Here is a 72,089-nt window from a genome sequence, read left to right on the forward strand (position 1 = left end):
TTTTTTCAAAATCGTGAAACAATACTACTTATTTATCTATATACTAAGTCTTAGTATGTGTTTGGATTAGCCTTGGACATCATTGATTTTGACATAATTGAATTTTATAGAATTGATTTTAATAAAATTGAAATTATTAAAAATAATTTATGTTTGGATACAATAATATAGAAATGATTGTTATTCATTAATGTTGTTTGGATAATTTTTATCAAAATTAATATTGAATGGTTTTAAATGTATAATTACAAAATGGAAGTAGTTAAGTACATAAAAATAAAATTACTAAATCATCAAATAATTAAAATACATAAAATTTATATTGCATTATTAATTAATTAATTAATTTTATAATTTATTTCTATTTTATATATTATTTATTAAACTTAAGTTACATTATAATTTTATATATATATATATATATATATATATATATATATATATATATATATATATATATATATATAATTACAATTTTAAATTAATTATAAAAAATTGTCAAATAATTTACAAAATAAAGCTTTTTTAATACTAAAAACATGTTTTTTAATTCAATGAAATAATATTTTTTTTACAATAATATACCACTTTCATTTTTCTTATTTATTTAAAATAGGCTTAATTCATCTTTTAGTCCCTTAACTTAATTTATTGTTTCACTTTAGTCTCATATATCTAAAAAATATTACATATTAGTTCCTTAAAATGGTTATGTTAGTCTAATTAATCATTTCTATTAAATTATGTGAAAAAACATTAACTTTTACCTACATGACAATCTAATTGTATTTTTTTTATCTACGGTGACTTTAATTTTTTGGAACTATCAACTATGTGACTTTATTGTCCTTCTCTATTAACATACAAATCCCTCTCTTTTTCTCCTCCCTTCTCCAAAACCATAGCAACCACCTTCTTCTCTCTTCCCCTTCTTAGACATTCTTCTGACTTCAAGATATATTCTTCTTTCTCTGTTTATATTCATCTTCTGCAACATGATGTTTTAAAATGTAACAGATCTAGTCTGTTCTTCATCATGAATGGGAACCCTAAGTCTTCTGAACTTTTCCACCAATTTCAAGTAGCTCTCAAATGCATTCGTCCTAATGGTACAACTACTCTTTTCTCACTCACTATTTATATTATCATTCACTTTTTTTGAGAGTTTTTTCATCATGTGGTGCCTCGCAACCCAATATCATAAGGCCAAAATATTCTGCTGCTACTGAAACAAAGGCAAAGACGATAGATAATTTTCAGGACTCTCAAACCAGTCTGGATCAATCGGGGAATCACTTCCTTTGTAGGTCACAATGAAGTAAGCTTATTGTTGTGATAAGGTTTGTCCTCAGTCCATGGACACTACTACAATGTATAACATGGCTTTTAGACAATTTATTTATGCTTTTTGATGGTCAGACTCTTAAAAATGATCGTCAATATGATTGTAAAATAGTTATATGATCTTCCATGTATTTTTGTTCTTTTCTTTAAATATGCAGGGGACAATGATGTTATTATTGGTGATTCAGAATACATATCATCTCGCTTTGGTTCACTTGCATTGACAGAACTGGAGTGCTTGTAAAGCAGCGTACCTTTGAAGTCCAAAATATTTCAGTAGGCAGAGTCAAAAAAAAGTTTGAACCACTTTTCTTCTTTCACTATTTCATTTCAATTTTCAATAACCCTTTTTTGTTCAATCACTAATGCTCTCTTTTTTTCTTGAATTTGATGCTACAGGAGAAGAAAGTTGTCATCTTTTTACTCAAATATAATCATATTTTGCAATGAATGAGATCCAATTAAGTAGGCAGATATTGACAATTACATGGTTCAGGAGTTTGATGGAGCAGTTAATGATTTGGTTAGTGCAAATAAAAGGTGCTTAGCATCAGAATATTTTGGCCTTATGATATTGGGTTGTGAGGCACCACATGATGAAAAAACTCTCAAAAAAAGAAGAAAAAAAAGTGAATGATAATATAAATAGTGAGTGAGAAAAGAGTAGTTGTACCATTAGGACGAATGCATTTGAGAGCTGCTTGAAATTGGTGGAAAAGTTCAGAAGACTTAGGGTTCCCATCCATGATGAAGAACAAACTAGATCTGTTACATTTTAAAACATCAGGTTGCAGAAGATGAATATAAACAGAGAAAGAAGAATATATCTTGAAGTCAGAAGAATGTCTAAGAAGGGGAAGAGAGAAGAAGGTGGTTGCTATGGTTTTGGAGAAGGGAGGAGAAAAAGAGAGGGATTTGTATGTTAATAGAGAAGGACAATAAAGTCACATAGTTGATAGTTCCAAAATATTAAAGTCACCGTAGATAAAAAAAATACAATTAGATTGTCATGTAGGTAAAAGTTAATGTTTTTTCGTTCTTAAAAATGATCATCAATATGATTGTAAAATAGTTATATGATCTTCCATGTATTTTCGTTCTTTTCTCTAAATATGCAGGGGTCAATGATGTTATTGTTGGTGATTCAGAATACATATCATCTCGCTTTGGTTCACTTGCATTGACAGAACTGGAGTGCTTGCAAAGCAGTGTACCTTTGAAGTCCAAAATATTTCAGTAGGCAGAGTCAAAAAAAAGTTTGAACCACTTTTCTTCTTTCACTATTTCATTTCAATTTTCAATAACCCTTTTTTGTTCAATCACTAATGCTCTCTTTTTTTCTTGAATTTGATGCTACAGGACAAGAAAGTTGTCATCTTTTTACTCAAATATAATCATATTTTGCAATGAATGGGATCCAATTAAGTAGGCAGATATTGACAACTACATGGTTCAGGAGTTTGATGGAGCAGTTAATGATTTGGTTAGTGCAAATAAAAGGTGCTTAGCATACTCTGTCGTAAACCTTGTAAATTTTAATTTAATTGAATTAATTCTACATGGTTCATAATGATGTTATTTTCAGATTGTTCATTATAATTCTGCACAAGATTGCTCATTATAATTATGCATAAGATGATTCAAGTATGTATGATCAAATGTATAGCAAAAGAAAAATCAAGATCTTGTTGCGTTCATCCATATTCGATTTATCTATTGGAGCATTGTTGACATTCAATCTGAAACTCAACGAGTAAAAATCTTCAATTTGAATAGCTAATCTTATCCAATGATTTTTATTGTAAGATAAATTTTGATATTGAATGATGTACAAAATAATAGATTTAAGTTATCATAAGTGTTTGATATTTTTTTTACACGTTATTAATATTTTGCGGAGGATTTTAATCTCCTAAAATAAAATCTCTTCAATTTAAATAAAATATTATTTTTATAATATATGTATTGAGTCAGCTTGTCAACCTGTCACACCACATAGCCAAATTAACGTTTTACTCTTAATTTTTAAGAGCAATGACCTTTTTATGTAAGAGAACAATTTTTAGGAGATCAATATGTAACTTTCTTTGTTAAGAGACCAAAATAAAATATTAAATTAAATTAAAGAAATTTAGAATTAATTATATCTTACAAATATTATTATTATAAATGGACCTTGAAGCCTCTGTCCTCTTTTCCCTATCCTTGAGAAGAGAGTTTTCTGCAACTATAATAAAAATTAGTATGATATCCGTGCTTATGCAAGAGTAAATTTTTTGAAATAAATATATATAACTATTATAAATGAATTTGTAAATAAAAAATACTAAATCTAATTATAAGATTAACAATGATGATATAAACTTAAATTAGAAAAAATGATAATTGGTTACACATTAAACATAACCGTAAATAATTGAAAAATTATAGAAGTTGTAGTAAATAATTGGGAAACTACAGAAGTTGCAATAAGACATAAGGAAAACAATCACTCAAAATATTGAACAGAAACATTGAAAAAATGAATATGTATTATCAACTCACTTTGAGTAGACATAATCCAACACTTATATAAATGAATAGGTTTATAGTTGGACAAATAATTAATGTGAATGGATGGGGGCAATCCTCCCTCTATCAACTTTAAGAAATATGGTCGGGTCTAACTCAACCCTACAAAACCAATTGATAGAGTGAGGATTGCTCCCATTTATAAACTCATGTTCAGACCATATATTGTCCGATGTGGGACTCTTAACAAAATAGAATATACAAAGTGATAAAGTTGAATGTTTACCTATCAAATTAAAGGACACATACATGGGATATGTCATAAAATTGCCAAAACCTGTCTACCTGTCTTCTATGACATAACATATTATCATTATTAGATTTAAGAATAAATAAATGAGAAACCATTCAATTTCAAATCATGAGTAGTTTCCATATAAAAAAAATACATATCTAGGTTGTGATATTAACATATAACCTGACTATAGACTATGATAATAGGATATCTCTTCATCTAAAAGCACTTAGAAAACAAAATCTGCTTCATTCAAATGCAGAAGTAGCTATCTCAATTACAATGAGTGTGGGTGGTAGCTTGTCTGGCGACTCTGCCGGTTTTCTCGCTGTGGTAGCTGGTTATGGTATAGGCAAATGATTATTGGTGGATCGTAGCTATGTTGAAGGGGCAGCTGAATCAAATGCATCAGTACCGGCAGATTGAGACCAGAGTGGGATAGAATCAGCATAAGAAAATTCTTTACTGTAATAATTTCTGAAGTCAATTCTCACGACTTACCTTAAGAAACAAAAGAAGACTGCACACCATCAATCATGTACTTCCCATACCAGCTTTACAATGAACAACTACTACATTCTGGATATCTTTCTTCAACCATGAATATGCACTTTGACAAAATGATTCTATAAGTTGAATAGAGGGCAATTATGATCACTAAAAAGGAAGCTTGCAACTGTGCTGATAAAAGGCAGAAGATGATGCTAACAATAAGTGCTTACCGCATCAAACATCGGAGCACTGTGCTGATAAGATGAACTTGCCACCACGAACACCTGACGACGATACTGATAAGAAGTGCTTACCACACCAAATGCTGTAACCAAATATTTCTGATGTAGCCACAACACAACGTGTACACTGTGAAATTTGTGGTGTTGTGTTTCCTCTCAAAAATTTGGAAGCGCATAATAGTAGAGAGAAACATCGAAAAGTGTTAGAGGGTGTTGGAGGCTGAACCTAACAAGCACTTAACCAAGATCTTAAAAGAATCTATTGAAAACGGGGTTTAGAAAACATGTTTTTCCTGTAAAAGAGAGAACTTCAATTCAAATTGTAGTAGATCTTAATCACTGTCTGATCCATTTATATAACTTCATTGATCATTCATGTTGTTACTAACATAAACTGAATTACTTTTATTGTATAGAATACGTGTTAAGATCAATATCTCTGGAAAATCAACTAGTTGCAACCAGGCAAGTGAGATTTTTAATAGGGTGGTTCTACAAATTAAATTAAGTTCCAGGCAACGAGTTCGAGATAGGAACATTTTCTCCTTGTATATTAGATTCAGATCAGTTATGTTGCAGTCCAAATGTGTGTGATTGATATTAGTGGATTCAACATTTTATGATCAAATTCAAAGATAAAATCACTATGTAAATAGGCAACTTATAAAAGAGATGTATGAACATCATTGATTAACATTCAAATGGTTTTAGAAATAGAGATTAAGACTCACACAGAGAAGCGAAGCTGGTAGACGCTATCTCATTCTAGGGTTTATAAGAAGAAAAAAAAACATTTGGAAATGAAATTGGAGTAGATACAAACTAAGCTCTCTCTCCTCTGATTCTTCTTGCAAGCTGAATGTCCTTAGGCATGATGGTAACTCTCTTTGCATGAATTGCGCAAAGATTTGTGTCTTCAAACAGTCCAACCAAGTACGCCTCAGCAGCTTCCTGAAGAGCCGAAACAGCGCTGCTCTGAAACCTCAGATCCGTCTTGAAATCTTGAGCGATTTCACGAACAAGACGCTGGAAAGGAAGTTTTCGGATCAGAAGTTCAGTGCTCTTCTGGTACTTACGGATCTCTCTCAAGGCAACTGTTCCTGGCCTGAATCTGTGTGGCTTCTTCACTCCGCCGGTTGCCGGAGCTGATTTTCTAGCAGCCTTTGTTGCTAACTGCTTCCGGGGAGCCTTGCCGCCGGTGGACTTGCGGGCAGTTTGCTTTGTACGAGCCATTGAGAGAAACTTCTAGAAGATTTGCTTTGAGCTGAGATTGATAAAAGTGATTTAATTTCGATGCTTTTTGATTCGGTGTGGAAAAAGGGTTTTATAGAGGTGTTTGAATTGAATTCAACTGAAATTTTAGAGGGAGAAAGGGAGCGAGTTTTTGTTTTCGGAGCGATCCGCGTGAGTATAGATCCAACGGTTAGGATTGGCTTAAACGATAGCGCACGGATTCTACTTTTCCCATGTATTCCTCTCTAAACATTTTTAATAAAAGTTACTCGTCCTTTAGGAATAATTATTATGCATACAAATATAAAACTAGTGTATATTTTAGTAATGAGTTGTCATAATTTTGATTAGTGTATATTTTAGTAATGAGTTGTCATAATATTTAGATCAATAGTAAAATCTTGAGTTGATTTTAAAAATATATTAATCTATAATAATATATAAAGAGAATATTTTCTTTTGTATTATCTATTTTTCTACCATTTTTATTCTTATTTTATTATATAATTTATTTAATAACTTTTCATAAAACTACTATTATTAACTTTCTATTAATAATTTCCACATGCTGTTTTAAAAAAAATTATATTTAAATAAAAAATATCACTTATATTTTCAATGATATCCATTAAAAAAGCGGACAGACGAGCCCATCTGGACGCTAGTAATAATTAAAGTTAAAAGTTAATAGTGTTTAAAACACAAAAGTTAAGAATAATAATGAAAATGACCATATTAATTAAAAAGTACAAAGTTTAATATATTATTACATAGTAGACTAGGAAGAGTTCATATAAAATAATGAATATAAATACGACCCAATCAACTAAGATGTCTTGTTCTAATTTAAAAAATGGGTTCAACTTAAAATAAATAAATAATCAAATAATAAAAAATTAATTATATATTTATTTAAAATAAATTTAACTATAATTATTTTAATTTTTTATCTCTCTCATTTTTTTTATATATTGAATTTTTATCATAATATTTTTTTATTGTATTTTTATTATAATTTTTTTATATCTGTTAATATTAATGAAAAAAATTATATATTTTAAAATTTGGAACCTCCAATATTTCTGACAATGTATTGTAGAGCTTGTTATTCTTGAATAGGGTCAACCAATATAGAATGACATAGTCTGCAAGTTCAATTTTATTTTTTTTAAATTAAGTAAAACTTCTTATTACTTTGATATTTCCTATACTTAGGATTTTATATTTCTTAAATTGTAAATTTTTTAGTAGTTGTGGTGTATAATATTGAAGTTTTTTCTTGAATATATATATATATATATATATATATATATATATATATATATATATATATATATATATATATATCTAGTAATGAATTGTCATAATATTTATATCAATAGTAATATCTTAGATTAAGAAAGGTATGATTCTTTAAATATTTTAATGATAATTAAAGTTAAAAGTTAATAATACTTTTAAAAACTTTATAATAATGAAAATGATAATATTAATTAGAAATTATAATTTTTAAATAGGATTTAAGAGTTTAGTATAGTAAGAGTTAATATAAAATAGTGAATATAAATACATTATTGAGTGATATGTAAAAAAAATATGGAATGACATAAAATATTTTGATTATCAAGTGGAATTCTCTTAAAAATTAAATTAAGAGGTTTTAGTTATTACTTTTATCAAGTGTTGATACAACCTATTCTTAGGATTTTATAGTTTTTAAATTGTAAATTTCTTAATAATTGAGGCTAAAATAGTTAAGTTTCGTCGGACATTTAATAATAAATAAATAATTAATTCAAATAAATAATAATAATAATAATAAATAAATAAATTTTAATTTTAATTTTCTCAACATAATTATTTTCAATTTTAAATTAAATTTATAAATAGATAATATACTCCTTTAATAATTTTTTTAATTGATATTGTAAAGTTCATCTATGTACATTATAATTTATTTTTTTAACTTTTATAAATCATAGTTCTAATGACTAAAGTGTTCTGATCCACTTGACCGATCTTCCCTTATTTGAACCAAATAAATCATAATTAAATATATTTGATTCAAAAAAAACACACACATATATATATATATATATATATATATATATATATATATATATATATATATATATATATATATATATATATATTAATTTGGACCGAGACAAACAAATCCAATTATTATACTTTGTTAAAGTATATCACTTAACTCTAACATACCCCTTGAAGGCTAGGACATTCCCTTAACTCTAACATACCCCCTTAAAGCTCAAGCTATACTTTGCTAAAGCATGTACACATTGATTAGTCGTAGGTAAACTTTAACAACTTTACTTTTCATGATTCCTTCCATATAAGACTTGATTTTACGAATTAAATGTGATCCGTGATTCTTATATTGTCCTTAATCATGAATCACATTAACCATTTATTGAATATCAATTTGCAACTCCAATTTGGTAAAGCCTTTGTCATGCGTAAACTTTAAACCTTCAAACACACTTCAAAGTTCTACATTAAACACATTGTAATATCCAATATTCTTGGCCAAACCACACATTCAATCCCCATTGATATTCCTTGCAAGACAACCACACCCAACAACTTTGTTATTTGCCAAACTCCATCAGTAATGGTTTTTTTCAAGCTATATCAATGTAATACACTCCACTTTGGTTCATACAATGCTGCATGCTCATGGTGGTCTTGTAGCTCTTGACCCTATCTCGGATAACAACAATTACTTTACTTGGGGTTAGGTAATTATCAACAAGATTCCTTTGGCTCCTCTATTGCCAAATCTGGTGACAAACTGTTGTCCAAATAGCCTGCCAATTCTCGTCCTCCCAGCCAAAGTTCAACTGCAAATTCAGACTCAACCAATCCTCTAAATTGAATTTAAAAAAAAAGATTATTGTCGTTGTTATTCAGCAGCAACATCCAAATTTATTTGTTTCTTCCATCCCATTACAATCCCCGCAATAAATCTCTAAAGTGTAGCAAGTTGAGGTAATGATTGGTCTTGATCCCATTATGGTTAAGCATCCAAATGAAACTTCAGACTCGTTTCGGCACCATCAACTTCTAAATGTTCTTCCATCTATCCATAGTTCCCAACTTATTCATTCCAACAATATGGTAAAACACATTAGATATTGTAAATTGTCTTGTATTAGTGCCTTCCCAAATGCAGTAATCTTGACCTTGACATCCCACACTAGGAGGATTTGTTGCTTGAATTTTTTCAAGAATCTCATCAGGAAATAAACTCATTAACCTGTAAGATACGAACACTGGGAGGTGGGATACGGACACGGTGGCATAGTCCATGGTGGTGGAGTCCAACCCCTATGGTTTCCAGGTTGGGTACTGTTGTTGTTGTTGCTAAGGAGGAGTGGACCGAGGTGAGGGAGCACTGAGAGCTCCAGACTAAGGTGCATTGCGGTTACCACGTCCCCATCCACGCCCTGGTTGCCACGGGAGCGAGAATGGTTGTTGGGGCGGCAATTGCCACGCTGAGAGGTGTCTTCTGTAGATTTCGACTGAGTGGTGTGCATAGCAGCATGAGAGCCTGTGTTTGCCATCTTAGTCATACCGACTTCTTCCAAAGTGAGCATGGAACGAGCCTGATAGAATGTCGGAAGAGGGTTGCTCTGGAGAATCAAAGTAGCAACACTGCAGTAAGCTTCTGGGAGACCAGAGATCAGCTGAAGGACCAGACGATGATCGTTGATAGGGGAACCGACATTTCTCAACTAATCAGAAAGCATCTTATGACACTGACAGTAAGTAGAGACATTGGGAAAATCCTCCATACGAGTGGTAGAAAACTCTTGCTTAAGAGTCACAGCTCGAGCATTTTGGTTGTCTTGAAAAATATCTTCCAAGCGATTCCATGCTTCCATTGCAGTGTAGTTGGGTTCCAGAATAGTGGTCAACAAATCAGTATAAATAGTGGAATTAATCCACTGAAGAATAGTGGCATCAAGAGTGGACCATTGTTCATGGTTGGCGTCGGTAACGATTGTTGGCTCTTTTCCAATAGATGGAACATTATGATGCAAGACTCATGTGAGTGAGCATGGATGCGGAAAAGCTCGACCCAGGTACCATATTAATCTTTTTCCATCTCAAGAATAATAGGAATGTGGTTCCCTATTATTGGAGACGGTAAGAGAGGGATGAAACTCCGATTTAGAACCTCGAAACATGGTGTTATTAGGTTGGCCGAAATCACTAGTATCGACGGATTTATGGGTATCGGCGTCACTGTGCTCTGAATGGTCTGAATCAGACATGGCTGCGGGTGGAACAATGAAAACACACAAACAATAGAGATGGATGAAAACACGTACATAACAAAACCAATTGTGAAAACACGTACAAAATGCAAACACGCAAACAATATCGGCTGCTTTGCGGAGGAGAGAAGGTGCGGTTGTGGTGTGATACAAAGGTGTTAATTGTAGAACAGGGATTAGAATCGCGTGTGTCCTTGTGCACAGTGGTGTGCGACGGAGGCGACGCGAACAAATGTGGAAGACAAGAGAATATGGTGGTTCTCGTGTTCGGCGGTGGCGATACAGAGGACGGTAGTCCTGTTGCAGCGACGAACTTCAATGAGGGAGAATAAGCATGTGATGGCGGGCTGTAATGAGGGAGAAGAAGAAACGTGTTTCTGCATTTGCTTTTTTTTTAGGGAGAGAGGGATCGATTAGTATTGATACCATGTAAGGTAATGGAAATCGTGGCATTCTCATTGATTTGGATATAATATATATACATCAATGTGTAACATTTGGTCAACTATCTAATTATGATACAACATAATTATAGGAAACTAATTATAACAAAATATTTTATTCTATCATAACCGGTTCCAATCCCATTCACCTGCACTTAGCAACATGGTTGATAGAGTATCTTCTTCGTTGCACATCAGCGCGTCTTTTACAAAATTCTAGAGCTCAACATCTGAACCTACCCAGCAATCTGTCCAAGCCTTGATTGAGTGACCATTACCCACTTCCCACTTAGTCATTATGTCAAGGAGTTTTTGGCTTCAACAATCCCATCATTCAAGCTCTTTCTACCATACTTATCACACATGATACTTCTCCATAATAAGTCTTCTCCACTTTTGATCTTCCACACTAACTTGACAATGCACGTTGTATTCATTTCTTTGAGATTCCTCAGTCCCAAACCTCCACATTGTTTGGGCTTGGTTTAACATTTAGGAGAGGAAGGGAGTAAAAACCCCTCCAAACACACATTTTTTTCTCCGAATCAGGAGATTCAGAGGGGCGGGGAGTGAACACGGATTTCAATATTTTTTTATATTTACAAAAATATCCTCAATTTTATTTTAATATGTCAAAATTATTATTTTTCTTTCTTATTAATGCTTCTCTTTTATGTGATTTCTCCTTCCACTCATTTGAACCAAACATATACTAAGAAGTAAAATATACATTGTAGTCAAATATAATATATCATTTAAATCATTAAATATTTTATAATTAAGAAAAAAATAGATTAATTATTTTTAAAATTTACAATCTAAATTTGCACTATCGCATTTTTAAATACTTTTTTTCTAATAAAAATTTATATTAAATACATGTACATCACATCACAATATTTTAAAATTTACTTATTAGTTGAAAATTATTAAGATTATCATTTTTTTAATTACTAAGAAAAATCTAAAATCTATATAAGAAAAAATATGCACTAAATAATTTTACACTATGATCCAATCACCACCATATATTCTATCAAATCCCTGTGATACTTTTAAGTTAGTTGTATGTATTGATTGATCAATGAATCTCCATTGAATGACAATGTAAAACTATTTTACACCGGCATTGTCAGTGCATTATCTTTAACCTCAAGAGAGTTTCTTTACGCACCCTATAAGTTTCTACCGTACCACACGAATTTCCCAAAATGCCCCATATATTTTGGAGATGTATCTCCGGAAGCACCCCAACACTCTCTCAAGTAAGACCATTGAGAATGATATCCTATTGTTTGGATTATTTTATTCTAGAGAGGCATCTCCGAGAATTTCCTGCAATTACATTTCCGTCATCCAGACACATCAGTACCACACCCCAGAACAAATTATTTTTTCAAATTGAAATTAAGATTCATAAAACAAAATTAGGATTACATATACGAGTTCAACATAAAATACAACATTACACTTCAATATCCAGGTGGACGCTTTAACATCTTTAGAATATCTTTGACGGATCCTGAAATCATCGCTTCCAACTCAAGCAAAACTTTTGTTTTGAAACGGAAAAAACGTATTCCCCATAGCCCTTACATCCGCTTGCGTGTTAAACTCAAATTTGCTAAACTCAATCTTCCATCCATTGCTAATCGACGGTGAACGGTACTCGAGCTTTTTAATCTTTCGATTATCTCCGTAAGGTAGAAGATAATAAATTTAATCTTTGATATCATCGAGGAAGGTGAAATTGTTGAGCTTGAACATGCGTTCAGGAGTTTCATTGGAGAATGAGACATTTGTGACATACCAGTCAATGTTTAATGGCGACATTTAAGATATTTTCAGTTTGTGTGAAATATAACATAAGAGCACCTTAATTTATAGAAGTCATTGATCAATATGAACCACTCAATGACTGACATGTTGATTCCAGAGATATATCTCTGAAATGCACCATATTATCTTGTTTCGGAGATGCATCTCCGGAACTTGTCCCGAATCAGTTTCAAAACAAAACACTAAAACATAATCTATTTTTTCATTGACGAAAACACAAATGTTGTCATGGTGAAGATAAAAAATGAATAAAGACAAAATATATAACACTTCATTTATATTGAGACACGATTACATACAATTATTAGGGTGAAGGGTTTGGTTGAAAATCAACTATGTCAACAATGACTATGTGATTATGCAACGGGTTTTTTTATCAGATATTTTCAGAAATACATCTCCGAAAATATCTGACATTCAAAGGTGATGTAAATTTTAAAAGACTTCCTATAATTCCGAAGATGTATTTTCGGAATATCTACTGAATTGTAAAATAATTAAGGTCTTTTTAAAAATATTTTGGAAATGCATAAAAATTACCAAATATATATTACACATCTCAAAATAGTCTTTACTTTGAATACGCAAGAGGTGCGTCAGAAAATATATTTTCGAAAATAAAACATAGGTAAAAGTTAATGGGATGCAGTAGAAAGATGTAAGTTGTTTTAAAAAATTCTAATCTATATTATGTGGCACACATAAATCTTCATTTTCCTTAGATTTATTTTTGAGGCCCAAGTGATGCCACAATCTCACGTTCCATAAACAAGTGGAAAAAAGAAACCTACAATTGGAAAAAGAAAAGAAAACCGTCCAGATAAGAAAAATGACTAAAGCTAAACAAAAGTGAAACAACAGAAAACCAAATAAATCGCTCATCTCAAAAAAAAAAAGAAGGAAACGAAGAAAATAAAAATCGCGCAACAAGAAAAATAATTGGCGAATTTTCATAACTATGCATTTTCTTTCAGTTTAATCACGATACACAGAATCTCAAGATACCCCACACTCTCAGATTCTCAGTGCTTTTCTGGTCAAAAGGTTCGTTCAATTGAAGCATCACAAAACACTTTTTCTCTACTTGCTCCAATTTCAGATTAGTTTTATTAATTTTTCTCAATTCAAGATTTTATGGGAACCTAGAAAGTATTTTAGGTCATAATCAAATTTTGTGGTGCTTTTGTTGATATTATTTTGATTATGTGACTAATAAGCTTTGAATTTGTTTTTAGCTTTGATATTATTTGGCAATTGTAATGTTATTATCATTCAATTTTGTTAAGTTTTTCTTAAGTAGTTCTCAATGGTTGATTGTTGTAATCTGAATTTTTACTATGCAGGAGCAGAATTTTAGCTGCTAGGGTTACTTTTTTTTTTTAAAGCAGCATGTCTTTGGGTACTTCCCAAGCAGTTTTTCAGATTCTGTCTAGGGTTGTGCCGCAATCTGGGTATAATGATCGTTACGGGAACACTTCCGAGTTGCGAGTAAAATGTAGGAAGAAAATGTCCTCAAGGCGTAGGTTTTTAATCGAGAGTTCTACTTCTAGGGTACTTCAAAGCCAGTTAATATCCCATCGATTTCCGTTGACCGCTGTTAGTTTTTGTGATTATAAGAGCTATAGTCATCCGTGGTTACAGACATGCAAATGCCAACAGGCTGAAAATTTGAGTGGCATAACTTCAGGAGATGGAAACGGGTCAAGGTTTGCGAGTGATGTTGACAAATCAAATTTGGTAAGCAATGTGATGAGTGCAAAGTCTGTCATAGAGTTTGAAGATGTTCAGCTGTTGAAACAGGAAAAGGAGATTTTATCGTCTAATATTACTAATGGAAATATCTCGAAAAACTTTGACTCTGTTAGCATCAACTCGATTGAGGAAGAAGCGTGGGATCTACTGAGGGAGTCTGTAGTTAATTATTGTGGCAATCCTATTGGAACTATTGCTGCAAAGGATCCAAACAGTACCAATGTTTTGAATTATGACCAGGTCTTTATTCGGGATTTTATTCCTTCTGGAATCGCTTTCCTATTGAAGGGAGAGTATGATATTGTTCGTAATTTCATTCTTCATACACTTCAGTTGCAGGTAATCTCTTGGTCTTATATTTGATACACATGTTCTGGCAACAGAACCAAATTTGATACAACTTCCTGCAATGGTAATTTGATACACATGTCATTGTTGCGGGTGTTCATTTTTTTATTGACCTTGTTGAACTGTTGTGCTTATTATGTGTTATGTTTTTACATAGTTTATTATTCATTAGTCATTACAGTTAGTTCAAAGTCCCACTAACCTAGCTCTATGGGCTTGTAATTTTTTTGGTGAATTATAGTACTACCCCTCCTGTTCGTAAATTTAATACTCTTGACTTTTTTAGTTGTCCCTTTTATGTCATCTTTTAAATTTTCAACTGCATTTATTATTTCTTTATAAACATATTCTTAATTATGTTACATCACTTTCCGCAATCTAAAATAAATACTTCATTAAAAATGGTAACTAATTTGCTCTAATGAAAGGTAAACTTATAAAACAATACCAATTGTCAACAAGTTTAATACCACACCAATTTTCTTAATTCCTATGATTTACTCAATGAGGTCCTATAAGAATGCTGAAAAATCTTTTGCGTGACATTTGCCAATGATGTTAAATGTCCGTAATTAAAGGAAGGGGCGTTAACTGACACTTTTCATTAGTAATCTTTCATTGTTCGTATTTCTTTGTCAAAGACCCATTTGTATTTTCATGTGAGCTTTGCTGTTTTTGATACACTTAAGCATTGAACAAAGTTATCCCATTTCAGAGCTGGGAGAAAACAATGGATTGTCATAGTCCAGGACAAGGTTTGATGCCTGCTAGTTTTAAGGTTCGGACAGTTCCTTTGGAAGGTGATGATGACTCTGCAACAGAAGAGGTTTTGGATCCCGATTTTGGAGAGGCAGCCATTGGCCGTGTTGCTCCTGTTGATTCTGGTAAATTAACTGACCGGATATATAGAGTTTTGTTTTTTACATAGCAAAGGAAATTTATCATATTACTTCTTGGATTGCTTAACTTATTTAATATGTGATCTCAGGGTTGTGGTGGATTATTTTACTGCGAGCATATGGAAAATGCTCTGGGGATTTATCAGTTCAGGAGAGAGTTGATGTGCAAACTGGAATTAAGATGATTTTGAAGTTGTGTCTTGCTGATGGCTTTGACATGTTTCCAACATTATTAGTAACTGATGGTTCTTGCATGATAGATAGGAGGATGGGCATACACGGGCATCCTTTGGAGATTCAGGTATTTAAGATTTGCTCTCTTCAGTCATGTGCTACTCATCAACTATTTCTTATTAAGTGTAAGAATCAAATACAAATATTTATGATTAGGATTCGAATTAGCAAGTAATATCAATTAGTATTTATTTTATATGCTATTATAATTAGAGGTGGGTATAGTTTGAATCACAAATTCAACATGGTATCAGATCAGGTTCTGATCATGTAGCTAGTAGGGTTTATTACAGATGCCGGCGGCCGCCGTTGCCAAAAAAGTTCAGGCAAACTACCATATTTTTCCAGTGCTTCTGCATCTTTTTCATGCGAACTTCCTAAACAGTCTATTATTTATTTTCGAAGACCCTTTTTTGGCTTTCGCAATGACATATCTTTTCTCCTGTGGACCCTTCGGCATGTATTTTGACGACCCTTTTTTGGCTTTCCTTAATGACATATTTTCTCGTATGGGCCCTTCTTCGGCATGTGTATCATCGGTCACTGCCGACACCATTGTGATCATACTGTTGTTGCCAGTCCAGCAATAGTTCTCCATCGCTGTGTCATCCTTTCGGCATGTGTTCAAATTCTCCATCATGTCATCCGAGTTCAAAATTTCTTCTGCTGCCGTCATTCACTCTCAATTGGTTGACATTTCTGTCTTGCTTCTTTGTTTACGTTCACTATGCTTCATCCAGTTATTCTCTTTTCCATTAGTGTGTTTCTCTGGGCATATATTTGTAGTTCGACCAGTTGCGCCTTCTTCGGGGAGACTCATTCCCAAAATTACCATAGCCACCTTCGGAAACCTCCGACAAGCACAGCTCCTCTGCTGACTACCACCACCACAAATACTCGAGGCAAATGCAGCCTCTGTGACCTGACCTGAATTCTGGAATTATGCAGCTCATCTGTATCACTGAATCAGTGACAGCTTTTTAGCAGTTGCAGCGAATCCAAATCCTGAATGATTCTAATTTACCTGGGAAAAGTTCTCTAATAGCTAGATTTTTTTGGTATTATGTTTCTAAGTTTTGTTTGCATATCAATTTTGTCAAATAAGTTTATTACTTTTTTCGAAAGCATTGTGTACCCGAGATGCCTAAAATTAAAGATGGAATTAGCAATCAAATAAACTTATCTAATGTGTATTTTCTTTTTGCTTTTTGTTTTATTTTTCTGTTTCTAGGCACTGTTTTATTCCGCCTTACTTTGTGCGCGTGAGATGCTTACTCCCGAGGATGGATCAGCTGACCTTATACGAGCACTGAACAATCGTCTGGTAGCTCTTTCATTTCATATTAGGGAATATTATTGGATTGATATGAAAAAATTAAATGAAGTTTACCGTTACAAGACAGAGGAATACTCGTATGACGCTGTTAATAAATTCAACATATATCCAGACCAGATTCCTCCTTGGTTAGTGGAATGGATGCCAAACAAAGGAGGCTACTTAATTGGTAACTTACAACCAGCTCACATGGATTTCCGGTTTTTTTCACTGGGAAACTTGTGGTCTGTCGTAAATAATATGGCCACAGAGGAACAATCACATTCCATATTGGATCTTATTGAGGCCAAATGGTCGGATTTGGTAGCAGAGATGCCACTCAAGATTTGTTATCCCGCTCTTGAAGGTCAGGAGTGGCAAATAATCACCGGAAGTGATCCCAAGAACACGTACTGAATCTAACTTTCCTCTGCTTATGTTTTACTGTTATAATATTTTTCATGACAAGATTTTATTTTATTTTATTTTTTGCAGGCCTTGGTCTTACCATAATGGAGGCTCCTGGCCATCACTGCTCTGGCAGGTTTGTAACAATTGCAAAATTTGATGCACTTGCATCCCTATTTATTTATTTTAGATTGCAATTAGTCGACAATGAAAGGATATTGTTTGTGTACGGCCAAGCTGTTCTGATTTCTAGCTATACCATACTTTTTCACCTTAGCTCTTGTCATAATCTGTCCTATTGAATTTTTTTCATCTTTCACATGCAAAACCCTTTCATAGCTTAAGCCGGTTTCATCACATAAGCATTGCATGTTTGAGTTAATTCAATGTCAAAGTTTTAACATAAAAAATACCTATTGCAGCTCACAGCTGCATGCATAAAGATGAACAGACCGCATATTGCTGCAAAAACTGTTGAAATTGCTGAGAGGCGTATATCGAGAGACAAGTGGCCTGAATATTATGACACAAAAAGATCTCGATTCATCGGAAAACAATCTCAACTGTTTCAGACATGGTCAATTGCGGGATACCTTGTGTCAAAGCTGCTGCTTGCAGACCCAAGTAAAGCAAACATACTGATAACTGCAGAGGATTCTGAACTTGCAAATGCTTTTATTACTGCCAACCCAAAAGGAAAGCGTGGGAGGAAAAATTTGAAGCAGACCTACATTGTATGAGTCTTTGATTGCAATTCATTTGGTTCTTTTTGAGCATCTGATAGGTTTATGTCCCATTTATTTTTCATAATCGACTTCATTTTTTCTTCTGATTAACAGCATATTATTCTAGAAACAGTTTGCAAAATATATAGGTTTGGTTATGATGAAACTGTCTTATACTAGTAAATGTTGTATATGCAATTGAAACATGTTAATACTTGAGGACTAAGTCGCATACGGAAGATACAGTTAATCTAGATGATATATTTCTCCCCCTAATTTGTATAATCAATTATTATCGTTTTCTGTAACAGCGGCAGTATATCATTTGATGAAAATGTGCAGTGGTATCCACAGAAGTCAAGGATAGCCACTTGAAAATCTTGGACCGTTGTGTTAGTGTGTGTAATTTATGAAAGTGATGTGTTACTTGCAATATTCTAAATTTGTAATAAAATAAAATTGGATTGGATTGAGTTTTGGAGACGTTTGTGATTGCCATTGAATAGTAGTTAAAGTTTACTCTTTTTTTTTTCTCTCTTAAAAACAACACCCCTCCAAATTTATCAATTATGACTTTTTTTTGGGTGGTGTTTACTACATCCTGTCAATTGATCACACACCATAAAAACTAAAAAATGCCCTTCGTACAGAAGAAGATTGAAATTCATACACATCCATTTTATAACATAAACCTCACACCTTGACTTGGGTCTGTGTTTCATCACAATGGTGTGAATCTGGAGTTTGTAATCCGGAGAAACACCGGAACAATTTCACTCTTGCCTGATTGTTTATTTTATAACAATTATAAAACTGGGGTGAACCCGAATTTTCAAATTCCGGACAAACCCCAAGGTTGATACTGAAATTTAAATTCAAAGGTTTGGGGCTTGAAATGGAGATAGTGATAGATATGATATCCAGCTTAATCATACTATCAGTGTCAATATTTGATAGTGATAACACAACAATGCATTGAGACTTGAGCTGTCACTCTCAGTCACACACACTTAAACGACCATGATTCGCATATGCATCACTTTATTCTTTTTTTGCTGAGAATGTGCATATATCGTATGATTTGTACTCTTCTTCTGCCAGCTGCTTTAGCTTGCGAACTTCTCTGACCTATAACACAACCAACCAGGTTGTCTACTGTTAGTGTATCAGTTTTCTCGTGCTATTCTTGGAATCTAAATCAGAACTAACTAGTAACTACCGCGTGGAGATAAAATTGCAGTACAATTAAAAGGCTGTTCTCTTTTTTGCAGTTGCCACTCATAGTCATAGTTTATGCTACAATAAAAGAGGCTTTTCATGCTGCTATGTTGCTGAGTGGCTGTCTTACTAAATCATAATAAAAAAAGGTGTCTGAATTCATATGTGTCTTAGGCATGTATTTTGAAGTGATGAGATTGAAAATGTTTACACTTTTTTCATACTTAAATAATTGTTTATTTATATACTATTGTATACCTACAATAGTTATATTTATTGAATATTTTATTGTGGAACCGAAAATTGATAATAGGTCGATGAAGCCAACAATAGAAGGTCTCCGACACGGTGGTAGAGTTTGCAATATTAACACTCCAATGCTAAAATTAATGAAGTCAGAAATGAAAAGCTTGCAAGTTATACATTGGTGTGACGCAAAGTCACACTTATGTCTGAACGATAGTTAGAACCGCCCTTGGTGAACGTCGCGCCCCAAGTGGGGACCATTGGATGAATTCTAATGTTGGAGATGAGAATGGTGTCTAGATTCATTGCAGAGTTCCCTTGCGTCAATACACTTGTTCGTCAATTTAAGAAGGCAAAACTTTGGATTGACCTCCATACTAGATCGATCTTATTGAGTCGTTTGACTGGTTCAGAACAAATGTACCTAAGTTTTTGCTATCAAATACAAAACTAGAATTGCTGCGTAATTTTCAAGACCGTCATTAAGGGAGTTATGTTATGAAGTTCCACGACCGTTGGAAGAGTTTTTCGAGCAAAAGGAGAAACCAATGATAAGTTGAGTGAGAGTTGAAGGTCTTGTCTCGTCACGAAAATGTTACTTTGGGGATTACCTCCATGTGGACCTAGGCGTTTTGGGTAGGGAGGCGATGTTCTTAGAGTTCTTAAGTGTACTCGAGTGGCGTTATGAAACCGCTATTAGATCTGGGCGTTGACCGTGCCATTTAATATTTCCTTGATTTTATATCGTATGTTAGTTTTTTCATTTCGATTTCTTAATTTAGAGCGTCAATCTCTTTCTATTCCTTTCCATTTGAATTCTTGCAACCTTTTGTATTCTTCAATCTGTATCTCTGTCCTGAAGTACCATCTGAGACTATGGTGATTCTTCATCTTCATTCTTTGAAATATGTAAATATCTCAAGGCAACAAACTCTTCATATCATTTTAGTTGTTTAGTGTTTGCTTTATTGTATAACTTCTATAGAAACTCGGGTGTCCTAATTGTAAACCTAGTTAATGATGATGAACATAGTGATGCGTCCTCTCGAACTGAGGCAAAAGTGATGGATTCAGTAGGTTTAGAATTTTATAGAAACCCGACAAAGAATTTTATAGAAACTAGGAGGCTTGCTGGCGTTAGGAACCCAAAAATAGAAACTTTTGAAGTGTGAGGTTCTTCAGCGGTTAAGAGCCTAGGGATTGATACTGACGCAGAGGGTTCACTTTTCCATCCTTGGAAAAAGATTATGCTGCCACTATGCCAAATGTGTTATGCCCTTACTGAAGGTGTGAAAAACACAAGAAATGGGAGGGGGTTGAATTGGGTTTTAAAAACAAAAGCTTTTTACCAACTCAAAAACTCCACACAAATAAGAGAACAAAAAGATAAGAACAAATTTATTTGTCTTCTCAAGGATCCGACTAAAACCTAGTCTCCTTAAGGAAATACAAACACACAAGTTTGAATAAAGCTTTTTGTGTTACAAGTTGCTTATACACAAACAGATTTTGCACAAATGAAATACAAAACACTTAAAGAAAAACTGTGCACAAAGTTGATAGCTTTTCACCTAGAAACAAAATTTTCAAATTGTTGTAGCAGCAACAATAACATTAACAACTTTCTTCAAGTATCCAAGTTCCACTTATATAACATAATAAAGGTATCGTTGGAGGGAAATTCGGGGGTACCAAAAAAGCAGATGTCCACTAACAGATTAATGACAGGTGTGACGGAATATTTTTGATTCATACCATGTACTATTTGATCACATATCCTTTGATCTTATCTTCAAATTCATTGAGTTATGATGAACAGTTGATAAAGCATGAAAAGAAGAAACACAAAGCTGAAATCAGAATTTTTAGAATCTTTAGTCAGAACCTTGACCACATTAGTGTCTGACTTGAGATCTTCAGAGTCTTTAGCTAAGTAACCAAACTTCAAAACATTGAGTCAGAATCTTGACCACGTCAGCGTCTGGCTTGAGATCTTCAGAGTCTTCAGCTAAGTAACCAAACTTCTGAATCTTCAGTCAGAACCTTGACCGCGTCAACATTTAGATTGAGATCTTCAGAGTCTTCAACTATGTAACCAAACTTTAGAATCTATAGTCAGAACCTTGACCACATCAGCATCTGGCTTGAGATCTTCAGAGTCTTCAATTAAGTAACAAAACTTCAGAAGTTTTCCATTCTTCAGAAGCTTGATAATCAGAGTCACATCCAGAAGCAAAAGCGGAGAGAATATTTCAGCAACAACATAACATCTTTCCAGAACTTCTCAGGAGTGAATCAATGCAGAAGCAGAAAGAACAATGCAGCAGCAACATAATGTCTTTTAGAAGTTCTCATGAGTGATACAACGCAAAAGCGGAATTCAGAACAAATGTTCATAAACTGATGACGTTGCACGTCATAAACTCAGAATCATAACTGGCTATTAAAGCTACACAATAACAAACCGTTAGGGTACCAAAATTGTTCTCATACAAATACTACATTGTCATCATCAAAACTCAAGGTATAAATGCAGAACTAAATCTTGTTCTAACAATCTTCCCATTTTTTATGATGAAAAAACTATGTATTTTGATGAACAATTTTGTATAGGGTAATCACAGAAATATACATCACAAAGAAGCACAAAGCTCCCCCTGAGATTTACAATCCTAAAAAGATAAAATCAGAATGAAAGAATAATTTCCTAATTAACCTTTTTTTGAAGAACCGTAATGATCTTCCATCAGAATCTGGTTTGTCTTCAGAAGTTGCTTGAACTTATCCAGAATACTGGTTGTCAAAGTTAACACTCTGATGAACTTCACTTCAAAAGCTTGGTTGAACTCTTTTGAAGGAGCTTCAGAGCTTGGTTACCTTTGAAAGAGCTTCAGAGCCTGGTTACAAACCCTTCTTAAAGAGATTCAGGACCTGGTTAAGACCTTAAGACCTGGTTGAGTCAATTCTGATTAACATAGAATTCACAATTCCTCAGAACTTGATGCATGATTATGTCTGGTTGAAAGTCTTTCTCAAACGATGAAGTTAAAACTTCAGACTCAGAGAGTAAACCATTTCTTCAGAAACTGGTAACTTAAGTTCTGATATAAAAAACTTCATGAGCTTCTAATTTTCTTGACTTTCTCTAAAAAACAACTAACAAAATATTCTTTGAAGTAATTGTTATCAAAAACATTAAAATGTTTGGGCTTTGATTCATGAACATAGATATATCAAAATCAATTATGTTTCTCCCCTTTTGTTATCGAAAAAAAATATAGAAATAGAAAAAGGAAACGAAAAGATTTCATTGATATTTCCAGAAGTACAAAAGTACAAAGGTATGCAAAATAGAAACAAAAGCACTTAGATAAAATATAAACACAAAATGCATAAAATATTTTGAAAACTAAGGGTTAGAGTTCTGTGGCGGAGGAGGAGGCGGAAGTCTGTAGAGAATCATCTCGAACAGAAGATCTTGCCTATCCAAGCATTGTCTGACCAAAGCATTTTCTTCTTTCATCTCAGCAAAAGTCTTCTTAATCACTTCAGGAATAGCCCCAGAAGAAGTTCCAGCAGCATTCTGATTCTCAGAAACAACAATTTGTTGTGATGGCTCACTCTCATATTGTTGTTGATCTTCAGAAGTGACTTGCTTTCCTTTGTCCAGCTGAGCAGAAGTTTGTCAAGACAACCTCTGGATGTCCAGAAGCTTCCTCAACCTCCATAGCTACTTCCCCAACTTCAGGAGTAGGAAGACATATTGGAACACGTTGTAATTGTAAGACTTCCATTACAGGTACAAACCTTGAAATGAAAGTCCTTTCAGAAACTTTTTATCCAAAATTCTTCAGCTTAGAAATTTTGGAATTTACCCATTTCCGGTATGCTTCCAAGACTGTATCACTTTCTGCTGGACTAGTGGATAAAACACTAGTCCACATAGCAGAGTGAAGACACCTTTGCGAATCTAATGCAAATTTATTCATAATCTTACCAACATTAGGTTCTTTAGGTTTAGGTTGCCTAGGATATCTAATAGAAACATCAATAATTGTAGGGTGAAGGCCAAGTCCATAAACACTGGGAATAACGAGAGATGAAATGTCTAAATATTGTTCAACATCAGAATCAAACACACTGTGCACTGGTTCGAAGTTGAACAAGCCTTCGGGAATGCCCTCAGACTCTTGGTTACCAGAATCTATCGAAGAAGATGTTATGGGTGGCTCATTTGAATTATTTGGTTGGGGAGCAGAAACATCAATAAATGGTGGTGGAATGGGTGATGATAGAAATTATGGATGAGGTGTTGTTTGTGGTATCTGTTGTTGTTGTGGTTGTTGTAATTGGGTTTCAGAAACTATATGAGTTTTTGTAACAGGTTCTAAACGAGTTAAATTTGTGGGAGGTGGTTGTGGAATAATGAAAATGTTCTGAGATGGAGATGGTTGTGTTGGTAATACACTTTCAGAAACATAAAAATCAGAAGCGAAAATAGTTCTGGCCGTAGAAGACTTACCATGAATGATTGCATCAGAGGCCTTGGATGACTGCCGAATAATACCAGAAGTATCCTTCAAAATCATAGCTTTCTGGTGCTTACTGAGAGGCACATCATCTTCATCCAGAAACACTGCTATATTCTTATTTTTCTTATGGGGTCCAGAAGATCCTTCTCCACGAGCATCTTTCTTTCTCTTTCCATACGCATCCGGGCAAGTGTCTGAAAGGTTGAATGGATCAACCAATGGATCAATTCCTTCTTTATTGCAGCTTTCAAGGTAATATGCCATAACTTCTAGAGGATCAATCTTGGTGAAAATTGGGAAATTATCAACATGAATCCTCGTTCCACAAATATCTTCATTGGAAGGAAGGTAATCTGGCTTAACAACCTTGGAGATAAGACCCATGCTTTTCAGATTCTTCCTCCAAAATATTTGTCCAGCATCCTTGACTAACTCATCAGTTAATCCACTTACCAGAAGGTCATTGACAAGACCATTCTCCACCAGAAGGTCAAAAATTAATCTTCCATTGGAAATGAACCTTCCCTTTTTTTACGAACTTCCAATTCTAGTTTCTCTTATCGAATCACTGAGAAACTTGAACAATATTGTTGGAAGCACCAACTTGAAGCCCTTTTCTAGAAAGAATAACATATACTTCTGAGTAGTGTTGATGTAATCAGAAGAGTTGGTGATGGGTCGGTGATGAGTACAACCCAGGATAATCTTGAACCATACCCTCAGATTATCGTTCAAATCTTTGGCACTTGAACCTTTGTACTCATTAAGATTTGTTCCTTCCTTGAAGATTTCTGATGCTACCATGGCGTTTCTCCTTACATCAATCTTGAAATTGTATACCCTTTTCCCACAACCATCGTGAGAAATTAAATCTGCAATAGATTTCTCTATAACCACAATCTTCCTGTTCATGACGAAGGAAGTGATTGTGTCCCTTGTAGCAACGACATGAATCCAAAATTGCTTCACAAGCATAGGATATAATGGACCGTTTAATCTTTCGAAGAAAGCATTCCAACCTTGGAATTCTAAAGTCTCATAAAAATCAAAATCGTTATCCTTTAGGTTTTTGAAGTCGACCATGGTTTCACAGAGAACCATCAATTCATCAACATAAGTCTTTAAAGTTATTTCAGGAAGCCCTTCCATAATTGAGTGATTTTCATCAACAACGGATTAAAGAGGAGATTGTTGTGGTTGATTCGCAGCCATTGAAGAAAGTTGAAGAATGATGAACAGTTGCAGAAAGCGTTTGAAGGCTTTAAAGAGAAAAAAAATGTGGGAGTAATGTTAGCGTAATATGAAATGTGAGTGAAGTGGGTTTATATAGAAATTTTAGTAATGATGAAAAACAAAAGATACGACGTCATAGGGGGAAGCGTACAAGTTTTAACCTAATCCCAAGAAAAAGAAACCTAAAGTGTCACACCAATATCACACATGCTCATAAAGTAGGACAATTGTCACCACTAAGAACCACATGATATCAAACTAAATGGAAATCATTTAATGCAATAATTATTCAAAATCAAGAAGACAAATCAAGAAGATTGCTTCTGATCAGCACCTTTCTGATTCATGAAACTTCCTCACTTCAAAAATCTCATGTCTCAGAATCAAACAACAGTAAATTCTCAGAACCTAATCAAGAGTTCTGGAAGATTAACATTCTGATAACATCTTTTCATTCTAGACAAGAGTCCATAAATAAATTTTTCAGAATGAAAATGAATATATCTTTAGCAAGGGGTTTTGTAAGGATATCAACCCATTGATGGTCTGTATCAACAAATTTTAAGTGAAAAATACTCTTCTGAACATAGTCACGTAAAAAGTGATGTTTAATCTCAATATGTTTAACCCTAGAATGCAAGATAGGATTGTTGGATAAACAAATAGCAGAAGTATTATCATAGAAAATATTAATGTTACTCTCAAATATCTAATAATTTTCCAACTGACTCTTCATCCAGAGTATCTGAGTACTGCATCCAGAAGCTGAGATATACTCAACTTCGGCTGTTGAAAACACAATTATTGATTGCCTTTTGCTAGACCACGAGATCATATTGTCTCCCAGAAATTGACAACTTCCATAAGTACTTTTCCTTTCTATTTTGTCTCCAACATAGTCAACATCACAATAACCTACTAACTTGTATTCACTTGATTTTTTATAAAATAAACCAAGATAGTAGTATCTTTCAGAAACCTAAATATTCTCTTAACAACAATTAAGTGAGTCTCCCTAGGGTATGATTGGAAGCGAGCATACAAACAGACAGGTTCGGGTTGTGTAGCCTTTTGGAAACCCGGAGGTCCCATGGTTTGTTCGGGGTTGTTGTTCCTATAAGATAAGTTGGGGTGATCATGCCACCCTGAATTGCAGGTGTTAGAGTAATAGTTGTCCCTTTGGTTATTATTCACATAAATGGCATTCTCTTTGATAGAACCTCCCGTGAGGATCATTTAACAATATCTATCAATATGCCAATTAAATCCACATATCTCACAATAGAGTGTGACAGGGGCAACTAAAGCAATATGGGTTAGAAGAGAAGGTTTGGAAGGTGCGACACTTAGAATTTCTATCTTTTGGTAAAGAGAGTCTATCTTAGTGTTCATGTGATCAAACACGTTAACCTCACACATACCACCGATTTTGGTAGTAGGCTTAGCGGTGACTTGTCACACACTTCTCCGCGAGTGGTGGTTTTCGACCATCTCTTCTATAAAATTGTAGGCTATATCATGAGGACTATTCATGAGGGCTCAACCAGAATCTGCATCAAGGGTCATCCTTGTGGAGTAAATGAGACCATTATAAAAGGTATGAATAATCATTCACTTCTCTAGCCCATGGAAAGGGCGAAGTCTTAGCAAATCTTTATAACGTTCCCACGTGTCAAACAAGGACTCTCCATCTTCTTTCCTAAAGTTTTTGGTCTCATTTCTAACTTGGGCCGTTTTACTTGGAGGAAAGTACCGCACGAGGAAAACAACTTTTAGTTGAGCCTAAGAAGTTATCAAATTGGCATGCAATGATTGAAGTCAAACCCAGTCACGATCTCTTAAAGAGAAAGGGAACAACCGGAGGCGAATAACATTTTGATCAACAATGTTATCCTTCACGGTACCCGAATTATCAACAAAGATATATATATATATATATGTGAAGGTTCAGATTATCAGTAGGTAAGTCTAAAAATTGATTATGTTGGACCATACCTATCAAGTATGGTTTCAGCTCAAAATTATTTGCACCTATTGGTGGATGTAAATTACTATAGTGTGGTTCCTCTTCAGCATGGATCACATAATCCTTAAGGGATTTATTATCAGCTATATGTTTAGCCATGTCGTGTTGTCTTTGGTTTCAGCGTTTCTCGTAAGTAAGAAATGCTCAATTTCGTCAACGGGTTCGACTGAAATGTCTGCTAAATGAGTTCTTTGCATACAAGTGTAACGAGAGAACTATAGCAGAATAATAAAACTCTATTCTTTACGATGACTAAACATAAATTTAATATGAAGCACAATTGGTCCCTGATAACGGTGCCAAGAACTTAACACTTTGCAAGTATACAACTAATGCGAAGTAGTAAAATTTATCGATCCACAAGGACAAATGGTTGATTACTAAATTTTGTATATTCTTTGTAAATCTAGAGAAACCGAAGATGAGAAAAACATACTATTTAAGTGAAAAATCACTTAAATAGAAAACAACTTATTTAAAAAGCACTTTTGGAAAAACAACTTAAATGAGATTTTTTTGAAAATAATGATAAAAATAGAGCTTAAGGTCATGGTTCTTATTTTTTGTGTTTCCACGTGATTCTAATTACATCCATTACGAGAATCTCATCGCATTTATAGGAAAAATAACTTATTTTGAATAATACTTGTTTTCGCCAACGTATTTTCGTGTCTTTCAGAAAATAATTTGTCGGCTTTCGCATGCCCGAATTATTTATCGAAAGAGCGTTTATAGTGCAACTACAAATATGGAACCATCCTCAATCACGTTCGAGCGCTTTTGTAATTTCGAACTTAATTGTTAGAAAATTAGTTTTCGGATGCTGAAGCACATCCTTTCAAATTGTATTAGGCGTCTGGATATTCTTTTTACTTTCATAATAAGAATTAGAAACAAAGATTGAAGTTTCTGAAATAATTACGCATAAGTTTCTCATAATTTATTCATAATGAAATAAACGAATAATCTATAAATAAGTTCCATGACCCTTAGCCTTGAGAGGACTACAAACTCATGGTGAGAGGTAACTTCTTGGGGAAATAACCTCTTGGGGACCAAAATAATCTATTTAGGTACGAACTAGAACGAAACGGTCAAATAAGACTCATCCCAATGAGGATATAACTCAAGGGGAGTGGTTCCATCCACGTAATGAACTAGGGAGGAGACTGAAATAACAATCATCCACGAGGCATGAACTCAGTGGGGAAGGAGAAAGGATAAACTCTCTCTGCTTAAGGGGATGACACTCTACAACTGAAGGAGGACAGATACATCAAATCTGCATGGGGAAATAATATCACAAAAGCAGGGGATCAGAAGAACATGTCAATGCGTAAAAGTGCACAATGAAATATCTGATGATATGTTTATGCATGTATATGCATGAGTATGTATATGATTATGCTTATAAACGAGCACAAAGGATACAAACATGAAGTTGAATCATCACAACTAGATACTCGGCTAATCTCAACAATATGGGAACACCAACTAGAGAACCTGCTAGGGACGAAAATAAATCATCAAGGATATAAATCCTAACTCAAAATAAATTCAACTCCCGAGGATGGCACACAACCATAACTCAAGGGAGACTGAGGATACATAAATCCAAATCAAAGCTCAAATACTGCTGGGGAAAGGCATAGAGAATATGCATATGACCAAAAATGCTGAGAATAAAGGGAGATCTACCGAGGACCCATATTTCAAGCTTATATATATATATATATATATATATATATATATATATATATATATATATATATATATATATATATATATATATATATATATATATATATATATATATATATATATACTTTTCAAAGTAATAAGTCACCACTGCAGGGAATTTTAAGTCAATACCGTATCAAATGGGAGACAACCCTGCAGTGGAAATCGTCAATACTGCTCAGAACCAAATATTGCCTGAAGGAAGAAATCCTGTATCAGAATATGGAACCCCGTCGGGGTCTCAAGTCACAACAAAAGGTAAAAACTCTGAGTGGGGAGAACCAGACGATCTACTGAGGATTTCATCCACAAACATCTATGTAGGGCTTCGCTGGGGATTAAAAAATCTGCCATGACGAATCAAAGGCCACGTGAGGATGCACAAATCAGTAACAAATTCCTCAAAAGGAAAGCTACAGTTATCATACTCTTCTTGGAAATTGAGAAATAAACCAATTCTAAGGTACCAATATATCAACCGGATCTGCAGACTCACACAAGGGAGAAGATATCACGGCTATGTAACACACAAAATAAAGGTGTCGGGGATCTGAAAGCCAAATAAAGGTTCCACAGAGATTCGAGGTTCATGCAAAGATACAAATGCAAATGAAGATCATAAATCCTTAGCTGGGAATAGATGATGAACTACAAAGAGAACAACACATCATCTCTACTGGGGATGATTAAATTTCTTAGGCAGCAACTCATCAACCATGCTGAGGATGAATGACGAACTGTTGTGGAGGTAAAGTCACTAAAAAAATGCTCAGGGGAGAACAACAATGCTTCACACATCAAGACTTACCGTTCTTAAATTGTTATTGACATTCCTTTTTGAAATCGATTGTTCTTAAAGTAAATGCCTTATTATTTAAGATATTTTTTTGTTCATTGATTTATTTATTTCAAAATTATCATCATAAACATCCAATTTTAAAACAGAAACAAATAAGAATAAGAAACAATTGGATAAAAGTTCAACTTTATTTAATAGAATGGTAGTCCGCAAATGGAGGAACTCCATGGATCTTTTCAAAGTTTGAAAATGGTAATTTACATGGAAAATGGATACATTGAATATAATGACCACTACTCTTCCTACCAACTTTGGAATCCACTGTGTGCTTGTCTTCGGTTGAGAATGATGAATCAGAACCAAATGACTGTTCAAAATTGCTTCAAAGATCAGGACCAGTCGAATGCAGTTACTTGCCATAATCCCTAATTTTTGTCTAGATTGTCTCAAGGCGGGGTACTCAATCTACCGGGATAAATTTTCTGTTTTATGTCTCTAACTTTTGTCTGGATCGCCCTTTCGGGTTTTCAATCCATCGAGACGCTCATTTTCGCCTAAGCCGCCCTTTCGGGTTTTCAACTCAGCGAGTTGTTTTTTTCTTTTTTAGGCGAAGTTTTTCTTGACTGCATCAGCATTCAAAGGACGAGTAAACTCTTCACCATCCATAGTTGTGAGAATCGAAGAACCGTCTAAAAAGGCTCTCTTAACAACATATGGGCCTTCATAATTAGGAGTCCATCTGCCCCTAGCATCAGGTTTGAAAGATAAAATCTTCTTGAGCACGAGGTCACCTTTTCTAAACACACGAGAGTTGACCTTCTTATCAAAAGATTTCTTCATTCTCTATTGATATAACTGACCATGACACATGGCAGTCAATATCTTCTCTTCAATCAAATTGAGTTGGTCAAACCTAGTCTGACACCATTCAGCTTCAGTCAACTTGGCTTCCAACAAGATACACAATGATGAGATCTCAACCTCTACTGGGAGCACAACTTCCATGCTATAAATAAGAGAAAAAAGGATTGCCCTTGTTGAAGTGCGTACGGATGTATGATACCCATGCAAACCAAACTGGAGTATCTCATGCCAATCCTTGTACGTCATAACCATCTTCTGAATACTCTTCTTGATGTTCTTGTTCACTGCTTCAACCCATTTTATGAATTAATCAATAGCCACCAAAATGAAACGATGTTCGTCCGACGCTTTGGGCTCAATCATGCCAATAATATCAATTCCCCACACGGAGAAGGGTCATGGGGAGGAAATGGCATTCAATAATGTCGGAGGAACATGAATGTTATCCGCATAAATTTGACACTTGTGGCATTTCTTCACAAACTTGCAACAGTCAGATTCCATTGTCAGCCAATAGTAACCTGCTCTCAACATCTTCTTTGCCATGGCATGTCCATTGGAATGAGTACCAAAGGAACCTTCATGGACTTCAGTCATCAACAGGTCTGCTTCGTGTTTATCTATGCATTTGAGGAAAACCATATCAAAGTTTCTTTTATAAAGCACATCACCATTCAAGTAAAAGTTGCCAGCTAATCTTCTCAAAGTCTTCTTATCCTTCAAAGATGCCCATGACGGGTAAACTTGACTTTTGAGGAAACATTTGATATCATAATACTATGGCTTTTCATCTTTGACCTCTTCAACAACAAACACATTAGGGGGCCTATCAAGACACAACACGATCAAATTAGGAACTTCATTCCAAAACTTCACCATAATCATGGAAGCCAACATTGCAAAAGCATTTGCCATCCGGTTTTCATCTCGAGGAATATGATGAAACCCAACCTTTGTAAAGAAAGTTGATATCCTCCTCGCATAATCTCTATACAGTATCAAACCGACTTGATTCGTCTCCCATTCACCTTTGATATGGTTAACCACCAAAGCTGAATCTCCATAGACATCAATATATTTAACTATAAGATCGATGGCTTCTTCAAACCCCATAATGCAAGCTTCATACTCAACCATATTATTTGTACATTTGAAGGTCAATCTAGCTATAAACGGAAAATGAGTGCCTTAAGGAGTAATAATCACTGCCCTAAAGCCATTACCATACGAATTAACAACTCCATCAAATACCATACCCCAACAGGAACCAGGTTCTGGCCCTTCTTCAAGCAATGGTTCATCGCAATCTTTCATCTTCAAATACAAAATCTCTTCGTCAGGAAAATCAAATTGCACTGACTGATAATCTTCAATAGGTTGGTGAGCCAAAGGGTCATCCAAGACACTACCTTTAATAGCTTTTCGAGATTGGTATTCAATATCATACTCTGATAACAACATATGCCAACGGGCAATCCTCCCAGTTAAAGCAGGCTTCTCAAAAATGTATTTGATTGGATCAATTTTGGATATCAAACAAGTAGTATGATTCAACATATACTGGCGCAGACACTTAGCAGCCCAAGCCAATGCGCATCATGTCTTCTCAAGCATAGAATACCGATTCTCACAGTCGGTGAATTTCTTACTGGGATAGTAAATAACATATTCCTTTTTCCCATATTCATCTTGTTGACCAAGAACACAACTCATACTTTCTTCAAGCACAGTCAGATACATGATTAATGGTCTTCCTTCAACAGGAAGAGACAGAATCGAAGGCTCAAACAAATATTCTTTGATATTGTCAAAAGCTTTCTAGAAATCCTCGGTCCAATCACAAGATTGATCTTTCTGAAGGAGCTGAAATATAGGTGCACATGTGGCTGTCATATGCGATATAAATCTTGAGATATAATTCAAGCGGCCGAGAAAACCTTTGTCTTGCTTCTCAGTTTTGGGCGCAGGCATCTCTGGTATTGCTTTGACCTTGGCAGGATCAACTTCATTACCCTTCTCACTGACAATTAAGCCTAACAACTTACCAGAGCGAACACCAAAAGTACACTTACTAGGATTCAAACGAAGTTTATACTTCCTCAAATGCTGGAATAGCTTCAAAAAATGCTCAACATGTTATTCTTCATCATTTGATTTAGCAATCATATCATCAACATAGACTTTAATCTCTTTATGCATCATATCATGAAAAAGAGTAGCCATAGATCTCTGGTACGTGGCACCAACATTCTTTAAACCGAAAGGCATCACTCAATAACAGAATGTTCCCTAAGGTGTAATAAATGTGGTTTTATCCATATCTTCGGGTGCCATCTTAATCTAATTATAACCGGAAAATCCGTCCATAAACGAAAAGACTTTGAATTTAGCTGTATTTTCTACGAACATATCAATGTGTGGTAGAGGAAAATCATCTTTCGGTCTGGCTTTATTCAAATCTCTATAATCAACACACATACAAACTTTTCCATCTTTCTTAGGAACAAGCACAATATTGGCCACCCATTGCGGATACTCGGAGGTAACAAGGAAACCATCATCAATTTGCTTATGCATTTCCTCCTTAATCTTTACTGCCATATCAAGATGAGTTCTTCTCAACTTCTGTTTGACCGACAGGAATTCTGACTTCAAAGGCAATATGTGCTCCACAATATCAGAATCCAAACCTGGCATATCTTGATAGGACCAAGTAAATACATCAGAACATTCTCGGAGAAGATCAACTAACCCGTTCTTAACTTCTGGAGACAATTGAGACCCGATCTTGACTTCCTTCACATCATCCTCAGAACCCAAGTTGACTAATTCAATCTTCCCTTCAAACGACTGAATGGCTCTTTCCTCGTGCTCAAGCAAACGAGAAAACTCATCAGACACGTCTTTATCATCATTATCTTCCTCGACTTCAAACATAGGGAAATCAAAGTTTGGAGAGGGAGTATGATCATTACGTTCAATGGGTTTGAGAACCAACCTGGATAATGATTTGATATTTTGATTTCAGAGAAGTAGAGTGCAAACAAATATTATGTAGATGGAAATATTATTATTTATTTATATTTTTTGTGATTACCATTTTTAGAAAAGCAAAAAGTAAAAACAAACATCATAGATGTGGATGAATAAAATTGTAGTTTTATTGATGATAAATTTGTAATGCCCAACAATGTTTCACTTCTCCCTTAGGCATATGAGAAGGACTTTTCTTTAACGATAAAAAAATTACTTTGAACAGTGCATAACAACAAGAACGTCTACAACAATCTAATTGTTGTAGGTCTGGCTGTGTGTCAGAAAGTTGGCACAAGCTTCGTCTTTATCATCGTCTTCAATAATTATAGCTGAGTGTTGATCATCCTTGTGAATGAACCCTCAATTATGGAAAACTTCTTGCATAGTCTTGACATTAGCGTTGAACGGCCCTTGCTAAAATCTCAGTCCAACTCTGTTCTTGTTCTTAATAACTTCTACAACACGACCCCACTTGTCGGTGCCACCAGCCTGAATAAAATCTTATGCATCCTTCAAAGAGGACATGGATGCCCCAGTCTTCTTCAATTCATCAGCAATAGACAAAGCTTGGAACGAAGTTCCAACTTCTTCTTCAGCTTCTACATAGGTGAAGGACGACAAATGACTCACTAAAAGCGATTTTCCGTACCAACAACGACAAGCTTTCCGTTCTTAACAAATTTCAATTTTTGATGCAAAGTACATGTCACAACACCAACTTCATGGATCCATGGCCTTCCTAACAAACAGCTATAGGCTAGGTGAATGTCCATTACTTGAAAAGTAATTTGAAAATCACTCAGACCTATCTTAGTCGGAAGGTCCACCTCTCCAATGATAGTTTTTCAGGAACCATTAAACGCTTTTACCACCACGCTATTGTACCTCATATGGGCATTTTGATAAGACAATCTTGCCAAAGTTAACTTGGGCAACACATCCAATGATGAACCAATATCCACCAATACATTGGACAACGTGTCCTCTTTGCAATTCATTGAAATATGGAGTGCCAAGTTGTGATTTCTACCTTCCTCAAGAAGTTCTTCATCATAAAAGATCAGGTTATTATAGGAAGTAATGTTTGCAACAATATGGTCAAACTAGTCCACAATGACGTCATGCTCTACGTAGGCCTGCTCCAGCACTTTCTGCAAAGCCTCTCTATGCGCTTCAGAATTCATCAACAATGACAACATATAAAAATTTGACGGCGTCTGGGGAAACTGCTCCATAATGTTGAACTCACTTCTCTTGAACAAACAAAGTACCTTATCTTCATCGTTAACCTTCAACCTGCTAGATTCACCAGACTGACAAGTTGGACCACTAACTAGATCAACTGCAGGAACTTTTGCTTTCTTACCCACTGAAACATCTTTCACAACTTTAGGAGATACATGGCCAAACACACTACCACTATCGGTCACCTTCACTATATCTATAATGCTTACCACTGAATTTGCGGCGGGAAGAGGAACCTCTTGCCAATTCTCAATCATGGTAGCATTGTACTTATAAGGCATAACTTTATCGGATGAATAGGGGACGGGGTCCGCTAACCATATAACCAACAACGATATTGATCTGGTGTCATTCTTCCTGCTGTCATACTGAATAACTACCCGCTCGGGGGTCTTGAATACTGGCATGATAACATTTACATCATTCCCCACATACCTGGATTATTGAATTTGAATAACACCTTCATCAATTAGTTTTTGAATATCCGTCTTGATAATTACACATCCTTGAGGATTGACGCTGCAAATAACACAACCGTCATGGTCATGCTCACAATCACTAACCAAGCATAGATCCCTATGAATCTCCACCAATTATCTTCGGATACAACGAACATCAAAAACCCTAAAATTCTCAAGACAACCATCTACCATGTTCACAAAAGCATTGCCATGAGCAGACAATAAATTGACTTTTAACATTAGGTGCTCGGTTCTCAAAGGACACCATACCTCTCTTAATCAACTTCTAAACATCATACTTCAAAGGATAACAGTTTTCAATGTCATGGCTGGGAGCTCCCTGATGAAAAGCACAGTGGAAATCTGGCTTGAACCACCATGGCAAAGGTTTAGGATTTGTGGAGGATTTCTTGGTTGAATCAGATTCTTGACAACCAAAGAAAGATATAACTTTGCATACGTCATAGGAATAGGGTCAAAAGAGACCTTCTTCCTCTCAAAGTTCTGATGATGATTGATGTTGTTATAGTTGGTACGTTGTTGTAGCTGTTGTTGACGTTGTTGCTGAACGAGAACTGATTGATTTGCTGGATTATTAGTAAAAACAGGAATAACTGATGATACCTGATGATGTTACTGGCATGGTCTAACATTCTTCCTCACATGAGGCCTCCTCTGCCTCCTTACGGACATTGAATTGGTTTCCCCTTCCTTCTTTTTAGAGAAACTACCACTGTATTTCTTGCTTGAAGACGCTTCATCTTTGGACAATCGGCCTTCTCTAACACCTTCTTCCAACAGTATCCCCATGTTCACCATTTCGGTGAAATCATTAGGAGCGCTGCAATCACGCGTTCATAATAAAATAAACTCAGGGTCTTCAAAAAGATCTTGATCAATTTTTTCTCCTCAAAAGGTGGGCTAATCTGAGCAGCCAACTCTCTCCATCTTTGGGCGTACTCTTTAATGTCTCTTTGTCTTTTTGAGACATCGACTGCAATTGATCTCGATCGGGAGCCATATCAACATTATACTTATATTGCTTGACGAAAGCCTCGCCCAAGTCATTAAAAGTATGAACATTAGCACTGTCCAAGCCCATATACCATATGAATGCAACACCAGTTAGACTGTCTTGGAAGTAGTGGATGAGTAGTTGATCATTGTCAGTCTGAGTAGACATCTTTTGAGCATACATTACAAGATGACTCAGAGGACAAGTATTTCCCTTATATTTTTCAAAGTCTTATACCTTGAACTTGATAGGAATCTTGACGTTGGGCACCAGACACAACTCAGCAACACTCTTACCAAACAAATATTTTCCTCTTAAGGTCTTCAACTCCTTTCTCAGCTCAAGGAATTGGTCGTTCATCTCGTCCATCTTCTCATAAACATCAAGACCTTCAGACAACTCAGAGTGATAGATCGTTTCCTTAACATGGGGCAAAGTATGCACAATGGGAGGAGGTACAAACAAGATTAGGCTAGATGTCGACATAGAAGCAAACGTTGGAGCATACCCTTCAGGCATAAAGTTTGGTGGCATTCCCCACGGGAACCCAATAGGCATGGTAGGCACAAATTGGATAGCAACCACGGGCACAAATGCTGAAGCAATCTCTGAAATAACAGTCCTCTAAGGAGGAGGAGTTACAGGAGGAGGAGATGGTTGATTCTGAGCAGCAATCATAGACTCCATCAAAGCAGTGAGTATGGAAATCTCATCCTTAAGTTGTCCGTTCTCTTGTTCAAGATGCTCCATTCTTCTCTGGCGATTAGCTCGAGTGTTATAGTGATGAGTCGTTTTATCGGATAAACAAAAGAAGAATAAATAAGACATCTGGCTGAAGAAACCTGTTGTGCAAATGATGTATGAAATGTAATGTTTTGGTTGTTTTTAATTCCAAGGAACATACAAAGTACTATTTGCAAATATTTTCAATTAACAATAATAACAATTCATTGACCATAAAATCTCTTTTTATTCATAAAATTTGGAAGGATTACACTGAGTACAATTTCAGAAACCAAAGATATAAATACAAGAGAAAAGGAAAATATCATCCTAAGGATCCATAGTAATTGAATCAGCTGAACTGGCCAAGGGAGTGTACTTCCTTCGGATGCGTCGATTCTCTTACTAAAAAATTATCTGCATCTGAGCCTTCTCGAGGACAATTGATCAACAATTTTCTTCCAAGCACCGGAAGGTTGAGGCATACAAGAGGCAACTAAATCCTCTGGCTCTCTCTGTCTCTTCACTGTACGCTCTTCCAGAACCTTAATAAGTGCGTCGTTATCTCTCGACTCATGCTGCAACTCTACATGCTTTCAGTTTAAAGCATGGAACCACGCTTCCCATAAATCTCTTTCTTGCTTTATCTTGGCAAGTGAATCTTCCAACTCCTCTACATCTTGGTTAGGGAGAGTTGATGGCTCTACCATAACCACAAACATAGGTCTCTCACAAGCGTATGACATCTTGAGCTCCAAAGCTCTTTTCTTTACCCAAATAGTGTAAGCTTCCAAAGCTACATAGTTGCATGGACCAAGCTCGGCTCTATCCTTCCTATAAACATTATGCCAAACACGTACCATTCTACTCTTCAAATGTTGGGGATCTTTACCCTCTTTATAGAATATACCCTCTAACTGAACGTTATTAGGCTTATCTCTCAAGTGGAACCCAAGCTGACAACGGGCCAATGATGGGTTGTAGTTGATTCCTCCTTGTGTACCAATGAGAGGCACATTAGAGAACTCACCATAATTGTAATAATATCCAAGCTACCCAATGAAGAATCACACCAAACAATATCATCATTAGTGAGAGACATAAGTCTCTGAGACCACCATAGACATTGTCGGTTTTCCAAGAAAGCAGGAATCTGAGGCAAGTGAGAAATAAACCACTTGTACATAAGAGAAACAAATCACACAATGGTTCCACCACCCTTAGAATTCCTCAAATGAAAAGAGAAATACATGTCACCCAACAAAGTCGGAACAAGATTCCCACTCAAGAAGATTATAATGGCGTTAACATCAACAAAACTGTCAATGTTAGGGAACGAAGCTAGACCATATAGGAGCAATACAAAGATGGCTTTAAAAGTGTCCATGCTACTGGCTTGAGCAAAAGCAGTAGCTCTACCAATAAGAAACTCAGAAGTGAACCCTAGAATCCCTCCTTTCTTCACCATGTTGAAATCAATCTCAGATTTCTTCAAATGAAGAGCTTCGACTATGACTTGAGATCTAGGGATCTCCTCCAATCCACTAAAAGGTACCGTAAGACCCCAATTTTGACCCTAAGATCCCTCATGTAATTTCATCATAAGCATTAGTATTGGGATCATACTTTGGCATCCTCCTTACCCCTCTTTCATTGGATTTGTTTTGGGAGAGATCACCAAGCACTTTGTGATTATATCATACTTGTATTTTATCATTTCACTAACCAAAATACCAAAAATATGTCTTTGCATTTGTCTAACTCTTTTGTAGGAAGGGCATGATTCCATTGATTCATCAAGTTCACATCTAGGGTTTGAGACCCTCATGAACAAAGAGCACAACCAATAATTGATTCAAGAATGGTTATGAACATCATATATGATTCCCAATTTTCTCTACATGTTATATTGATCAAGTTTTCTTCAAGAGTTTGAGGGTGATTTGCCTTGGAAACCCTAGTTTGACTAGGTATCTTGAGTAACTTCTCCAACAAGCTATCTCACCAATTGATCAAATTTCTTAAGGGGCACTCCAAAATTCCTCATCTTATGCATATATGATCTACCATGAGCCAAGAAAGTCAAGAGAATTGGAAGTTATCAAGTTGGTTGATGGTGGTTGGCCATATGAATTCATCTGATCAAAACTGGGTCTCCCTAGACCCTATCTCCTACAATTTTCCCCATATGAAAATGATTCTAAGATAAAAATTACTCTAAATTACATTCCAAACAACTTTCATGTTGATACCTAGATCTAGTTTTGCTTGGAAAATCATTTTCTATGTTGAAACATTATAGGTCATTTTGTCTAAACCCTAATTTGAAAGTCAACTTCCCAAGGCCATAACTTGCTCAATTTTTATGAGATGAAATATTTCCAAGTTTCAAAATCAAATTCAATGTATCTACTTTAACTTTTATGTTTGGAGTGGGAGATAATTCAACTTTTTTGAGCATGTGATATGAGGTTACATTATAGATCACTTTTGACCTATACCATTGACCAAATGATTTTTCCAAACTTCAAAAATGCATAACTCTATCATTTCAAATCCAAATTACATGAAATTGGTGACCATTCGAAGGTCTTTGAGAGGGATACAACTTTGATGAAGACACTTTTATCATTTGAAGCTCACATAAAAAGTTAAGCAAGGTGGAATATTGAGACATGTGGCTTGACACTTAGAAAAAATTTGCTATGTCAAAATTCTCCAAACTTCCACCTCAAATTTCTCCAAGTTGCAAGCTCCAAATGAAAAAGTGTTGAACATGAAATTTGTTCCTCTTGGTCTCACCTTTTGAAAGAGCTCAAATTCATTCATTTTAGACAAGGAATGGATAGGCTGCACATGGCATGAACATGCTGTCATCACTTGGCAAAGATCAAACTTCAAATCGAAATGCATACTTGCCTTGCAATCCAAGCTGAATTCAGACTATCTAACATTCATTTGTGGACTTATGGCAATGATTTTATGGGCCTATGCGCGCCCATGCACCCATGCATCATCAATGATCAAATTTGGAAAGTGATTTCAAGTGTGCAAATATCAATGGTTTCAGCTATAAATAGAGCCTCATATGCTCAGTAATCAGAAGACATTCGCACCAGCTTTGATCCCCCATCTCAAACCCTTGCTTTGCAAAGGATAAACCTGAGAAATTCATTTGAATTTGTGGTTGAATTTCCACTGTTTTGAAATTCAAATCTCCAGGAATCCATCGCCTTTTAAGCATCCAATCCTTCTTCTGCAAGCAAGTGGAGTGAGATCAAGCACAAGCAAGATCAAGATCAGTTGAATCCAGACCTCCATTGAAGGTATTTTTCAGAAATTTTGATCTCTTCAATTCTCTCAAATTCTTGCTCAATTCTATTGATTCTTTAATTGTCTGAAGTCTTACCAATATAGGCAAGAAGATTGAGTTGCTTTGAGGCCAAATCAAAGCAACTCAGTTCATGTACCTCGAATTTCAACTCCACGTGTCTCTCAATATACTTGGAGTTAGAGTGAATTGAGGCTAGATTCAAACTCAGTGCCATTTTTACTTTGAAATCATGTCCTTGTTTTTAATTTTGGTGATGGTTGATGGTGGACCAGTCCGGTGAGGTCCACCGGAGAAGAAGACCGGAGCTACAGCTCCGGCCATGCGCTGACATGACTCACAACCACATGATCTTGTTATTTTGTTTTAATCTCCCGCGTCCATTGTGATTACCAACTGTGTAGCGCGTTGACTAATGTCCATCGTGGATAGCGCGTTCCTGGCCACTTGATCTGCCACCTCAATTAATGAGGGAGATCAAGTGGTCCACGTTTTTTCTGATATTTTAATTTTCACTTTAATTGTATTATTTTCAATAATTCATATTAAATTCAATATTGATCCAAAAAATATGGGACTTTCACCAAAAAAATTCAAATATTTTTCTCTTTCATATTCTAAATTAAAATTATTTTTTGGATCATTATTAATATTTTTCATGAATTAATTGATTTTGCATTTGTTTTTAATTGCTTAAAAATATTTTTAAATGTCCAAAAATTATGAAATTTTTTCTCCAAGGTCCTTTGACCTTGTTTGACCTATGATAAATCTCATGGCCATTTCTTTGGTGTTTTGATGAGATTTTAGGAATTGGACAAACCATATTTAATTTAAATGCACTATTTTAGTATTTTAATTTGAATAAATGTCAAATAAATTTGTTAACCAATTGTGATGACTTGTTTATGTTTGACTCTTGTTGTTGGGTCTTGGTCAAGGTTGATTTGACTTTGTCAAATTAATATCATTGGATTTAGGGGATTGATGGAATGTACATTCCATCTCCCAAAATGAATGGATGATATTAATTTGGTAAAAGTCCTCCTTTGACCAATTTGTGTTTTGATCCATTCCCCACCCGCTTCATCTCATTCCTCTTCTTCATTCATTCATTCCATTTGGCCTATGACATCTCAAAGTCCTAATCTAGTTGATTGAAAAATTGAAATGAGTATGGATGAGATTAGGCCACACCTTTTGCATATTCTTTTTGTGTGTGGTATGTTTCATGAGCATAATCCATTATACTATGTCTCTAACATGCATTAACACCAAAATTCTATTTCCCGACCTCAAATAGCTGTGACTTCTACATAAGTCCAATTACGATTGCTTAACATAGCGCTAAATTTGTGACATAAAAGGCATAAGCATTTTAGTTAGTGAGATTGTAAGTCTCCCCTCTTTCATGGTATTGTGTGGAAACTTGGCCTTCTTTCCTTCCTTTGGAAGATGTTTTGGCTCAAGGATTCATGCTTGTGACAAGTGGGTTGAGTGTTCTCCAAAGAATGTCTTGAAATGAAAAGCAAAAGCAAAACAATACTAACTTCTAACCTATTAACTACTAACGTTTAATTTCAAGCCTTTACTTTAATGCAATTTACTTTTAGCACTCTATTTCATTTGCCATTGTTCATATCATTCTAATTATTTGTGTTAATGCAATTTTCACTTTGTCCATTTGGACCATATTGTGTTATATATTTTGTTTGTGTATACTTTGCTTGTTTGTGTGGTCTTTGACCATTAATGTACATAATAATAACAAAAACCCTAAAAAACTTTTGAGTGGATTGTTGGCTTGATCTTAGACAAATGGACTTAGAATCTAGGCAACCTTCCTAAGCTAAAGGACTTGGCCATTGCCAACTTGCTGAGAAATCAAGTGCTTGCAATTTGAACTTCATCTGTTACATCTTTGAAGACTTCTCTAGATTCATCTGCAACATGATCATTATGAAGCTGTTATTTTGAACCTGTGACTTGTGGAATTCATCTGTTACATGGGCTATTTTGAAGAAGATCATGGAATGGATAAGCTTGGATGTGGCCATCTTTATTTGATGCCTTGCTCTTCAAGATAATATAATTGTACATTTGTGTGTTGCTTGATTCTAAAAAGTCCAAGGGAATTCTGGGTTTCTATTGACATTCTTGTCTATTGGATTGCTACCCATTTGGTCAGATCTTTTCAACTCTAAACTTTTAATTTTGTGCATAGGATAGTCTCTTCATCTCCTCCCCATTTATTTAATTTCAAAATCTCTCCCTCCATTTTTCAAAATCTTCTTTGTGTGAACTACTTTTGTTCTAAACTTTGACCACTTTTTTTTTGCAAATAGATAGAAACTTTGGCCTTATGCCATTGCATTTTAAAACTTCTTTTTTTAAATCAAACTTGTAAATAAACTTAATTATACTTGACTTAAACTTTCAAAAAGCCAAAAAGAACTAACTCATCCAAACCATTTTTAGGCCTTTGTGCCTTTCAAACTTAATTTTTTTGTTAAAAGCAATGCATCCATTTTGAAATTTGTATCACGAACTATGAGGTTTTGATCCCTCATTTTTATGTTGGTACGTAGGTAGAAGACCGAAGGTCTAGTCAAACACAAAAATATAATTAATGAATTATTTTCTCATCCCCCCATTCTATTTGTTTGTAAACATCACTTTATACCAAGTACATATGCATACAAAAAGGGCTCTCTAGGAGTACCTAAGACACTTTGGGTGATTACACATTGCTTCTGTGTAACCAACCCCCTTACCTGTGATCTCTGACTTTTTATTAGTTTTGATTTGAAAACTTCTTACTTTTGGGTTTTGTTCGTACTTTTTCCCTTTTCCCCTGGAAACAATAAAAGCGCAGTGACGACTCTTGTTATTTAATCTCTAGCTTGTCAATAGCTTGATGATCACGAATTTCCCGCTACAGAAATTAAGTGGCGACTCTGCTGGGGAGTAGTCTCCAGTGGGTTTAGCCTACCTTTTGTGTGAATATATTTGTATATAAGTGATGTTTGTATATATGTATGTGTGATATAATCTGCTTGTTGTGCTTGGTGATCTCTGAGTGGTGAGATAAGTTCTAACCCGAACTTGAGTGCAATTAAGATAGGAGGATGGTATAGTCATGTTTGACTTGTGTGGAGTAGTCCTTAACAAGTTGGCTTGAGATCCATCTGCTCAGTGGAGACTCCTTTGAATTTGGAAATGTCACACAAGTATTTGTGGTTAGGCATTACTATTTCTAATTGGGTCCGAGAAGCTGAGGACCTTAGAACATTTAACCCATCTTGGCCTATTTAGGACGTAGTGCGGAAACTGTTCAAATGTAGACTTGATAACAGTTGTCACGCGATACTACACTCAGACGAGTTTCTCTTGAGAATATTATGGGTCGATGAGTCAGTCATCTTAACCTGTAATATCCGATAGATGGAATTAAGACTCTGGGAACTTTTTAGAACATGATCTACAGGTTTTTATCCTTAGTTCACTCCTTTGGGATGGTTCTTACCCAAACTCCATGCTCGTGACTTGCAACAAACCCTTGATTCTTGGTTGATCCAATCAAGTCTTGTCAATATCAATGGAACTTGGGTGTTGATAAGGTGTAAGCCATAATCCACCAAAATGGATGATTGATCTTGACAATAACTTGATTCATCCCTTGACCTTTGTTTGCCTTGTGTGTGATCCCTTATTTGTGATTGTTGCAGTCATGCATTCATGCACATCATAACATTCATCACACAAAAATTTCAAGGAACTAAGGTATCATTTGCAAATATTTTCAGACCATGGATTGTGGACGAAGGAACTCTAAGAAGTACAATTTCAGATGTCCCGACTTGAAAGAGATTTTTGGTCAGTGTAATCATTCCAATTTACAATTTGGTTTCTGAAATTGTACTCAGTGTAATCATTCCAATTTACATAAATAAAAAGAGATTTTTGGTCATATCAAATTATTGCAATTGCCATGTAAATATTATATATTTGTAAATGATATAGTAAGTTCCTTGAAAATAAAAATAATCAAGCATTGCATTTCATGCATCATTTGCATAAGCAGGTTTTCGCCAGATGTCTGATTGGTGTTTCTTCTGTGCTGAAGCCAAGCTGACTCACCGATACAATACCCGAGCTAATCATCAGAAAATCATGGAACATTTGGAGCAAGAGAACAGAGAGCTGAAGGACGGGATCACCCGCCTGACTGCCATGATGGAGTCAGTTCTTGCTGCTCAAAACCAAGCTTCTCCAACACCTGCAACTCCTCCCGCGAGGACTGTTACTTCAGAGGTGGTTACCTCTACCGTGCCTGCTGCTACCCCCCACTTCGTGCCGAATATGCCTGCCGGATTCCCGTGGGGAATGCCGCCCAACTTTGTGCCCGATGGCTTTGCGCCTACATTTGCTTCCATGCCGACATCTAGCCCGGTCATGTCCGTGCCACCTCCCGTTGTGCACACTTTGCCTCGCGTAGAGGATACCATCTATCATTTCGAGCCATCTGAGGGTCCGGATGTTTATGAGAAGATGGACAAAATGAAAGATCAGTTTCTTGAGTTGCGCAAGGAATTGAAGACGCTGAGAGGTAAAAATTTGTTTGGGAAGAGTGCTGCCGAGTTGTGTTTGGTGCCTAATGTCAAAATCCCGGTGAAGTTCAAAGTGTCTGACTTTGAAAAGTATAAGGGGAATTCTTGTCCACTAAGTCATCTTGTGATGTATGCCCGCAAGATGTCTACTCAGATCGACAATGATCAATTGCTTATTCACTACTTCCAAGATAGTCTAACTGGTGCTGCACTCCGTTGGTACATGGGGTTGGATAGTGTAAGCATCCACACTTTTAACGACTTGGGAGAGGCTTTTATGAAGCAATACAAGTACAATGTGGACATGGCGTCGGATAGAGACCAGTTGAGGTCTATGTCTCAAAAGGACAAAGAGACATTTAAAGAATACACACAAAGATAGAGGGAGTTGGCTGCCCAGATCACTCCTCCTTTGGAGGAGAAAGAGATGACCAAAATCTTCTTGAAAACCCTGAGCTCATTTTATTATGAACGCATGATCGCTAGTGCCCCCAGTGATTTCATCGAAATGGTAAATATGGGGATGAGACTTGAGGAAGGAGTCTATGAAGGACGGTTGTCAAGAGATGAGGCGTCAACAAGAAAGAGATATGGTAGCAACTTTGGTAAGAATAAGGATAGTGATACCAATGCAGTAATCAGTGGGAGGCAGAGGAGGCCTCAGATCATAAGAAATCCACCACCCTGTCAACATCATCATTATCAAGTGTCATCAGTAATTCCGGTATTTTCTAATCAATAAGCAACACCAATTCAACAACAACAACAACATCAACGTCAACAACAACAACCGCAACAAAGAACGAAGACCTACAACAACAACAATACCACCAACAATCATCATCAACAAAACTTTGAGAGGAAGAAGGTCTCTTTTGACCCGATTCCTATGTCGTATGCAGAGCTGTATCCCTCGCTAGTTCTCAAGAACTTAATTCAACCGAGGAACCCATCGCAGATCCCAGAACCACTTCCCTGGTGGTATAAACCTGAACTCTGTTGTGCTTTTCATCAAGGAGCACCCAGACACGATATTGAAAACTGTTATCCATTGAAATATGAGGTTCAAAAGCTTATGAAGAGTGATATGGTGTCCTTTGAGGACCGCGCACCAAATGTGAAAGCAAACCCTTTGCCCGCTCATGGGAACTCTTCAGTGAATATGGTGGACGGTTGTCCTGGAGAGTTCAAGGTTTATGATGTCCGATTTATCCGAAGATCCTTGGTGCATATGCATAAGGATATCTGTTTGGTGAGTGATTGTGAACATGACCATGATGGTTGTGTTGTTTGTAGTGTGAACCCAAGAGGGTGTGATATGGTGAAAAGGGACATCCAACGTCTGATAGATGAAGGTATGATCCAAATTGTCCAATCTCGTCATGTAGATGACGACGTCAATGTCATAATGCCCGTTTTCAAGCAACAAGAGCGGTTGGTAACTCAATATGATAGCAGCAACAATTATAATGTCAGTCAAAGATCAGTATCGCGGTTGCTAATACGGTTAGCGGGCCCAGTCCCGTATTCATCTGATAAGGCTGTACCATACCAGTACAATGCTACAATGATAAAGAATGGTCAAGAGGTCCCGTTACCTACAACTAGTTCAGTAGTGAGCATTGCTGATGTGACGAAGGTGACCCGCAGTGGTCGAGTGTTTGGGCCGGTGTTCCCAGAAAACAAAGAGGAAACGATTGTTGGTAAGAAGGTGGAGGTGCCTAATGTAGATCCAATTGGTTGTTAGAAAGATAAGTCTGGTGAATCCATCAACTTGAAAGCCAATGATGATGATGGGGTCCTCCGATTGATAAAAAGGAGCGAGTTTAATATGGTGGAGCAGCTGCTCCAGACCCCCTCAAAAATCTCAGTGTTGTCTCTGCTGATGAATTCCGAAGCACACAGAGAAGCACTACAGAGAGTTCTTGAACAAGCATATGTAGAGCATGATATTACTGTGGATCAGTTTGATCACATCGTGGCTAACATCACTTCATGTAATAATCTGAGCTTCTGCGACGAAGAACTCCCTGAGGAGGGAAGAAATGATAACCTGGCTTTGCATATTTAAATGAACTGTAAGGAAGATGCTTTATCAAATGTGCTTGATGACACCGGTTCGTCACTGAATGTGCTTCCAAAGTCAACTTTGTCAAAGCTATCTTACCAAGGAGCGCCTATGAGGTATAGCGGTGTAATCGTCAAAGCCTTTGATGGTTCGCGCAAGACAGTAATTTGTGAAGTGGACCTTCAGGTTAAGATAGGTTCGAGTGATTTTTAGATTACTTTTCAAGTAATGGATATTCACCCGGCCTATAGCTGTTTATTGGGAAGGCCATGGATTCATGAGGTAGGAGCCGTTATCTCCACTTTGTATAAGAAATTGAAATTTGTCAAGAATGGCAAGCTTGTGATTGTTGGAGGAGAGAATGCGCTGTTAGTTAGCCATTTGTCATCTTTCTCGTATGTTGAAGTTGAGGATGAGGTTGGAACTCCGTTCCAAGCCTTGTTTATTGCTGCTGAGAGAAGAGTTGGGGCACCTATGTCCTTGTTGAAAGATGCTCAGAAGATCGTGGAAGAAGGCACTGCTGATCAGTGGGGGCGCATGGTAGAGGTCTCCGACAATAAGGGCAGAACTGGTTTGGGGTTCCAGAAAGGCTCATCAATTGCAAGATTTGAAGATATGCAACTTAGCTTCCATAACGGAGGGTTCATTCATGACAATGAACAACACTTAGTTGTTGTGCTAGAGGATAGTGAAGAGGAAGACTGCACCAACTTTGTAACGCATGGAAAGACACGCAACAATTGGACTGTCGTTGATATTCCTGTTATTTTGCATCGATTTAAGTAATTACTTTTATATTTTAAAATCCTTCTCCTATGCCTAAGGGATAAGTGAACATTGTTTGGGCATTTTAAATTGATCATCAATAAAATTAATTCTATTCATCCACATCTTTGATGTTTATTTTTACTTTTTGCTTTATTCTGAAAATGGTAATCACAAAAAACATAAATAAACAATATAATTGTCCATCTGTATAATATTTGGTCACAAATTCACTTCTCTAAAATCAAAATATCAAATCATTATGCAAGTTGGTTCCTAACCCCATTGAATACAATGATCCTTCTCCTTCTCGAAATTTTGAATTCCCCGTGTTTGAGGCCGAGGAGGAAAGTGATGTAGAAGTGAGTGATGAATTGTCTCGTCTTCTTGAGCAAGATGAGAAGATTATTAAGCCGTTTGAAGAGCAAATTGAGCTAGTCAACTTGGGTTCCGAAGATGATGTGAAGAAAGTCAAGATTAGGTCTCGACTGTGTCCAGATGCTAAGAAGGGGTTGATTGATCTTCTTCGAGAATATTCAGATGTGTTTGCTTGGTCCTATCAAGACATGCCTGGGTTGGATTCTAAGATTGTAGAGCATAGATTGCCGTTGAAGCCAGAATGCCTGCCAGTTAAGCAGAAATTGATAAGAACGCATTCTGATATGGCTGTGAAGATCAAAGAGGAAGTGCAAAAGAAGATTGACGTTGGTTTCCTTGTGACCGCTGAGTATCCGCAATGGGTGGCCAATATTGTGCCTATGCCGAAGAAAGATGGAAAAGTCCGCATGTGTGTTGACTATAGAGATTTGACTAAAGCCAGTCCAAAAGATGATTTCCCTCTGCCACACATTGATATGTTGGTAGACAATACTGCTAAATTCAAAGTCTTTTCGTTTATGGATGGATTTTCCGGATATAATCAGATCAAAATGGCACCCGAAGATATGGAGAAGGCCACATTCATTACACCCTAGGGAACATTCTGTTATAGAGTGATGCCTTTTGGTTTAAAGAATGCTGGTGCAACTTACCAGAGAGTAATGACTACTCTTTTTCATGATATGATGCATAAATAGATTGAAGTATATGCCGATGACATGATTGCTAAATCAATTGATGAAGAGGAATATGTTGAGCATTTGTTGAAGCTATTCCATCGTTTGAGGAAGTATAAACTCCGCTTGAATCCCAATAAGTGTACTTTTGGTGTTCGTTCTGGTAAGTTGTTGGGCTTCATTGTCAGCAAGAAGGGTATTGAAGTTGATCCTGCCAAGGTCAAAGCAATACAAGAAATGTCTGCGCCCAAAACTGAGAAGCAAGTCAGAGGTTTTCTTTGGCGCTTGAATTATATTTCCAGATTCATTTCCCACATGACTGCCACATGTGCACCTATATTCAAGCTTCTTCGGAAAGATCAATCTTGTGATTGGACCGAAGACTTCCAGAAAGCTTTTGACAGTATCAAGGAATATTTGCTTGAACCTCCAATTTTGTCTCCACTTGTTGAAGGAAGACCGTTGATCATGTATTTGACTGTGCTAGAAGATAGTGTGGGTTGTGTTCTTGTTCAGCAAGATGAGATTGGGAAGAAAGAATTTGCAATTTACTACCTTAGTAAGAAGTTCACCGGCTGTGAGACTCGATATTCTATGCTTGAGAAGACTTGTTGCGCATTGGCTTGGGCTGCTAAGCGTCTGCGTCAGTACATGTTGAATCATACCACTTGGTTGATATCTAAAATGGATCCAATCAAGTATATTTTCGAGAAGCATGCTTTAACTGGAAGAATTTCCCTTTGGAAGATGTTGTTATCAGAGTATGATATCGAATACCGATCTCAGAAAGCAATCAAAGGTAGTATATTGGCTGACCATTTGGCTCACCAACCAATTGAAGATTATCAGTCAGTGCAATATGATTTTCCTGATGAAGAGATTTTGTACTTGAAAATGAAAGATTGTGATGAACCATTGCTTGAAGAAGGGCCAGAACCTGGTTCCCGTTGGGGCATGGTATTTGATGGAGCTGTTAATCAATATGGAAATGGCATTGGGGCAGTGATTATTACTCCTCAAGGCACGCATCTACCATTTACAGCTAGATTAACTTTCAAATGTACAAACTGTTGGTGTAAGCCCTAGAGGCCAATACTTTTGGTACTTGTATCGAATTATTTAATCATAATAAAAGGCTTTTTCTTTATTATGTTTGTTTAATAAAGTCCCTAGAATAGCTAGTCCGTTTAATGTATCAAGTATGACTTAATCATGAGATCACATTAAATGTAAGGACACTATTCTTAAAGTATCTGTAGTTGAGCTTTATTGTGAATTGGGATAACATTAAAGCATGAAGACTATTATGTTTATAGACTGATGATCACATCTCATGGATCATGGATAAGGAGTTATCAAGTCTTAAACATAGGTATGAATATTAAGAGTAATATTTATAGTGGATTGGCCCGCTATGAGAATACTATATAGAATGTTATGCAAAGTGTCATAAGTTATTCTCATGGTGATAATAGTGTATACCACTCTTCGACCTGAAACCACTATGGATCCTAGATGTAGAGTCAAGTGCCTTATTGCTGATCAAACCTTGTCCGTAACTGGATGACCATAAAGACAGTTGATAGGTACTCCACGAAGCATGCTAAGGGACATGAGTGACCTAGATGGAATTTGCCCATCCTGCATAACAGGATAAATGTCCATGGGCCCAATATTGAACTGGACAAGGATGACACGGTCTATACCTTGTAATTGTACACATAAATATTATCACATAAGGATTTGTCAGATCACATGACATTTTCGTGTCTTGGGTAGCAGTGATGTGTTGCTAGATACTGCTCACTGTTTATTATGTTAAATACGTGATTTAATATAATTGCCAATGCCGCGAAAACCTACAGGGTCACACACAAAAGGACGGATTGATGAGAGATAGAGTAACGAAGGAATACCATAATGTACGGTGCCCTTAAGTGAATTATAGAACATCGTAAGGTATGGTGTACTTAAGTAGAATACGAAATATGGTAAGGTACCACGCGCTTAAGTGATTTTGGCATATTATAAGATATGTGCCATATACACTTGAGTGGGTTTTTAGCTTGCAACCCATACAAGTGGTTCTATAAATAGAACCCTTGTGTAGAAGCATTAGTGCAATTGCAATTTCGTTTCTCTCTCTCTCTCTCTCTCTCACTCAAAGCCTTCATTCGTAGCAGCTAGCACTGAGATTGAAGGAATCCGTTAGTGTGGACTGAGTAGAGGCGTTGTCATCGTTCAACGTTCGTGATCCCTCCGTAGATCTGCATCAAAGGTTACAATCGCCACAAGAGGTAACGATTCTATCACTGATCATGCCCATTCATAAGGATTATTAAAGGAGAAATTTTAAATTCCGCTGCATTTTGGATCGCCCTTCTCCTTCAGTGGTATCAGAGCCACTTACGAAACTATGCATCTAATAGCTGTTTATTTTCTGTATTTTCTGTATTAATACGATTAAAAGACAGAATGAATCAAAGAATAAACGAGTAATTAAATTGAGATCGATCAAGTTATATATATGATATAAGTAATCCTGATGCAAAATACGGTATATATGATATACCGTTTCTGTTTCGTTCATTCAAACACTTAATGGTTGTTTTCCTTTGAGCGATCAATGGTCGTTCGCTTCTTGATCTGACATTAGTATGGTGAAGCAATGACGTATTGATAAATCATACTGAATCAACAATCGAGATGTGTTTGACGGTCTGAAATTGGTGCATTAGGGTTAATGACGACACAAGGGTTGTGTTGTCAAAGAGTTATGCAATTAGGGTTGTGACTGCGCAAGAGTTGTGCTTTAAAGTATCAAGTGTTGATGCGAAAAACGACGTCGATTTCAAATGAATTGTTCATTAAAATTTTCGGCCAGGGGCGCTGACCGGGCAGCGGACCCCCGACTAACTCTGCGTAGTGTGATCGGTCGCCAAAATTTAATTTGGTTTTAATTAATTAAAAGAATTAAAATTAATAATAATAATAATGTGTTTATTATTATTGTCTTGTGGTGATCGGTTATGGCCTTAGTTTTCCTTTATTTTGTTTTGGGTTTTAAAATACGACCTGCGTGTCGTGCCTCTCTTTTAATCTCTTAATGTAACTTCTTTTCTCATCTCACTCCCTCGTATGTAAAACGAGTTTCTTTTATGTAATGTAATGTTATGAAGAAAGAGAAGAATTCAATATCAAAGGAGGACAACCTTGGAGATCTTGCTTGGAGAAGCTTAGATCGTTATTAGGTTAACTTAGGTTCTCTCATTGGCTTGGGAGAACAATTGCGCTAGGGGCCATAACTGTTTCATTATGTATGTATGTTGATGCATGTGAATGTATGTTGATGCATGTGAGAGACGATTTATATGATAAATAAGCCGGCGAGATAAAAATAATTGCAAATTCCCTCAAATTAAATATTAAGTTTATGCTTTCCAAGTTTTAGCACTCATCAAGACTAGTATCGCATAATGTAGGTTTCGCCTACGCGAGGTGCATGTTCTATATTAGTAAGGTGCGATGGGATAATTATAATATCCAATTGTTAAAACAATGGGTCAAACTTAACTAAACAAATTATAATAAGATTATATATGTTTAGAAGCAAGAGTTGGAAATGATCCATGTGATGGATTGGAATAAGGAGTTATTCACCCAACTAAAATATTCGAGAGTTGTATTAGATACAATTGGAAGGAGTTCCTACCTAAATAACCTAGTTTTGTGTAATCCGCCTACGCGGACTTAAAACAAAGTGAAATATGGATCTCGACCCACTAGAAAATCTTCCAACGGGATTTTCCGAATCAAATGGTGAGGGTCATTTATTTTGAGTAAAATAGTGGGAGCATATTTAATTAAAGGCCTAATTAAATATGTTATTGATACTTATATTTTCATTATTTTCATGTAGATTACCATGACAACAAACACCTCTAACAACATTTTGCGATCAATCCTTGACAAGAAAAAATTGTTTGGGACAAATTTTCTGGATTGACACCGAAATCTGAGGATTGTCCTCAAACATGATAGAAAGTTATACGTCTTGGAGAAACCTGTTCCTGAAGAGGAACCTCCTAGTTCTGCACCTAAGGCAAAAAGAGATGCTTATAAGAAGCATGTCGATGATGGCAATGAAATTGCTTGTCTCATGCTAGCTACCATGAACTCAGAGTTGCAAAAGCAACATGAGAACATGGCAACGTTCGATATGATCGAACACCTGAAGATGCTCTATCAAGAGAAAGCAAGGCATGAGAGGTTTGAAGTTTCAAAAGCCCTTTTTCAAAGCAAGTTAGCTGAGGGAGCCCCTGTAAATCCCCATGTGCTCAAGATGATTGGGTATGTGGAAAACCTTGAAAGGTTGGGTTTTCCCCTCGGAAAGGAACTTGCGACTGATGTGATCTTGCAATCGTTGCCAGATGGATTCAGTCAATTTGTCCTAAATTTCAATATGAATGATATGGACAAATCTCTTCCTGAACTGCTAGCCATGTTAAGAACTGCTGAGCAGAATCTGAAGACAAAAGGGAAGCCCATTCTGATGATCGGAAATGGAAAGAGACAGAACAAAAGGCCCACCAAGCAGGGTGATAAGGGGAAAGGCAAGGAAGTTGCCAAACCCAGACCCACTATTGCTGCTTTGAAGCCTAGTGGAGACATATCAAAGGCAGGCACCTGCTTCCATTGCGGTAAGACCGAACACTGGAAGAGAAACCGCCCAAAGTACCTGGAAGATACGAAGAATGGAGTAGAGACTTCAACTTCAGGTATTTTTGTTATTAAAATAAATTTATCTACTTTAGCATCATGGGTATTAGATACTTGATGCGGTTCTCACATTTGTACAAATGTGCAGGGACTAAAAAGGAGTAGAGATTTGGTAAAAGGTGAAGTTGACCTACGAGTTGGCAATGGAGCAAAGGTTGTTGCTTTAGCCGTAGGAACTTATGTATTGACTTTACCTAGTGGTTTAATAATTCAGTTAGAGAACTGTTATTATATACCTGTAATTAGCAGGAATATTATTTCCATTTCTTGTTCGGACAAGTTTGGTTTTTCATTTATAATAAAGAACAATTGTTGCTCAATTTATTTGAATGATATATTCTATGCTAATGCACAGATGAACAATGGACTATATGTCCTTGATCTCAAATGCTTATTTATAACATTAATACTAAAAGGGTGAAACCTAACGAGTTAAAACCAACTAGGTAAGAATATTAAAACTCTTCGATCAGATCGAGGTGGTGAGTATTTAAGCCTAGAGTTTGATGACCATCTGAAAGAGTGTGGGATCCTATCCCAACTTACTCCTCCTAGAACACCCCAATGGAATGGTGTATCTGAGAGAAGAAATCGAACCCTGTTAGACATGGTCCGATCCATGATGAGTCACGTCGATCTTCCAAACTCCTTTTGGGGACATGCACTATTGACAACAGCTTACACACTTAACCGTGTTCCATCCAAAAAGGTTGAGAAGACATCATATGAGATATGGAGTGGTAAGAAACCACATATGTCTTACATGAAGATTTGGGGTTGCGAAGTTTATGTCAAACGAAAAATTTCAACTAAGCTTGAGCCCAAATCTGACAAATGCTTATTTGTGGGGTATCCTAAAGAAACAAAAGGGTATTACTTCTACAATCCTTCTGAGGGCAAAGTGTTTGTCGCTCAAACTGGAGTTTTCCTAGAAAAGGATTTTATTTCCAAAGGAATCAGTGGGAGGAAAGTAGAGCTTGAAGAAATTCAAGAATCACAAAGCATTGATACACCTATGGAGGAATTAGAGCAGGAAACACAAGTAGTTGTGGAAGAGCAACCTGCTTAAGTAGAACAAGACCAACGTAGGTCAAGCAGGATACGTCACCAACCTGAGAGATATGGATATCTCATAACTGATCAAGGTGATGTATTACTCATGGATCAAGATGAGCCTGTGACCTACCAAGAGGCCATAACTGGTCCCGAGTCTGAGAAGTGGCTAGAAGCCATGAAATCTGAAATGGATTCCATGTACACAAACCAAGTTTTGACCTTGGTAGAGCCTCCTGTAGGAGTTAACCCTATAGGATGCAAGTGGGTCTTCAAAAAGAAGACTGAAATGGATGGTAAGGTACATACCTATAAGGCAAGACTGGTTGTAAAAGGATATAAACAAATTCATGGGGTTGACTATGATGAAACCTTTTCACCAGTTACAATGCTTAAATATGTTCGGGTTTTACTTGCTATCGCTGCATATCATGATTATGAAATATGGCAGATGGATGTCAAAACTGCTTTCCTTAATGGGAATCTTCTTGAGGATGTGTACATGACACAGCCTGAAGGATTTGACATACTAGAAGAAGCCTAAAAGATATGTAAGTTGCAAAGATCAATCTATGGATTGAAGCAAGCTCCCAGAAGCTGGAATCTTCATTTTGATGAAACGGTAAAACAATATGGATTCATCAAGAACGAAGATGAGCCTTGTGTCTACAAGAAGGTTAGTGGGAGCATGATCGTTTTCCTGGTATTATATGTAGATGACATATTACTCATTAGAAACGATGCCCCTACCCTACAACAAGTAATGTCTTGGTTGGGGAGATGCTTTTCTATGAAAGACCTAGGTGAAGTAGCCTATATATTAGGAATTAGAATCTATAGAGATAGATCACAAAAACTGCTTGGCCTAAGTCAGAGTACGTACATAGACAAAGTGCTAAGACGCTTTAATATGCATGATTCCGAGAAAGGATTCATACCTATGCAACATGGCATGTGTCTATCAAAAACACAATCCCCTTCAACTAAGGAAGAAAGGGATCGCATGAATAAGATTCCATATGCATCTGCAATAGGATCTATCATGTATGCCATGTTATGTACTCGACCAGATGTCTCGTATGCTTTAAGTGCAACGAGTAGGTACCAATCTGATCCTGGTGATGCCCATTGGGTGGTTGTTAAGAATATCCTTAAGTACTTGAGAAGGACTAAGGACTCATTGTTGATATATGGAGGCCAGGAAGAGTTGGCTGTAATTGGATACACCGATGCTAGCTTCCAGACAGATAAGGATGACTTTAGGTCGCAATCTGGTTATGTGTTTTGCTTAAACGGTGGCGCTGTGAGCTGGAAAAGTTCAAAGCAAGATACAATTGCTGATTCTACAACCGAGGCCGAGTATATTGCTGCCTCAAGTGCAGCAAAGGAAGCTGTTTGGATCAAAAATTTCATTAGTGAACTTGGCATAGTTCCTAGCATTGCTCGATTGTGATAACAATGGTGCTATCGCACAAGCTAAGGAGCCTAGATCTCACCAACGAACCAAACACATACTTAGGCATTATCACCTCATTCGAGAGATAATAGATAGAGGAGTGTTGGTGTAAGCCCTAGAGGCCAATACTTTTGGTACTTGTATCGAATTATTTATTAATAATAAAAGGCTTTTTCTTTATTATGTTTGTTTAATAAAGTTCCTAGAATAGCTAGTCCGTTTAATGTATCAAGTATGACTTAATCATGATATCACATTAAACATAAGGACACTATTCTTAAAGTATCCGTAGTCGAGCTTTATTGTGAAGTGAGATAACATTAAAGCATTAAGACTATTATGTATATAGACTGATGATCACATCTCATGGATCATGGATAAGGAGTTATCAAGTCTTAAACATAGGTATGAATATTAAGAGTAATATTTATACCGGATTGACCCGCTATGAGAATACTATATAGAAAGTTATGCAAAGTGTCATAAGTTATTCTCATGGTGATAGTGGTGTATACCACTCTTCGACCTGAAACCACTATGGACCCTAGATGTAGAGTCGAGTGCTTTATTGCTGATCAAACATTGTCCGTAATTGGATAACCATAAAGACAATTGATGGGTACTCCACGAAGCATGCTGAGGGACATGAGTGACCTAGATGGAATTTGCCCATCCTGCATAATAGGATAAATGTCTATGGGACCAATATTGAACTGGACAATGATGACACGGTCTATGCCTTGTGTTCAATATAGACATAAGGGCAAAAGGGTAATTATGTACACAAGTATTATCACAGAAGGATTTTTCAGATCACATGACATTTTCGTGTCTTGGGTAGCAGTGATGTGTTGCTAGATACCACTCACTATTTATTATGTTAAATACGTGATTTAATATAATTGCCAATGTCGCGAAAACCTACAGGATCACACACAAAAGACGGATTGATGAGAGATAGAGTAACTAAGGAACATCGTAAGGTACGGTGTACTTAAGTAGAATACGAAATATGGTAAGGTACCACGCGCTTAAGTGATTTTGGGCATATTATAAGATATGGGCCAAAATACACTTAAGTGGGCTTTTTAGCTTGAAGCCCACACAAGTGGTTCTATAAATAGAACCCTTGTGCAGAAGCATTGATAGCGTTTGCATTTTCGTTTTCTCTTTCTCTCTCTCTCTCTCTCTCTCTCTCTCTCTCTCTCTCTCTCACACACACACACACACACACACACACACACACACACTCAAAGCCTTCATTCATACCAGCTAGTACTGAGATTGAAGGAATCCATTCGTGTGGACTGAGTAGAGGCGTTGTCATCGTTCAACGTTCGTGATTGCTCCGTAGATTTGCATCAAAGGTTTCAATCGCCACAAGAGATCTGCACCAAAGGTTTCAACCGTCACAAGAGGTAACTATTCTATCACTAATCATGCTCATTCGTAAGGATCTCTAAAGGAGAAAATTTTAATTTCCGTTATGTTTTGGATCGCAATTCTCCTTCAGTGGTATCAGAGCCACTTACGAAACCATGCATCGGATAGCTATTTATTTTCTATATTAATATGATTAAAAGACAAAATAAATCAATTAATTAAACGAGTAATTAAATTTGGCATCATGAGTGTACGAGTTGGATGATTGATGTTGACTATGCCTCGGAACCGACATCAGTATGGTGAAGCAGCGATACATCGATCGTCCATAGGTTACGCAATTGAGACCGATCAACTTATATATGATATAAGTAATCCTAATGCAAAGTACGGTATATATGATATATTGTTTCTGTTTCGTTCATTCAAACACTAAATGGTTGTTTTCCTTTGAGCGATCAATGGTCATTTGCTTAGGAATCTGACATTAGTATGATGAAGTAATGACCTGTTGATCAATCATACTGAATCAACAATTGAGGTGTGTTTGACGGTCTGAAATTGGTGCATTAGGGTTAGTGACGGCGTAAGGGTTGTGTCGTCAAAGAGTTATGGATTGAGGGCTTCTTGGAACACGTCTGTTGACTGTTTCAAAGCGCTGGTTTTTGGCTGCGTGACGATCGTCATGGACTTGTGACGATCGTAACAAGCTGGACGTGATGGTCGTCACATGCTTTGTGACGGTCGTCACTGAAGGAGAATTGCCATCCAAGGCGCAGTGGAGTTTAAAATTTTCTCCATTTAGTGATCCTTACGAATGGGCATGATCAGTGATAGAATCGTTACCTCTTGTGGCGATTCAAACCTTTGGTGCAGATCTCTTATAACAATCAAAACCTTGGATACAAATCCATGGAGCGATCACGAACGTTGAACGATGACAACGTCTCTACTCAGTCCACACGAACGGATTCCTTCAATCGCAGTGCTAGCTGTTATGAATGAAGGCTTTGAGTGAGAGAAAGAGAGATACGAAATTGCAACTCTTCAGTTGTGTTGTATTCCCATACAATGCTTCTGCACAAGAGTTATATTTATAGAACCACTTGTGTGGGCTTCAAGCCAAAAAGCCCACTTAAGTGCATTTTGCCCATATCTCATAATATGCCAAAATCACTTAAGTATTTGGTACCTTACCATATTTCGTATTCTACTTAAGAGCACCATACATTACGGTATTCCTTAATTACTCTATCTCTCATCAATCCGTCCTTTGTGTGTGACCCTGTAGGTTTTCGCGACGTTGACAATTATATTAAATCACGCATTTAACATAATAAACAGTGAGCGGTATCTAGCAACACATCACTGCTACCCAAGTCACGAAAATGTCATGTGATCTGACAAAACCTCCTGTGATAATAATTATGCGTATAATTACCCCCTTTGCCCTTATGTCTATATTGAACACAAGGTATAGACCGTGTCATCCTTGTCCAGTTCAATATTGGGCCCATAGACATTTATCCTGTTACGCAGGATGGGCAAATTCCATCTAGGTCACTCATGTCCCTCAGCATGCTTCGTAGAGTACCCATCAACTGTCTTTATGGTCATCCAGTTACGGACAACGTTGGATCATCAACAAAGCACTCGACTCTACATCTAGGGTCCATAGTGGTTTCAGGTCGAAGAGTGGTATACACTATTATCACCATGAGAATAACTTATGACATTTTGCATAACTTTCTATATAGTATTCTCATAGCGGGTCAATCCGGTATAAATATTACTCTTAATATTCATACCTATGTTTAAGACTTGATAACTCTTTATCCATGATCCATGAGATGTGATCATCAATCTACAAACATAATAGTCTCAATGCTTTAATGTTATCCCACTTCACAATAAAGCTCGACTACGGATACTTTAAGAATAATGTCCTTATGTTTAATGTGGTCTCATGATCAAGTCACACTTGATGCATTAAACGGACTAACTATTCTAGGGACTTTATTAAACAACCGTAATAAAGAAAAAGCCTTAAATAATTCGATACAAGTACCAAAAGTATTGGCCTCTAGGGCTTACACCAACAACATTCACAAATCCAGAATTCTAGGCGTTTCTGTTATTTTGGCCGCGTGACGTTCGACATGGGCCTGTGACGGTCGTAACAAGCTGGACGTGACGGTCGTAACATGCTTGTGACGTCGTCACGTTCACAGAGTCAGAATTCTCGGGGTTTCTGTTTTGTGACTGCACAAGAGTTGTGTTGATGCAAAACGACATCGATTTTAAATGAATTGTTCATTAAAATTTTCGGACAGGGGCACTGCCCCTACAACCCCGCAAGGGGCGCTGCCCCCTTGAACCCCGTCCGCTGATCGGTCAGCGGAACCACCGCCCGCTGACCGGGCAGCGGACCCCCGACTAACTCTGCGTAGTGTGATTGGTCGCCGAAATTTAATTTAGTTTTAATTAATTAAAGGAATTAAAATTAATAATAATAATAATAATGTGTTTATTATTATTGTCTTGTGGTGATCAGTTATGGCCTTAGTTATCCTTTATTTTGTTTTGGGTTTTAAATACGACCTGCGTGTCGTGCCTCTCATTTTAATCTCTTAATGTAACTTCTTTTCTCATCTCAATCCCTCGTATGTAAAACGAGTTTCTTCTGTAATGTAATGTTATGAAGAAAGAGAAGCATTCAATATCAAAGGAGGACAACCTTGAAGATCTTGCTTGGAGAAGCTTAGAGAAGAATTCAATATCAAAGGAGGACTACCTTGAAGATCTTTCTTTGAGAAGTTTAGATCGTTATTAGGTTAGCTTAGGTTCTCTCATTGGCTTGGGAGAACAATTGCGCTAGGGACCATAACTGTTTCATAATGTATGTTGATGCATGTGAATCTATGTTGATGCATGTGAGAGACGATTTATATGATAAATAAGCCGATGAGATCAGAATAATTGCAATTCCCTCAAAATTAAATATTAAGTTTATTCTTTCCTAGTTTTAGCACTCATCAAGACTAGTATCGGATAATGTAGGTTTCGCCTACGCGAGGTGCATGTTCTATATTAGTAAGGTGCGATGGGATAATTATAATATCCAATTGCTAAAACAATGAGTCAAACTTAACTAAACAAATATAATAAGATTATATATGTTTAGAAGCAAGAGTTGGGAATGATCCATATGATGGATTGGAATAAGGAGTTATTCACCCAACTAAAATTTTCGAGAGTTGTATTAGATACAATTGGAAGGAGTTCCTACCTAAATAACCTAGTTTTGTGTAATCCGCCTACGCGGACTTAGAACAAAGTGAAATATGGATCTCGACCCACTAAAAAATCTTCCAACGGAATTTTCCGAATCAAATGATGAGGGTCATTTGTTTTGAGTAAAATAGTGGGAGCATATTTAATTAAAGGCATAATTAAATATGTTATTGATACTTATATTTTCATTAATTCTTATGTAGATTACCATGACAACAAACACCTCTAACAACATCTTGCGATCAATCCTTGACAAGGAAAAATTGTCAGGCAAATTTTCTGGATTGACACCAAAACCTGAGGATTGTCCTCAAACATGATAAAAAGCTGTATGTCTTGGAGACACCTGTTCCTGAAGAGGAACCTCCTAGTTCTGCTCCTAAGGCAGAAAGAGATGCTTATAAGAAGCATGTCGATGATGCCAATGAAACTGCTTGTCTCATGCTAGCTACCATGAACTCAGAATTGCAAAAGCAACATGAGAACATGGCAGCGTTCGATATGATCGAACACCTGAAGATGCTCTATCAAGAGCAAGCAAGGCATGAAAGGTTTGAGGTTTCAAAAGCCCTTTTTCAAGGCAAGTTAGCTGAGGGAGCCCCTGTAAGTCCCCATGTGCTCAAGATGATTGGGTATGTGGAAAACCTTGAAAGGTTGGGTTTTCCCCTCGGAAAGGAACCTGCGAATGATTTGATCTTACAATCGTTGCCAGATAAATTCAGTCAATTTGTCCTAAATTTCAATATGAATGATATGGACAAATCTCTTCCTGAACTGCTAGCGATGTTAAAGACTGCTAGGCAGAACCTGAAGTCAAAAGGGAAGTCCATTCAGATGATCAGAAATGGAAAGAGACAGAACAAAAGGCCCACCAAGCAGGGTGTAAAGGGAAAGGCAAGGAAGTTGCCAAACCCAGACCCACTGTTATTGCTTTGAAGCCTAGTGGAGGCATAACAAAGGCAGACACAAGCTTCCATTGCGGTAAGACCGGACACTGGAAGAGAAACTGCCCAAAGTACCTGGAAGATACGAAGAATGGAATAGAGACTTCAACTTCAGGTATTTTTGTTATTGAAATAAATTTATCTACTTCTGCATCATGGATATTAGATACTTGGTGCGGTTCTCACATTTGTACAAATGTGCAGGGGCTAAAAGGAAGTAGAGATTTGGCAAAAGGTGAAGTTGACCTACGAGTTGGCAATGGAGCAAAGGTTGTTGCTTTAACCGTAGGAACTTATGTATTGACTTTACCTAGTGGTTTAATAATTCAGTTAGAGAACTGTTATTATGTATCTGCAATTAGCAGGAATATTATTTCCATTTCTTGTTTGGACAAGTTTGGTTTTTCATTTATAATAAAGAACAATTGTTGCTCAATTTATTTGAATGATATATTCTATGCTACTGCACAAATGAGCAATGGACTATATGTCCTTGATCTCGAAATGCCTATATATAACATTAATACTAAAAGGATAAAACCTAACGAGTTAAATCCAACTTACCTTTGGCATTGTCGATTAGGCCACATAAATGAGAAACGCATTTCCAAACTCCATAAAGATGGACTCTTGGACTCTTTTGATTATGAATCATATGAGACATGCAGATCTTGTTTAATTGGAAAGATGACAAAGTCTCCATTCACAGGAAAAGGTGAAAGAGCGAATGATCTTTTGGGCCTCATACATACTGATGTATGTGGACCACTGAACATACTAGCCAGAGGAGGTTTTCAGTACTTCATCATATTCACTGATGATTTCAGTAGATATGGTTATGTGTATTTAATGAAACACAAATCAGAGTCCTTTGAAAAGTTTAAGGAATTCAACAATGGTTGCAAAAGGATATAAACAACTTCACGGGGTTGACTATGATGAAACCTTTTCACCAGTTACAATGCTTAAATCTGTTCGGATTTTACTTGCTATCGCTGCATATCATGATTATGAAATATGGCAGATGGATGTCAAAACTGCTTTCCTTAATGGGAATCTTCTTGAGGATGTGTACATGACACAACCTGAAGGATTTGACATACCAGAAGAAGCCCAAAAGATATGTAAGTTACAAAGATCAATCTGTGGATTGAGCAAGCTTCCAGAAGCTGGAATCTTTGTTTTGATGAAACGGTAAAACAATATGGATTCATCAAGAACGAAGATGATCCTCGTGTCTACAAGAAGGTTAGTGGGAGCGTGATCGTTTTCCTGGTATTATATGTAGATGACATATTACTCATTGAAAACGATGTACCTACCTTGCAACAAGTAAAGTCTTGGTTGGGGAAATGCTTTTCTATGAAGGACCTAGGTGAAGCAACCTATATATTAGAAATCAGAATCTATAGAGATAGATCACAAAAACTGCTTGGCCTAAGTCAGAGTACGTACATAGACAAAGTGCTAAGACGCTTTAATATGCATGATTCCAAGAAAGGATTCATACCTATGCAACATGGCTTGTGTCTATCAAAAACACAATCCCCTTCAACTAAGGAAGAAAGGGATCGCATGAATAAGATTCCATATGCATCTGCAATAGGATCTATCATGTACGTCATGTTATGTACTCGACCAGATGTCTCGTATGCTTTAAGTGCAACGAGTAGGTACCAATCTGATCCTGGTGATGCCCATTGGGTAGCTGTCAAGAATATCCTTAAGTATTTGAGAAGGACTAAGGACTCATTCTTGATATATGGAGGTCAGGAAGAGTTGGCTGTAATTGGATACACCGATGCTAGCTTCCAAACAGATAAGGATGACTTTAGGTCGCAATCTGGTTATGTGTTTTGCTTAAACAGTGGAGCTGTGAGCTGGAAAAGTTCAAAGCAAGATACAATTGTTGATTCTACAACTGAGGCCGAGTATATTGCTGCCTCAAGTGCAGCAAAGGAAGCTGTTTGGATCAAAAAGTTCATTAGTGAACTTGGCATAGTTCCTAGCATTGTAGATACCATTGGAACAATGGTGCTATCGGACAAGCTAAGGAGCCTAGATCTCACCAACGAGCCAAACACATACTTAGGCGTTATCACCTCATTCGAGAGATAATAGATAGAGGAGTGTTGGTGTAAGCCCTAGAGGCCAATACTTTTGGTACTTGTATTGAATTATTTATTAATAATAAAAGGCTTTTTCTTTATTATGTTTGTTTAATAAAGTCCCTAGAATAGCTAGTCCATTTAATGTATCAAGTATGACTTAATCATGAGATCACATTAAACATAAGGACACTATTCTTAAAGTATCCGTAGTCGAGCTTTATTGTGAAATGAGATAATATTAAAGCATTAAGACTATTATATATATAGACTGATGATCACATCTCATGGATCATGGATAAGGAGTTATCAAGTCTTAAACATAGGTATGAATATTAAGAGTAATATTTATACCGGATTGACCCGCTATGAGAATACTATATAGAAAGTTATGCAAAGTGTCATAAGTTATTCTCATGGTGATAATGGTGTATACCACTCTTCGACCTGAAACCACTATGGACCCTAGATGTAGAGTCGAGTGCTTTATTGCTGATCAAACGTTGTCCGTAACTGGATAACCATAAAGACAGTTGATGGGTATCCACGAAGCATGCTGAGGGACATGAGTGACCTAGATGGAATTTGCCCATCTTGTGTAACAGGATAAATGTCTATGGGCCCAATATTGAACTGGACAAGGATGACACGGTTTATGCCTTGTGTTCAATATAGACATAAGGGCAAAAGGATAATTATGCACATAAGTATTATCACAGAAGGATTTGTCAAATCACATGACATTTTCGTGTCTTGGGTAGCAGTGATGTGTTGCTAGATACCGCTCACTATTTATTATGTTAAATACGTGATTTAATATAATTGCCAATGTCGCGAAAACCTACAGGGTCACACACAAAGGACGGATTGATGAGAGATTGAGTAACTAAGGAACATCGTAAGGTACAGTGTACTTAAGTAGAATACGAAATATGGTAAGGTACCACGCGCTTAAGTGATTTTGGGCATATTATAAGATATGGGCCAAAATACACTTAAGTGGGCTTTTTAGCTTGAAGCCCACACAAGTGGTTCTATAAATAGAACCCTTGTGCAGAAGCATTGATAGCGTTTTCATTTCCGTTTTCTTTCTCTCTCTCTCTCTCTCACTCAAAGCCTTCATTCATACCAGCTAACACTGAGATTGAAGGAATCCGTTCGTGTGGACTGAGTAGAGGCGTTGTCATCGTTCAACGTTCGTGATCGCTCCGTAGATCCGCATCAAAGGTTTCAATCGCCACAAGAGATATGCACCAAAGGTTTCAACCGTCACAAGAGGTAACTATTCTATCACTGATCATGCTCATTCATAAGGATCTTTAAAGGAGAAAATTTTAATTTTCGCTGCGTTTTGGATCGCAATTCTCCTTCAAGGAGATTTGAAAATATGCAGAGTACCTACACTTGACAATATTGCTGACCCACTGACAAAGCCTCTTGCGCAGCAGAAGCATGATGGCCATACTAGATCTATGGGCATTAGGGGTATGCCTGATTGGCTCTAGTGCTAGTGGGAGATTGTTGGTGTAAGCCCTAGAGGCCAATACTTTAGGTACTTGTATCGAATTATTTATTAATAATAAAAGGCTTTTTATTTATTATGTTTGTTTAATAAAGTCCCTAGAATAGCTAGTCCGTTTAATGTATCAAGTATGACTTAATCATGAGATCACATTAAACATAAGGACACTATTCTTAAAGTATCCTTAGTCGAGCTTTATTGTAAAGTGGGATAACATTAAAGCATGAAGACTATTATGTTTATAGACTGATGATCACATATCATGGATCATGGATGAGGAGTTATCAAGTCTTAAACATAGGTATGAATATTAAGAGTAATATTTATACTGGATTGACCCGCTATGAGAATACTATATAGAATGTTATGCAAAGTGTCATAAGTTATTCTCATGGTGATAATGGTGTATACCACCCTTCGACCTGAAACCACTATGGACCCTAGATGTAGAGTCGAGTGCCTTATTGATGATCAAACGTTGTCCGTAACTGGATGACCATAAAGACAATTGATGGGTACTCCACGAAGCATGCTAAGGGACATGAGTGACCTAGATGGAATTTGCCCATCCTGCGTAATAGGATAAATGTCTATGGGCCCAATATTGAAATGCATAAGGATGACACGGTCTATGCCTTGTGTTCAATATAGACATAAGGGCAAAAGGGTAATTGTGCACATAAGTATTATCACAGAAGGATTTGTCAGATCACATGACATTTTCGTGTCTTGGTAGCAGTGATGTGTTGCTAGATACCGCTCACTGTTTATTATGTTCAATACGTGATTTAATATAATTGCCAATGCCGCGAAAACCGACAGGGTCACACACAAAAGGACGGATTGATGAGAGATAGAGTAACTAAGGAATACCGTAATGTACGGTTCCCTTAAGTGAATTATAGAACATCGTAAGGTACGGTGTACTTAAGTAGAATACGAAATATGGTAAGGTACCACGCGCTTAAGTGATTTTGGCATATTATAAGATATGGGCCATGTACACTTGAGTGGGCTTTTTAGCTTGCAGCCCACACAAGTGGTTCTATAAATAGAACCCTTGTGTAGAAGCATTAGTGCAGTTGCAATTTCATTTCTCTCTCTCTCTCTCTCTCTCTCTCTCTCTCTCTCTCACTCAAAGCCTTCATTCGTAGCAGCTAGCACTGAGATTGAAGGAATCCGTTCGTGTGGATTGAGTAGAGGCGTTGTCATCGTTCAACGTTCGTGATCGCTCCGTAGATCTGCATCAAAGGTTACAATCTCCACAAGAGGTAACGATTCTATCACTGATCATGCCCATTCGTAAGGATCATTAAAGGAGAAATTTTAAATTCCGCTGTATTTTGGATCGCCATTCTCCTTCACAAACAACATGGCAGAATATGAAGCTTGCATTATGGGGCTTGAAGAGGCCATGGATCTCAGAATCAAGTATTTGGATATCTTCGGTGATTCGGCTTTGGTTATGAATCAGATCAAAGGAGAATGGGAGACAAATCAACCCGGTTTAGTACCATATAGAGATTATGCGAGGAGGATTTCAACTTTCTTTACAAAGGTTGAATTTCATCATATTCCTCGAGATGAGAACCAGATGGCAGATGCTCTTGCAACATTGGCATCAATGATTATAGTGAAGTATTGGAATGAAGTTCCTAATTTATCTATGATGCCTCTTGATAGGCTAGCTCATGTGTTTGCTGTTGAAGAGATCAAAGACGAGAAGCCGTGGTATTACGACATCAAGTGTTTCCTCCAAAGTCAGATTTACCCGCCTGGGGCATCTTTGAAAGATAATAAGACTTTGAGAAGATTAACCGGTAATTTATACTTGAATGGTGATATACTGTACAAGAGAAACTTCGACATGGTTTTGCTCATATGCGTGGATAGACACGAAGCAGACTTGTTGATGACCGAAGTGCACGAAGGTTCCTTTGGTACTAATTCCAATGGACATGCAATGGCGAAGAAGATGTTGCGAGCATGTTACTATTGGCTGACAATGGAATCTGACTATTGCAAATTTGTGAAAAAGTGCCACAAGTGTCAAATTTATGCTAATAAGATTCATGTTCCTCCAACACTATTGAATGTTATCTCTTCCCCATGGCCCTTCTCCATGTGGGGGATTGATATGATTGGGATGATTGAGCCCAAAGCTTCAAATGGACATCGTTTCATTTTGGTGGCAATTGACTACTTCATAAAATGGGTTGAAGCGGCATCATATGCAAATGTAACAAAGCACGTTGTTGTAAGGTTTATCAAGAATCAGATTATATGTCGTTATGGTGTGCCAAGTAAGATCATTACTAATAATGGATCGAACTTGAATAACAATATGGTGGAAGGCCTTTGCAAAGACTTCAAGATTGCACATCATAATTCTTCTCCCTACAGACCCAAGATGAATGGGGTTGTTGAAGTTGCGAATAAGAACATCAAGAAGATTATCCAGAAGATGGTTGTTACATATAAGGATTGGCATGAGATGCTCCCATTTGCTTTGCATGGGTATCGTACATCCATCCACACTTCAACAGGGGCAACCCCTTTCTCTCTTGTATATGGTATGGAAGCAGTGCTCCCCGTAGAGGTTGAGATTCCTTCATTGCGTGTGCTCATGGAAGCCTAGTTGACTGAAGCTGAATGGTGTCATACCAAGTTTGACCAGTTGAATTTGATTGAAGAGAAGAGATTGACTTTCATGTGTCATGGTCAGTTATATCAGCAAAGAATGAAGAAAACTTTTGATAAGAAGGTCAAACCTCGAGTGTTCAGAGAAGGTGACCTTGTGCTCAAGAAGATTTTGACGTTCAAGCCGGATTCTGGAGGAAAATGGACTCCTAATTATGAAGGCCCATATGTTGTTAAGAGAGCCTTTTCAGGCGGCGCATTGATTCTTACAACAATGGATGGTGAAGAGTTCACTCGTCCTGTGAATGCAGATGCAGTCAAGAAATACTTCGCCTAAAAAGAAAAGAACAGCTCGCTAAGTTGAAAACCCGAAAGGGCGGCTTAGGCAAAAATGAGCGTCTCGGTGGATTGAAAACCCGAAAGGGCGATCCAGGCAAAAATGATAGACATAAAACAGAAAGAATTTCCCGATAAGTTGAGTACCCCACCTTGGGGCAACTTATGCAAAAATTAGGGATTATGGCAAGTAACTGCATTCTGCTGATCTTCAGTGTTTTGAAGGCTTGTTTGAGCACAAGGGTTGACATCACTTCACCCCAACAGCGGTCAAGAGCACAATGAATATCAAGAGTTGGTAGAGGGATCAAGGATCATTTGTATTCAATGTAACCCTTTTCCATGTAAATTACCATTTTAAACTTTGTAAAATCTATGGAGTCTTGTCATTTACAGACTATCATTCTATTAAATAAAGTTGAGCTTTTATCCAAATTATTTCTACTCTTATTTACTTCAGCCAATAGTTTTAAATTTTATTATGATCATTTTAAAATTAAATTTTTAAATCAAAATCATGTTTTCTTTAATATATAAAAGCAAGAATTTTTCCAAAGCAATTAAAAGGAATATCAACAGCATTTCAATGAATAGTAAGTCCTTAAGTGTGAAACATCAGAGGTTCCCCAAGCAATTAACCCTTTGGGTATCCCTAGACGTTCGTGTTGATTCAGTTCCTCGGCGGAGTGTTTGATCCTCAGCGGAATTTCTTTCCTTGTCCCCAACTGATTTGGTTGATTCAGATACCCTACGACATGTTGTGTTCCCCGGCAGAGTTTCTGCTTTCCACAGTGAAGTTTGTATTCCCTCAGCAGGGTGGATCTTCAGAGATGGTTGATCTTCCCCAATGGGTCACTTTGGTTTCCCCGCCAATCGCCATTCAACTTGCTCCCAGTCAGAGTTTCCTCCTAGTTTATGAGCAGCTTTTGTTATGATTATTCTCTGTAGGATTGTCTCCCATTTTATGGTGTTTACCTAAAATTCCCTATAGAGTTGATATTGTTCTATCCTCAACATATCTCCTCCTTCCCCGGTTAGGTTTGAACCTTTGGGATGTTGATCTCTCTGTTCTCCAACAGTTGTCTCCATATTTTGTGGATTGACCGAGGATTGTACCGGTGGTTCAAATTCTTTGCGACACCTTTGTATCCTTTATGATCATTTTGTCAGCATAATCATCATATATACATATACATGTACATTAGTATAATTTGCATATCTCTCATCTTCATATTTGATTTGTTTGAGATTCTTATGGCGGTATTTTATCCCCATACCAAATCTGGTGTCTGTCCTCCTTCAATTATAGAGTGTCAGCCCCTTAAGCAGAAAGACTTTAACCTTTCTCTGTTTCCCCACTGAGTTTATTTCCTCGTGGATGGTTGTTATTTCAGTTTCCTCTTCAGTAGATGATCTGGGTGGAATTACTCCCCTTGAGTTATGTCCTCATTGGGTTGAGTCTTGATTGATTATTTCTTTCTAGCTCTTACCTAGATAGACGCTTTGGTCCCCTAAGAGTCTATTACCCAGTAACTGGTAATATTCTTCTTAATGTGCAGTTTGCTACTTCTTGCTCAATACCCGACAAAAGTACCCTTTTTTCTCTTCAGTAAAGTCCCTAGTGGATCTATTCCCCAGGAAGTGTATCCTTGATATGTTCATGCTAACCGGTGACGGATATCTTTCTTGCCCCTGCTTGAGTCTATCCTTGATATGTTCACTTTAATCAATGACGAATATTCTCATTTTTGGTATTCTACTCAGTAAAAAGGTAGTTGTAATCCCTATTTTGTTCCTCAGAGAGTTAATCCTTGATATGTTCATCTTAACCGATGACAGGTTTTCTTCTCTTTATGGTTTTCTACCCAGTAACCGGTAGTCGTAAATCCCGCTTTATCCCCTTTTTAGAGTCTATCCTTGATATGTTCATCTTAATCGGTGACAGATTTTCTCTTTGATTGGTTTTCTACCCAGTAGCCGGTAGTTGTAAATCCTACTTGATCCCCTCGCAGAGTCTATCCTTGATATGTTCATCCTAACCGGTGACGATTTTTCTCTCCGACGGTTTTCTATCCAGCTGTCGATAGATGTAATTCCTATCCTTTTTGTTCAGTTGGTATATCCTTGATATGTTCATCCTAACTGATGATGGGTATCCTCCTTGGCATTTCCAAGCAAGTCTATCCTTGATATTTTCATCCTAACCGATGACAGATTTTCTTCCCTGTTGAGTTTATCCTTGATATGTTCATCCTAACCGATGACGGATACTCTCACCCTTGGTCTTCTGCCCAGTAACTGGTAGTTGTAAATCCTATTTTCTGCAGTTTTTTCCCAACCAAGGTTATTCTTACCCAGTAACCGGTAGTGAATACTCCCTCCTGGCGATCCTCAGCGAGTCATCCTTAATATGTTCATCCTAACCGATGACGGATGTTCTCTCTGTCAGATCTTTATTATCTCCTTACCCAGTAACAGGTAGTAGATAACAAATTTCTATTCCTCCTGTGTTGAAGTTTTACTTCCCCAGTTGAGTTGAGTGTGCATTTCTTTAGTGAAATCGTTTTTCCCATGCATGATTCGAGTACTTCAGTTTTATCCTGACTTACTCGTATCCCCTGCAGATGTTATTATTCCATGGCTGAGTCTTTTCCGTGTTTCTATGGAATCTCTCGAGTCCCCCAGTAGTTTTAAGTCGTAGCCTGGCCTACGCATAACTCCTTTTTCCTAGAGTCTCTGTCTCCCCAGTGAGTTTTCCTTACGGAATGCATTGTGCTCCTGCGGATTTTCGGTCTCTCTGATTTCTTTTTCCTTTGTGGCAATATTTCCCCACAGAGTATTAACTTTTACATTCATATCATATGCATCATGAGGTATCTTAGGGACCAAAATTTGTTTCTATATGTTGTTATTTAAGCCCATTCTACTAAGTCGAGCCGAAGATTTTAACCTTCACCTCCTCAGTTAGAATGTCCTTAAATAGGGGCAGCTGTAAGACCCCAATTTTGACCCTAAGATCCCTCATGTAATTTCATCATAAGCATTAGTATTGGGATCAAACCTTGGCATCCTCCTTACCCCTCTTTCATTGGGTTTGTTTTGGGAGAGATCACCAAGCACTTTGTGATTATATCATACTTGTATTTTATCATTTCACTAACCAAAATACCAAAAATATATCTTTGCATTTGTCTAACTCTTTTGTAGGAAGGGCATGATTCCA

At 36.6% G+C, this 72,089-nt stretch overlaps 2 protein-coding genes across 2 annotated transcripts; one reads left to right on the plus strand and one right to left on the minus strand.

The window, feature by feature from the left end:
* Positions 1-5,545: 5,545 nt before the first annotated feature.
* On the minus strand, positions 5,546-6,193 carry LOC127103981 (histone H3.2). The gene has a single exon (XM_051041208.1). It carries the CDS (start codon positions 6,115-6,117, stop codon positions 5,707-5,709), a length of 411 nt encoding a protein of 136 aa, XP_050897165.1. The 5' UTR covers positions 6,118-6,193; the 3' UTR covers positions 5,546-5,706.
* A 7,305-nt stretch (positions 6,194-13,498) lies between these two features.
* On the plus strand, positions 13,499-18,867 carry LOC127103983 (neutral/alkaline invertase 3, chloroplastic). The gene is made up of 8 exons (XM_051041211.1): positions 13,499-13,747; positions 14,047-14,794; positions 15,519-15,687; positions 15,792-16,003; positions 17,168-17,661; positions 17,747-17,795; positions 18,082-18,393; positions 18,696-18,867. The coding sequence occupies exons 2-8, from the start codon at positions 14,093-14,095 to the stop codon at positions 18,711-18,713; spliced, it is 1,956 nt and encodes a 651-aa protein (XP_050897168.1). The 5' UTR covers positions 13,499-13,747; positions 14,047-14,092; the 3' UTR covers positions 18,714-18,867.
* Positions 18,868-72,089: the final 53,222 nt, after the last annotated feature.

The sequence above is a fragment of the Lathyrus oleraceus genome, chromosome 7, assembly GCF_024323335.1.
Source record: "Lathyrus oleraceus cultivar Zhongwan6 chromosome 7, CAAS_Psat_ZW6_1.0, whole genome shotgun sequence".
In the NCBI taxonomy this organism is placed as follows: domain Eukaryota; kingdom Viridiplantae; phylum Streptophyta; class Magnoliopsida; order Fabales; family Fabaceae; genus Lathyrus; species Lathyrus oleraceus.

Bases quoted from the DNA above. Each gene is read 5' to 3' on its own strand.
- LOC127103981 (XM_051041208.1), bottom strand. From the start codon at position 6,117: ATGGCTCGTACAAAGCAAACTGCCCGCAAGTCCACCGGCGGCAAGGCT.
- LOC127103983 (XM_051041211.1), top strand. From the start codon at position 14,093: ATGTCTTTGGGTACTTCCCAAGCAGTTTTTCAGATTCTGTCTAGGGTT. The intron at 15,688-15,791 runs GTAAATTAACTG...ATGTGATCTCAG, and splicing joins TGTTGCTCCTGTTGATTCTG to GGTTGTGGTGGATTATTTTA. The intron at 17,662-17,746 runs GTACTGAATCTA...TATTTTTTGCAG, and splicing joins GGAAGTGATCCCAAGAACAC to GCCTTGGTCTTACCATAATG.